The following is a 71,298-nucleotide window of genomic DNA, read 5'->3' as shown; positions in this document are numbered from 1 at the left end:
CAGCTTTTTGCACCTCCCTCTGGTGGGAAGGCCCTCCGAGGACAACCACACCTTGTCCCCCACCCTGATGACCTCCCCTAGTCGCCTGTGGCGATCTGCCCCCTTTTTGTACGCTTCCTTGGCCCTCTCCAAGTGTTCTCTGAGCTGCTGGTGCACCGTCTCCAGTTCCTCTGCCCAATCCTCAGCCTGTGGGCCCTCCTCCTCCTCCTCCCCCTCCCTCTCTGGGAAAGATCTGAGGTCGCGCCCGTAATTGGCCTTAAAGGGCGACACCCCTGTGGAGACGTGCACTGCATTGTTGTAGGCAAATTCTGCTAGTGGCAGGCGATCCACCCAGTCCGTTTGCCTCTGGCTGACGTAGCATCTCAGGTACTGCTGCAGAATGGCGGTGACCCTCTCCGCTTGTCCGTTGGTCTGCGGGTGTCTAGCCGTCGACAAGCTGACCTCCACCTGCAGGAGGTTCATGAGCCGCCGCCAGAACCTGGAAACAAATTGGCGGCCACGATCCGAAATAACCCTTAAAGGTAATCCATGCAGTCTGAAAACGTGATCAACAAACAGTTTGGCTGTCTCTTCTGCAGAGACTGCCCTGGCACACGGTATAAAGTGGCACATTTTGGACATGAGGTCCACCACCACCAACACTGCGGTCTTACCCCGGGAAGAAGGCAGATCTGTGATGAAGTCCATGGACAGCACTTCCCATGGCTTGTGTGGCGTGGCTAAGGGCTCCAGCAACCCTGGTGGCGCTGCCCTGACCACCTTTGCCCGCTGGCAGGTGTCACAGCCCCGTACATAGTCTCGAACATCTTCCCTCACCCCTGGCCACCAGAAGTGTCTCATGACTAGGTGAGTGGTCTTGTCCCTTCCAAAATGCCCCGCCGTTGGGTTGTCGTGCATCTGTTTGAGGACCGTACGTCTGAGCTGGGTGGTGGGCAGGTACAGTGCCCCCTTGTAGAAAAGCAGCCCTCTGCGTTCTGCAAAGTCTTTTGCCTGCTCCCTCCCCCCTCTCAGTTCTCTGAAGATGCGGTTGGCAAAGTCATCCGCTGCCGTCAGTGCTGTGAGTTCTGCCTCGCTCACCACTGCTGCTCCGCAGGACCATGCCGACGGGGGGAAAATGTGCCTTGGGGCTGGTGGCTCCTCCTCCTCCATGTACTCTGGCTTGCGGGAGAGGGCATCCGCCCTGACGTTCTGCTCTCCCGGGATGTAGTGTATGGAGAAGTTGAAGTTCGAGAAGAACTCTGCCCACCGTATCTGCCGCTGGTTGAGCACCCTGGCAGTTCTCCAGAACTCCAGGTTCTTGTGGTCTGTGCACACCTGGATGGGGTGCTTGGCGCCCACCAGGAAGTGTCTCCAATGTTTGAACGCAGCGTGGATCGCAAGAAGTTCTTTGTCAAACACGGTGTAGTTGCGCTCGGGCTGTGTCAACTTCCTGGAGAAGAAGGCACAGGGTCTCCACTCCCTGTTGGCGTCCAGTTGCAACAAAATGGCGCCCACAGCTTTCTCAGAAGCATCTGTCTCAATGCGTAGGGGCGCGTCCTGGACCACGTGGAACAGGTTCTGGTCCGAGGCGAACACCCTCTTGAGGCTTTCGAACGCTGCTTGCGCCTCTGGTGTCCACCTGAACTTCTGCTTGCCTCTCAGGCAGTCAGTGATGGGAGCCGTAACGCGAGAGAAGTTCTTGATGAACTTCCTGTAGAAGTTGGCGAAGCCTAGCAGGCGTTGGGCATCTTTGCGCGTCCTGGGGCTGTGCCAGTCCAGGATGGCCTGCACCTTGTCCTTGTCCATCGCCAGCCCCTTGTCTGACAGCTTGTAGCCCAGGAAGTCCACCTCCTTGGTGTGAAACTTGCACTTCTCCAGCTTCACATACAGGTGGTTCTCCTTCAGGCGCTGCAACACTTCCCTGACATCTTTCACATGCTGCACTGGGTCATTGGAATAGATAAGGATGTCATCCAGAAAGACCAGGCAGTTCTTGAAGAGGAGGGACCCCAGGACGTGGTGCATGAAGGCCTGGAAGCAGGCTGAGCCCCCTTGCAACCCGAAGGGCATCACCAGATATTCAAAAGAGCCCAGAGGCGTGAACATCGTGGTCTTCCATTCATCGCCTTCCCGGATCCTGATCAAGTTGTACGCCCCCCTCAGGTCTAGCTTGGTGAAAATCTTGCCCCTGCGTGCTGCTGTCAGGAGATCATCCACTCTGGGCATGGGGAAAGCCACTGGCTCTGTCACCGAATTCAGCCGTCTAAAATCCACCACCAGGCGGCGCTGTTGCGTGTCTTTCTTGTCCACCCAGAAGACCGGGCTGCCCCCTGCTGCCTTGCTTTCTCTGATGAACCCCCGCTTGAGGTTCTTGTCGATGAAAGCGCGCAGATCCTCCAGTTCCTGGTCTGACATGGCGTACAGCTTGGCTGGGGGTATAGTTGCCCCTGGCACCAGGTTGATCTGGCAGTCAAAAGGCCTGTGTGGGGGTAGGTGGTCGGACTCCGCTTCGCTGAAGACCTCCTGCAGGTCCCAGTACGGCTTGGGTATCGCCTCACCCCCTTTGACGTGCATGGTGGCCACCGTGGCTATCGGAGGCCCCTCCCCTGGTTGGTGCTGCATGCAATGTTCCAGGCAAAAGTCCGATCCAAAAGTGATGCATCTCTGGTGCCAACTGATGGAGGGGTCGTGGCGCGCCAGCCAGCTCATGCCCAAGACGATGGGGGGGTCTGAGATGGTGGTGACGTTGAATGCCAGTGTCTCTGAGTGCCTTCCCACCGTCATTCTCATGGGGGGGGTTTGATGAGTGATGGCCCCCCCCAGCAGCTCTCTGCCGTCAATGGTTGCCACGTGAAGGGGAAAATCCAGCTGCAGAAGCTGGATCTGGTGCTCTTCTGCAAAGTTTCTCGAGAAGAAGTTCGCTGAGGCACCACTGTCAATTAAGGCAAGGACTGTCAGGGGATAGCCATTTGGGAGCGTTAGCGTGACTTCTAGAACCACTCCTGCTCTGGGAGGGGTGGGCTGGCTCTGCTCCTCTCTGTGCGGGTGGGTGGGCTGGGGCTGTTGTCTGCTGACTGTGCCTGGCTGCTGCCCCTTGTCTCCTGCAGCCAGGCTTTCCCGTTTCCCTGCTGTGGTGCTGCGTCAGTGGGGGAGGGCACCACCGTTCCCGCCCTTCCTTGCCACTCCCTGCGATGTGGGCAGTCTCTGACGAGATGCTGGGGGGAGTTGCAGAGAAAGCAATTCCCGCCCTTTCCCTCCTTGCGTCTTGGCGCCGCTGGGGTTTGAAAAGCCCGCGCGCGCGCGCTATCAATCTGCATGGGTTCCTGGTCCTGGCTGGCCCCAGGCGTGGCTTGAAAGGGTTGTTGGGGGAGTGGTTTCTCCTGCGACCGTGGGAACCAAGCCCGCTTTGCGCGCGTTGCTTGTTTGTCGCTCCACCGGGATTCCTGTCTCACCCCCACCGCCAGAGCCGCTTTGCTCAGCTGATCCATATCACTGGGCTTTGGACCTCTCGAGAGCTCATCCTTCACCTCCTCATGCAACCCCAAGTAGAACGCCGCTTGCATTGGGGGGGACCCCAGTTCCCACCCCAATCTGTGCACCAGCATGGTGAATTTCGCCCAATACGCGCGAACTGTCATATTTCCTTGGCGTAAATTATGAAGTTCCTCCTTAGTCTGGTCCATATGACTATCGGACGAATACATCGTTTTCAAACCTTCTAGAAATAGTTTGACATTCTTCATGCAAGGATTCCTTGTTGCAATTAACGGTCTTAGCCACTCCCTGGCTGCCCCGGTAAGGTGCTCCACAATAAACGCTACTCTGTGCTCATCATCAGGGAACTCATCGTGGTGCAGCTCAAGAGCATACACAATCTCAGTCTCAAAGCCTTGAAATTCCTTCGGGTCTCCATTGAACTTGCTAACTAGGGTCCCAGCTCTCCTTCCTGGCAGCACTTGGACTTGGGGTGCCCCTCCCGCCTTGTTTTTCTCTGCATCCAGCTTGTTTTGGAGGTCTACCGCCACCGCCCTTAATTGCTGCTCTTTTTCCTGAAGCTCTCTCACCTGTTCCGCAAGTTGTAGCCGGTCGTCCTGGACCTTCTTAGTCTCCTCTTTAGCTGCCTTCAATTCTCCCTGCGCCTGCAGCGATAGCTGCTGCAGTTCTAGCTGGGCTTGCTCCGCGATCTGCCGCCACTTCTCCGCCTCTGACACACTCATCCCGGCAACTCCAAAGTAGCCCAAAAATGATTAGGAGGTTGCTGTCACGGTGGCCGGAGTGGACTACTTCAGAGTAACGACGCCACGCAGCTCTGCATTTTATTCTTTTATTGGTGCTGCGTATTTACAGTGCTCAAGTCATTGCTATTTACACGGAGTGATGTGGTCAGTCGGTTTCAGAACCTCCTAATGGCTTTTGGCGCGTCTTTCTCCAACACAAAAGCTTTGGCAGACCCATCCTCTTGCCCCTCCTCTTCCTGCGTAATTCTGGAGTTGGGGGGATGGGTCTTCCCCCCTTGCTTGCCCCTTCCTGTCCCACCTGGGACCCTGGCTCCTCTACCTTGCCTGAGCCTCGGACACGACTTCCTGCTTCCCCACTGGAATCGGAACTCTCCCTGCTTTCCCCTTTGCTCGGGGACGGGCTTGAACTCAGGAGGGGAGGGACTTCGCGATATCCCCTGTCCCTCACAACTGTATTCCAAATTAACAATTTACTCATTTATTCATCTACAATAAACATGTACTCTTATAAAACTGCAGGCTATTGACAAATCCTGCCAATGTTCTTATCTGTTTACAGTTTATTTGTAAATATTCAATAAACCATTTCCATTCTTTTATAAAAAGTTTGTTATCTTCATTTCCTACTTTTCAGGCAAGTTTTGCCATTTCTGCATATTCCATAAGTTTTGTATCCATTCTTCTTTCACTGTGACTTCTTCTTCTTTCCATTTTGGGGCAAATAGCATTCTTGCCATTGTAGTCGTGTACATGAATAAATTTATATAGAGTTTGGGTAGTTCTGTCCCTATAATTCCCTAAAGGAAAGCTTCTGGTTTTTTTTATATACAAACATTATTTGAAACATCTTTTTCAATTCATTCTGTATCATTTCCCAGTAAGCTTTAACCTTACAGTCATATCTCGGGTTACGTATGCTTCAGGTTGCGTACTCCACAAACCTGGAAGTCTTTTTCTCTGCTTTTCGCCGCGTGTGTGGTCTGCGCATGCGCAGAAGCACAATATCGCACTTTCGCGCATGCGCAAAATGGACGCTTGGGTTGCGAACAAATTGAGTACGTAACCTGAGGTACCACTGTACTACAAGACCACCACATGATGGTATGATAAAAAAGAAACTTCTTTCTCTGAGGGTATGGAGTTATCCGGCCCCCAAGCTGTCTCAGGGCAATCTTGTATAGGGAAAGTTTTTTAAAAAATGTTTAATGTTTTTATATGTTTTTATATGTTTTGGAAGCTGCCCATAGTGGCTGGGGCAACCCAGTAAGATGTGTGGGGTATAAATAGTAAAATTATCATTATGGGATGTGACATCGCTATCTTCATCTGAGAAAAGATGGAGGGCATGGGAATTTTCAAGAATGAAGGCTTCCTTACAGTGAAACCCAAACTCAAAATCAGGGGTGATGAGAGAGCTTGGATTTTCCTGGCTGAGCTAGGGCTAAACTGACACAAGTCCGTCAGCCCGGGGTTCATAAGGAGGAATTAAGTCAGCGTAAAATCCCCAAAAAGAGTCGTTCTAAAGGGAGAGGTGAGAGTGTGTGATGGGGGAAGGAGAAACATCTGTTCCATACCTTCATTCAGCTTGGCCTTGTGGCCCAATCCTGAAAACTCAGGCCCACACTGAGCTGTAGCCCCCCTCCAAGAGGCTCCTGGGCAGAATTTGCAACAGGGGTAAGTTTCACTGGCTCCCGATATAACTATGCTCTGTTTGCAATTCACAGCTCTGCATGTGTGAGTCAGGATACTACTGGTTGAGAGCCAACAGTGAGTGGTGGGATCTCCTCCACTTTATGCAGCCTTATGCAGGTCCCACTTAATACCAGTTCCACATTGGTAGGAACTTGATCATTTAGTGTGGCACTTTGGAACTCCCTGCCTATTGATATCACACGGGGCCTTCTTAGGGTTGCCATATTTTGAATAGCAAAAAAGAGGACAGATTTGCCAACTTCTGCTTTTAACTACGAATTGCTATGATGACTCTCATTTTAAATACAGTGGTACCTCGGTTTACGAACACCTCGGTTTACGAACTTTCGGTTTATGAACTATCCTAACCCAGAAGTTAGTAAACCGAGGTGCCCAAGGCCTACTGAGCATCCGATGCCTTCGGGGAGGCCGGGCCTTCACTCCGATGCCTCCTGGAGGCCCGGAGCGAAGGCCCGGCCTCTCCAAAGACATCGGAGCAAAGGCCAAACCTCCCCGAAGTCATCGGAGCGTCCGATACCTTCGGGGAGGCTGGGCCTTCGTTCCGATGCCTCCCAGAGGCCGGGGAGCATTTCCGCGACTGGGCTGCAGCCGCGAAAGTGCTCCCTTGCCTCCGCGAAGGCATCGGAACGAAGTTTCGGCCTCCGGAAGGCATCGGAGCCGGGACTTGGTTCCGATGCCTCCCAGAGGCCGCGGAGCACTTTCGCGGCTGCAGCCCAGTCGTGGAAACACTCCCCGGCCTCCGCAAAGGCATCGGAGCGAAGGCCCTGCTGCTTTAGGGGGTGTTTTTCCTTGTCTAGAATGGATTAATCAACTTCAATGGGAAAGTTCGCTTCGGTTTATGAACACTTCGGTTTATGAACAGACTTCTGGAACCAATTGTGTTCGTAAACCGAGGTTCCACTGTACCCCAACTCTGTGTAGGCTATAGAAGCTGTGACATATTGTTAGTAGCATAGTAGCAATGTTCTTAACTTACAACAAAATAATAATAAATAACAATATAATAATAATAATAATAATAATAATCATCATCATCATCATCATCATCATCATCATAATTCATATTGCTCCCTCGCTTGCCTCATGAAAGTATTTGGTCTCCTGTTCATATCTTTGTGAACATAATTGTGCACAGAACAATTTATTAAACTGTTTAACATGTACATATGGACTCTCCTTAAGGGAGGGGGATGTTAACTCTTGCCCTCCCAGGCTCCTTCTCCAAGATCTTGTAGCTGAGCCAGCGTCTTTTTAGTTCAGCCACAAGAGAAGGGATTTATGCAGCGTGTAGCTAGTTTAAGATGCTGCTCTGTTGTGATTCTCTGCTGCAGACTAGTTTAGCTGGGTGCCTTAGATCTGAGCCTCGTGTGCTAGGGGGGGTGGAACCACACACACCCCCGGACTTTTGCCAAATTTTAAAAATCCACCTGGACAGAAATGTTAACCCTAAAACAGAGGGCATGTCCTGGAAAAAGAGGACATATGGCAACCCTATCATTGTACTCATTTCAGTGCTTGCTAAAAACATGTTTCATCAGACAAGCCTACCTAAGATGATGCTTAGAAAGTTGAGGCAATTTAAATCTTTTTTAAAAGTATTTTTATCTTCTATGTGATTTACAGTACTGTTGCATTTCCCCCTTGATTTTATTTTTCAAAATCTTTTTTGCAAACTGCTTTGAGGGTTTCTTTTCTTTCTTTTTTTACAATCCAGTGGTATGTAAATTTTATGACATAAATAACTACATGCAGTGGATGTGGAGCTGTGCCCAGGCAGGCATGTTTTTCAGGGCATCTTCTGTGGGATTGTCTGCGTTGAGTTGCTGCCTCATATTATTGTGTCTCACATTATTATTTAATCTGGATTAACAGTTTCCATGGAAAATCTGGGAAGTAAAGACCCCCACGGAAACAGTGAACCCAGAATAAAGGTGGTGGTGACACACAATCACACACACACACCTACCTGCCTAGGTGTTAAGATCCTCAGGTGAGCACCTTTCCTCGCCCCATAAACATCGGAGGTATGGTTGGTGGTGACACAAGAGAGAGCCTTTTCTGTGGTGGCCCCCATATTGTGGAATTTCCTGTTTACTAGGCTGCTGTCAGGGCAAACAGGATTTTGAAGCTGGTTTTAAATGGTATTTTAACTATTGCTTTTATTACTTTGTATTTTATGAGGCTGTTTTTAAATGCTCCAAGCCTGCCTTGAACCCAGCTTGGGGCGGGGGGGGGGGCGTGCTATGAATACATTAAATCAATAGTAAACATTGTGGACATTTTTATTGTTAAATCGCTCTGGGATGTTGTAGGGGAAGTGTGAAATGAGATACGTAACAGGCCCAAGAACTGTGCCAGGTTTGGGGGCCTGTTGGAGGAGGAGGAGGAGGAGATGGCAAAATGGCGGCCGATCTGCCAACACAGTTGCCATTGCAACAGCGTTTTATTCTGTTTGTTTTTTTTTAATTTTTAAAAAAGCCATGGGGGGGGGGAATGAAACAATCTGTTCTGCTGCCATTGCCAACGATAAGCCCCACCCTTGAGACACTGCTGGAGACATAGGAGCCAACTCCTAGGAGCTATGGGATCAAACATAAAATATTTGAGGAGACCGGGCCTCCCCAAATTTAATGGGAATTGCCATTCAAATGGTGTGTGCGCACAGCATCATGTGATCGATTATGCGGGGAGGGACTTACCCGCCTCCCCCCCCATTTTTTCCCAAGTTAGCACCTAGGTGAAATATTCCTCCCAAATTCTCTGCCCCAGCTTGGGTAGAGAATTCCCAGTTGCATCAGCGGAGGCTGGCGTTCCATCCCGCAGCGGGGTTGAGCCACATGACCCCTGAGGTCCCCCTCAGATGGGCCCTCGGCCTCCCTCGAAGCTGCGCGACCGCATCGCGCAAACTGTGGCAGGCCGCCGCAAAGGAACCCTGCGTCTTTAAGGCGTTCCGTACAGTACGAGGGAACGCACTTGCTGAATTACAGCTTTTTAATCAAATACATGTAACCATGTCACTTAAAGGGCTCAAGAGAAGGAATAATATATATAAAAAATACAACTAGAAGAGCATGATATTAAAACCAGCTGCTTTGTTATACCCCCACCACACTTAATCGGTTCTGAATGTTCAGAAGGAGGGGGGGCGGGCGGGGAGAGAACATAGCCCAAACACCATATTTCTGTCCATCTTTTGGATCCTGCTAGGTCTGCTTTACATTTTTTTTTTGATGGGGGTGGGGGTGGAGGAACAGCCAAGCTAGGAGAAAGATGGACGGGGGCCTCCGAGGCCCCCTTTGCAATCTGGAATGGTTACACTCTGTCTCTCTCTTCCCTGTGCCAGGATACCAGAGATCTTGGGTTCCCATTGCAGCTAAAGAAATAGCAAGGATTTTGGGATGGGGGGGTGGGGGAGCGGATTGCAGAAATGCTGCAGATTAATAATGGGAAAGCAGGCAAACTCCCCCTCTAAATCATATACCCAGTCTTCGAGGTTTCACTTAGGAGGGCCATGTGGTAGTGGGTTTTATAGCCGGAGCCTTCCATCGACTCCTTCTCTGCTTTGCTTTATTAAAGGGTAAATGGCAATGAGGGTGAAAGAGGAGAGCGCAAAATATAGTCTGAAGCTCAACATCAAAAAAACCAAGATCATGGCCACTGGTCCCATCACCTCCTGGCAAATAGAAGGGGAAGAAATGGAGGCAGGGAGAGATTTTACTTTCTTGGGCTCCTTGATCACTGCAGATGGTGATAGCAGTCACAAAATTAAAAGACGCCTGCTTCTTGGGAGAAAAGCAATGACAAACCTAGACAGCATCTTAAAAAGCAGAAGACATCACCTTCCCGACAAAGGTCCGTATAGTTAAAGCTATGGTTTTCCCAGTAGTGATGTATGGAAGTGAGAGCTGGACCATAAAGAAGGCTGATCGCCAAAGAATTGATGCTTTTGAATTATGGTGCTGGAGGAGACTCTTGAGAGTCCCACGGACTGCAAGAAGTTCAAACCTATCCATTCTTAAGGAAATCAGCCCTGAGTGCTCACTGGAAGGACAGATCCTGAAGCTGAGGCTCCAATACTTTGGCCACCTCATGAAAAGAGAAGACTCCCTGGAAAAGACCCTGATGTTGGGAAAGATTGAGGGCACAAGGAGAAGGGGACGACAGAGGACGAGATGGTTGGACAGTGTTCTCGAAGCTACCAACATGAGTTTGACCAAACTGCAGGAGGCAGTGCAAGACAGGAGTGCCTGGCGTGCTATGGTCCATGGGGTCACGAAGAGTCGGACACGACTAAACAACAACAACAAATGGCAAGCACCGCACTTGTAAATTTCTGGGATTTCTAAGGGGGCAGGATTGGTAGCACGCCCGCTCCCAGAGGCTGCCCATTTCGTCTTCCGAAAGATAGAGCCATTTCATCTTAAATGCATGACTGCAATTAACAGATCGGTGTAGTTTGGTAGGGCTACTTTATTTTGCTCTTTTGACAGCAGCCACGGGTGGGGAATGGGGGCAGTCAGGATCGGGACCACAAGGGATAGGGGAGAATGTGGGATTGAACTTCTCCTTGCACCGTGGGGTGAAAAAAATCACACACCCACTGCCAGAAGTTGCTCTTTGCTCTGGGAGAGAAACCGTCATTGCAAAGTTATGTTAAACTATTGTTTCCTAACCAGGGCAGGTAGCCACTTAAGAACATTAAGAAGCTGGATCAGGTAGTTCAGGTCATAGAATCATAGAATCGTAGAGTTGGAAGGGACCCTAAGGGTCCTCTAGCCCAACCTCCTGCAATGCTGGAATCTCAGCTAAGGAATATTTGACAGGTGGCCACCCAACCTCTGCTTAAAAGTCTACAATGAAGAGGCGTCTGCTACCTTCTGAAGGAGTTCATTCAATCTATAAATATACACACATACCCATCAGCCTGACGAAAAGCAACATCTTGGATCAGGACATCGCCAGCACTCCAAGCATCAGCAATGGTGATCACCTGCTTGAGGTGTCGTCAATTACTTTGTCTTACCCGGGTTACCATAAACATGTATCCATCAATGTTGAGCTGGAGAAACATACCGGCAAGCCGGATATGGCAGTGGTTCGCCTCTCCGAAAGGGTAGGGCAGATTGTGATGCTAATGACCAATGTCAAGACGAAGGTCTACCAGTCTTTGGTGTTGAGCTTTATGGAAGTGAGTCATGGGCATCTTACAACTGCCAGGAGCGATGCCTCATTTCCTTCCACACGTGCTGCGCCATGACAATTTTGGGCAGCCAGGGCCATCTTACCTATAGGCGCTAGGGGTGCAGAGCGCCCGGGCACCGGGCTCTCAGGGGCACCAGGCCGAGAGTCTGGGGCCCAAGAGTTGAGTGCGGGGAAGAGCCTGTCCATCGGTCGGAGCACCATGGCAGGCTCTTCTGCTGCGGGTGGCTCTGCACCGCGAGTTGGGCGACCGAGCCAGTGAAGCACTGAGGTGGCCGGCCGGCTCCGCCCTCCTGCGCACCTGGGACTGGGCAACCTGGGGGGGAGGGAGATATTTGCACCCCGGCGCCGCATATGCTTAAAACAGCCCTGTGGGCACCCCATAATTCCAAACAAAGATGTGCTCTCCCAAGCCCACATTCCCAGCATGTTCGCACTCCTGTCTCAGCGATGTCTGTGCTGGTTGGTCATGTCCACAGGATGGAAGATGGCAGGATCCCCTAGGATGTGCTCTGTGGGGAGCTAGCTTCAAGCACCAGGCCCGTTGGCAGACCAGCTCTGCATTACGAAGATATCTGCAGATGTGACACGAAGGCTGGCAACATCAACCCTGCCATGTGGGGATCCCTGGCAGGTGACTGCAGTGCTGGGAGATGGACAGTCAGGTGGTGCATCCATAGCAGTGACCAGAGGAGGAGGAGCACAGAGAGAAGAAACGCCATGGTGCATCTGCAGCAACACAACTGGACGCCTTCCTCTGCCCCAGCTGCAACAAAACATGTCTTTCCTGTATTGGACTCTACAGCCACAGCAGGTAACCTTCCAACAGCTGGACCTCAACCCACATGGCACACTCACCCATTGTCTCCTGAGACCAGTGGTGGATTTACGTATAAGCTAAACAAGCCATAGCTTAGGGCCCCACTCTCTTGGCGCCCCCCCCCAAAAAAAATTAAAGGAAAAAAACACACCTGGGTGTACATTTCCAAAATACAGTGGTGCCTCGACTTACGAAGGCGATCTGTTCCGCGGCGCTCTTCATAAGTCGAAGTCTTCGGTTGTCAAAGCGCCTGTTTTGCGCATGCGCGAAGCACGATTTATGCTCGGACCGTGCGGTCCGCGCGCGCTACTTCTGCGCAGGTGCAGAATGCGTGCGCGGCGAAAAGACTTCTGGGGTTGTTGACTTCGGAAGTCGAAACCTTCGGAAGTCGAGTCATTCAGATGTCGAGGTACCACTGTGTAAGATAAAAAACAAATGTTAAAATATGAGTGGCACTGCATACACCTTTGTAATTCAAGAAAACTTTAATTAAAAATATTTTTAAAAAACAAAAATAAAATAAAACCTATATACACGAACAGTGTTTTGTGTTGTGTATGGACCTATTAGGTCCATAAATTACCATATAGCATATATTCAACACAAAAAACAGTGGCAATTTGTTGTTGACAAAGGACAGCTGGACATATAAAGGGCCCCATTACCTTCAGTAGCTTAGGGCCCCATCCAACTTAAATCGGACCCTGCCTGAGACAGATGAATGCCAAATGTAGACTTGGATAGAGATAGAGATATAAAAGTGGCAGCCCACTTTATGAGCCTCGGTGGTTCCTTTCACGGCCCCCAGCAAAGATTGTCTTCCTTCCGCACCTTTTTCTCCAAGGACCTCAAGGTGGCCTACACGGTTTGCTTCCCTTCCTCATTTAATCTCCCAAGCAACCCTGTGAGGTAGGTTAAGCGGAGAGGCAGTGACTGGCCCAAGGTTGCCCAGTTTGAGCTTCGTGGCTGAGTGGGGATTTGAACCCAAGTCCTAGTCACAAGCAAAAGGTTCTTTAAGTTGCTTCACCCCATTGTGGAAAGCAAGGGGAGGAAGGCTTCCCCCCCCCCACGGTCCACCCCCCCCCACACACTTTGTAGTTCCAGTGGGTACCAGTCGTTTGGGAGAGACCTTCCCATCTCTGGAGCAAAGGCAGGATACGGCCTCCCCCACCACACACCCCTTTTAAGTCCCCCAACAATGGCTTTCAAATTCAGCTCAGTGAAGTGGTTGCAGAGGATGTGGGCAGCCCCGTGAGACTTTCAGATGTGGAACAAGGCGCCACTCCTCCCCATAGCAAACTCAGCTGGTGAGTGACGCCGGGGCTTGTAGCCAAAACATGGGCACCGGGAATCAAGAGGGAAGTTTCGGCAGCCTGGCCAAGAGGCGGACTCCGGAGTTTGTGTTAAGTACAAAACAGAATAAAAACCAAGGGGACAACCCCACCTCCAAAAAAGACAACTCGGTGTGCATCCTTGGTAGCCGTGCAAAACAGAGTGACAGTAGGAACAGAAAAATGGAGGAACGAGGATCACAGTGGAATACCCTGCTTGGAAAAAAATGGCTGGTTGGAATCCAGAAAAGGAGGGATAATACGCTGCAACATTTTGTTGCAGACCCCCCCTCACACTGATCTGTTTCTAAACCACCCTGTCCTGTGGAGTGGAGCCGAGCGACGTCACTCCCGTAGAACTCTGAAACACATGCTGGATGCTTTCATAGGAGCAGGGCTTGGAATACGATGGGTTCCACATAAATGTTTCATCATTGTAATAATGGTAATGAATGAGTGTGGCGAGGTTGCATTCCCTTCGTGTCTTTATTAAGAATGCCTGCAGCTCATCAGAGCCGTGGAGAGACTGAGCGAGCTGCATCCAGGGGGGTCCAAAAGATGCCTCCCCCCGTCTCCGGCTTTGAAGCTGGCAAGCTTTGACGTATGGCCCTCCCCGTGGCAAACTTGATCTTCTCGCATTTGCCACCCCACATGTCTCAGTGGCCTGAGAAGGGATGCTGGAGCATGGAGGACAAAGTCCTTGGGGTATTATTATTCCAGAAGGGTACACTTCTGGAAGATGCTCCCCCTCGTGCAACCAGCAGGACTAGGGACTTGAAGCGAGGGTTTAAAACAGGGGTGGCCAAACTCGGCCCTCCAGCTGTTTTGGGACTACAACTCCCATCATCCCTAGCTAACAGGACCAGTGGTCAGGGATGATGCAAAATGTAGTCCCAAAACAGCTGGAGGGCCGAGTTTGGCCACCACTGGTTTAAAAGGACAAGGGCGAATGGCCTGGTCCCCTGCACATAAATACCTATTCTGTTATTGCACAGTGATCGGTGTCCAGGGGGTTTCTCCAGACTGTCTGGATTTTGAGGTGGGGGGAGGATCCCTCTTGGGAGGCTGTGGACTCTCCTTCCTTGGAGGTTTTTAAGCAGAGGTTGGGTGGCCATCTGTCATGGATGCTTTAGCTGAGATTCCTGCATTCGCAGGGGGTTGGGCTAGATGACCCTCAGGGTCCCTTCCTACTCTAAGATTCGATGAGTCCAGTGCATACCTGAAATCTAGGTGTGCACAGTGGGTCAAAGTGCCCTAGGCTGAGCAACAAATTCATTTGTTCAGGGGACTTTTTGTAGTTAGCATAATTATGGGGAGAGCATGGGATCAAAAAATGATTGACAGGAAGGTGCATAGCATACTGACAGATAGCCTAATAGTGAAATAGTCGTCATAATAGCAGTTCCCTCCACCACATTTTCACAGATTAGGGTTGCCATATTTCAAAAAGTGAAAATCTGGACACAAACGCTGTTGATGTATTCGATTGGGGGGGTCTTGCACAGCAAACCTGCCCCCCCCGCAAAATCAGGCTGCTTGCGGTAAGGAAAGTGACAGGAAAATGTGCTGGAAAGTGCAAGCTGACATTGGCTTTGAGGGAACAGCATGTAACTCCCTCCGGAGGTGGTGGGCTCTCCTTCCTTGGAGGTTTTTAAGCAGAGGTTGGAGGGCCATCTGTCATGGACGCTTTAGTTGAGATTCCTGCATTGAAGGGGATTGGAACAAAATGGCCCTTGGGGACCCTTGAAACTCTCCAAATCTATGATCTCCGCACAAACAAATCAGAATGGTGTCACGGTCCGGTCGGCGGGCGGTTGAAGCCCTGGCTGAGGACGTCAGGACCAGAGGCAAGATGGTGATGTAGAAGCAGGAACAGGTGCAGGGCTGAGGGTCCAGCAGCAGGCAGTCGCAGGGTCAAGGAGCAAGGCAGAAGCAAAGGTCTGGGAGTCAAGGAGCAAGGTGTCGGCAAGGCAAAGGTCCAAGGGTCGAGGATCAAGGCGTCAGCAAGGCAAGGGTCCAAGGAGCAAGGCGTCGGCAAGGCAAGGGTCCAAGGGTCGAGGATCAAGGCGTTGGCAAGGCAAGGGTCCAAGGAACAAGAGGCCAGAGGCAACCAGGCAGGGATAGCGTTGCTGTGGCAAAGAGCTGAAGGGAAATGCTGAGCTTTTATCCCTCCCAGCTCCTGCCACCAGGTGCAGTGAGGTATCAAGTGGCCTCACCTGAGTGGCCACTCCTTGCTTCTCCAGCACAAGCTGAGGCAGGCTCCAGTCCTACAGGCCCCAGAGCCTGACTCCTGCCCATACTCCTAACAAATGGATGCTTATTAAATAGTCATCTGGTGTCTAATCTCCTTGCAAAATAATCAGGCAACCTATCCTTGCAGGACAACCCGTTTAGAGCAGCAGTGAGGAGCCTTCTTTCCGCGAAGGATCATTTCCCCGTAGGGAAAGCCATTGGGCAGAGCCTGATCTGGTGGGGGGCAGAGTTTGCAGCCTTGCAAGATGGCATACGTTGTGCCCAGTCTCTCTCAGTGCCCCCACCCCCTTGCCATCTTCCCATCCATTCCCCCTCCCATTAACAAAGGTTGGAAGGGACCCCTTTCAAAGCGCTTCTTCTTCCCACTCCTTTCATCCCTCTGTCCATTTTAGCTTCCCCGCCTTTGCACCCCATTCTTCCCCCCCCCCACTCCTGTCACCCACAGCTCACCCCTAGACTCACCGTACGGCAGATGCGTCCCCTTCTCTCCCCTCACCCCCTTACTTTCACACAAACACACATCCACACAAAATGGTAGAGGAAACAGTTTGCAATGGGGCAGTCCAGAGAACAAAAGTGGGGCGGAAACGTCCGGACGGCTGCATGGAATTAGTATGGGTTGTCCAGCCAGCCCCAATCTCAGCAGCAACAGCAGCAAAAAAGAAGAAGCTGATGCTATTCTAGGCTGCATCAACAGAAGTCTGGAGTCCAGATCAAGGGAAAGAATAGTCCCACTCTAACCTGCGTTGGCCAGACCACACCAGGAATACTGTGTCCAATTCTGGGCACCACATTTTAAGAAGGATGTTGACAATCTGCAGAGGACGGCAACCAAGATGATCAAAGGTCTGGAAACCAAGCCTTATGAGGAAGGGTTGAAGGAGTTGGGTATGTTTCATCTGGAGAAGAGGAGACTGAGAGAAGATATGATAGTGAAATATACTCGGAGTCGAGAGTGAATTTCATGCTCTTTATTCAGCTCATAGTCATCAAGGAGAAGAGAAGACGAATGGCTCTTTTCCCAAAACCATCTGCTTATATACATTATTTACACAATGGGCCTTGCGTGATTGGCTACTTCAGGGCTACACCTGTGGGCCAATTATATTGTGGATTGACTTCTGCCTGCAGCCTGATTGGCTGCTCCTACAGGCCAATCAGGGAGCAGATTCACTTCTGCCAGCCGCCTGATTGGCTGCTCCAGCAGGCCAATCAGGTTGCGGATTCACTTCCACCTGGAGTTGGATTGGGTAGCTCCCGCTGATTCTGAATCCTATTGTTCTAGGATTCAGCTCAGTACATAACAGATAGCTATCTTCAAATATCTAAAAGGCTGTCACATGGAAGATGGAGCAAGCTTGTTTCCCCCTGCTCGAACCAATGGCTTCAAATTACAAGAAAGGAGATTCCGACTAAACACCAGGAAGAACTTTTTGACAGTAAGAGCTGTTCAGCAGTGGAAAGGACTCCCTGGGGAGGTTGCAGAATCTCCTTCCTTGAAGGCTTTAAGCAGAGGTTGGATGGCATCTGTCATGGATGCTTTAGCTGAGATTCCAGCGTTGCAGGGGCTGGACTAGATGACCCTTGGGGGTCCCTTCCAACTCTACAATTCTATGATTCTCAGAGTGGACCCCATGTCTGGCAACTGAACAGATGCCAGGCCACGTCTCCTGTGGGCCTGTACTGCACAGCTGTTTGCTCGGCTAAACGGGGTAATGAATATTTGTTTTTAATTGCTCTGTGCGTCGATGGTGCTATTGAAATGATTAATAATAGCAGAGGCCCAACTGTGAGAGCCTCAACTTCTGGCACATGTGTCATCATTTCCTTGTTCTCCCAGCCTTGGATCACACCCTTTTCTGTCTACACACATGGGTCTTGGCCCAGGACCGCCAAGTTCCTATCACTCTCCCCCCCCCCCCCCCGGCTCACGCTTGCCAAGACTCTCGAGCTGTGCGGTTATTGTGTAACGTGGACAAACATTTGCGACGAGTGAAGCCGGGACCACCAGATATGTCAAAACAGTTCACATTTATTTGCCGCATAACATACATTCGAGCACCTTGAATGCCAAGGACCGAACCCTCCTCTCCGAAGGCTGAGACGCCTCCGCGACGGGTATCTCCTACGTCCTCATAGAACAAAATTGGTTTTCTTTTTTAATTTAATGAAAGGGGGATATTTTGAAAGCGCAAAAGCGCACACACAAACAACGGGTGGAAAATGTACATGTGTTCCATATGGGAGGATTGGCCAGTGGACAGCAGCCAAAGTGAGAAAGAGAGGGGGGGTATTATTTTTTTTAAGCCACGTTCCTCAAAACTGTTGCCTGGATCTCTTCCCAGAATGGTCCCATTGTAGCCTCGACCAGCTTTCCTTGATGGGTTTCAGGCAGTCGGCAAGGTTTCGGCTCCAGCAGGAACACAAACCTTTGCCAGGGTTTACCCCCACAGCGCTCAAGGAAGAGAAGGTCGTGTTGCCCCAGCCAAATCCCACATCCTGTCACGATCACCACCAGGAGCGATTTGCCTAGGGCAAGGGGAGAGACACAGACCCTCCAATAACCCCTCTTTTCCAGGGACAGTCCCGGATTTATGGAAGCCATTCTGATTTCTGATTTGATCCCAGAATGTCCTGCTTTTCCTTAGGACGTCCCTATTTTCATCGGAGAAATGTTGGAGGGTATGGAATTATGTGACCTCTGAGTCAAGGAGATAAGAAACTGTGCAACCTCTGAAAGCAGCGCTGTATAGGGAAGTTTTTTTTAAAAAAAGTTTTTATTATGTTTTTATATATGTTGGAAGCTGCCCAGAGTGGCTGCGGCAACCCAGTCAGATGGGTGGGGTTTAAATAAGAATATTATTATGATTATTATTATGGATAGGACATCCCTATTTTCATCGGAGAAATGTTGGAGGGAATGGAGACATTGACCCTCAAAAGCACAATGCAAAATACCAGGGGGACTTGATTTGATTTAATATTTGCATGCTACTATTCCTTCTTTAAAATAAAATTAGAATCATAGAGTTGGAAGTAACCACAAGGGCCATCCAGTCCAACCCCCTGCGAAGCAGGAAACACCATCAAAGTATTCTTGACAGATGGCTGTCAAGCCTCTGCTTAAAGACCTCCAAAGAAGGAGACTCCACCACACTCCTTAGTAGCAAATTCCACTGCCGAACAGCTCTTACTGTCAGGAAGTTCTTCCTAATGTTTAGGTGGAATCTTCTTTCTTGTAGTTTGAATCCGTTGCTCCGTGTCCGCTTCTCTGGAGCAGCAGAAAACAATCTTTCTCCCTCCTCTATATGACATCCTTTAATATATTTTGAACATGGCTATCATATAACCCCTTAATCTTCTCTTCTCCAGGTTAAACATACCCAGCTCCCTAAGCCGTTCCTCATAAGGCATTGTTTCCAGGCCTTTGACCATTTTGGTTGCCCTCTTCTGGACACGTTCCAGCTTGTCAGTATCCTTCTTGAACTGTGGTGCCCAGAACTGGACACAGTACTCCAGGTGAGGTCTGACCAGAGCAGAATACAGTGGTACTACTACTTCCCTTGATCTAGATGCTATACTCCTATTGATGCAGCCCAGAATTGCATTGGCTATTTTAGCTGCTGCATCACACTGCTGACTCATGTCAAGTTTGTGGTCTACCAAGACTCCTAGATCTTTTTCACATGTACTGCTCTCAATCCAGGTGTCTCCCATCCTGTATTTGTGCCTTTCGTGGTTTTTTTTACCCAAGTGTAGTACTGTACTTTACATTTCTCCTTGTTAAAATTCATCTTGTTTGCTTTGGCCCAGTTGTCTAATCTGTTAAGGTCATTTTGAAGTGTGATCCTGTCCTCTGGGGTATTAGCCACCCCTCCCAATTTGGTGTCATCTGCAAACTTGCTCAGGATGCCCTCAAGCCCATCATCCAAGTCATTGATAAAGATGTTGAATAAGACTGGGCCCAAGACAGAACCCTGTGGCACCCCACTAGTCACTACTCTCCAGGATGAGGAGGAGCCATTGATGAGCACCTTTTGGGTTCGGTCAGTAAGCCAGTTACAAATCCACTGAATGGTAGTATTGTCTAGCCCGCATTTTACCAGCTTCTTTACAAGAATTTCATGGGGCACCTTGTCAAAGGCCTTGCTGAAATCAAGATAGGCTACACCCACAGCGTTCCCTTCATCTACCAGGCTTGTAATTCTGTCAAAATAAATATTATTTATTTTTGATGGTTTTGAGTGACACTCATCTATATAATTTGGAAAGTGGTTTGCCTGTCCGTCTGTTCTCTATGGGTTCAGTTGCCTCTCAAGATATTGTTGCCAAGAAATTGGCATGAGGGTTCCTGAGGTGAGGATAGGGGTTTTACAGAAGAAGAGGCCTGCTGGATCAGGCCTATGTCTCATCTAGTCCAGCATTCTGTTCTCACAGTGGCTGTTAAGTATAACAGATCTAATTGACACAGAAATGGAAAATGCATGTGTATTAATGACGGTTTAAAATGCAAAATGGCAAAATGTGTACTTCTAACAATGGGGGGTTTTCACAGGCGTTTTCTAAGGGACTCTAAGCTCCTAAATGGGTTGATGATTACCTGATTATTGTTTTCTGTTACTCTCAACTGTTGTAACCTTAGATCAGGTGGGAAATTGTATAAGACTGCAGATGGTGACAGCAGTCACAAAATTAAAAAACGCCTGCTTCTTGGGAGAAAAGCAATGACAAACCTAGACAGCATCTTAAAAAGCAGAGACATCACCTTGCCTACAAAGGTCCGTATAGTTAAAGCTATGGCTTTCCCAGTAGTGATGTATGGAAGTGAGAGCTGGACCATAAAGAAGGCTGATCGCCAAAGAATTGATGCTTTTGAATTATGGTGCTGGAGGAGACTCTTGAGAGTCCCATGGACTGCAAGAAGATCAAACCTATCCATTCTTAAGGAAATCAGCCCTGAGTGCTCACTGGAAGGACAGATCATGAAGCTGAGGCTCCAATACTTTGGCCACCTCATGAGTAGAGAAGAATCCTTGGAAAAGACCCCGATTTTGGGAAAGATTGAGGGCACTAGGAGAAGGGGGAGACAGAGGACGAGATGGTTGGACAGTGTTCTCGAAGCTACGAACATGAGTTTGACCAAACTGCAGGAGGCAGTGGAAGACAGGAGTGCCTGGCGTGCTATGGTCCATGGGGTCACGAAGAGTCGGACACAACTAAACGACTAAACAACAACAACAACAAGATGCTGAGCTTCTACTGGACAGCCCAGGACATTGCATGACAACTTTGGATGTATCTTTGATGCTTATGTTCAGTTTTTTTAAAGAGTTCTGCAAGTAAAACTTTGAATGATACTTTTTTGATGCCACGGTGCAGTTTGTGAACCCTAAGCTGGCAAGATAGGTTGAACCAGGTGCCATTGGCAAGGCGAAGCTTTTTGCAGCCTCGGCTCATACCACTCTGCTTTCACCCACAGGCATTGCGCAGGGGCAATGAAACTTCCCTGGCCGTCTGGAGAGGTAGGCAGGCAGGCACCCTCAGTCTCAGCAGACCCCATTAAAATCACCACAGCTCCTCAAGGAATTCGGCCCATGTGCACGCATGGATGTGCGTGCATGCATTTTATTTTCAGACCCAGCGAAGTAGCTGGGAGGTCCCCATCAATAACGGAGTGTGCATTTCATGGAAAACCTTCCCTGCCAGATGCCAGAGTAATGGGCCTATAATTGACGGAGGACAGGGAGGAGAAGGGGGTCTTCTGCTTGCAGTGGACTAATGAAAGCTCTCTCCTTTCCAAGAATCCACCAGATAAAAGGTGGAGAGACCAGCACTTATTTGTGCCTACAGAAAGAGCAAACGACATGGCATTTCCACAACTAAGGTGCCTGAACTAGGCGTGGATTGATCGGTAAATTTCAGTTTCTCTCATTGTCTCATTTCCCCAACCCTTCTCCAGTTCTCCACATTTTTATATGAGTTTGCTTTAAATATTCACTAGCTTTTTTTAAAATGGATTTCTCATAATATATGCATTTTTCACATTTTTGAATGCAGTTTTTCCAAATTTGCAAATATATGCAAACCTCTTTTACCTGATATAATGCATTTTTGTATCCCCTCCCCCCAATACATGCATTTTTTATCCAGACTTTTTACCCTAGTATAAGCATTTTTGGACACTCCTCTTCCTGGCTGGGGAACAGGAATGCAAAATTTGGATAAGTGTGAATTTTGAAGGGTGGCCACGTTTCGATTCATGTATTGTTTTTGAAACTGCGAATGAGGTAAGTTCCCCCCCTTTTCCAGTTTTTAATTCATTTTTTTCATAAATAAATCTTTACATCCTTCATACTTACATCATAATTAGATATAACTTCTATTACATGACTATGAAAATTTCAGAATGATAATAATACCAAAAATAAAATTTATATAAATATTATATACCGGTGTGTGTGTGTGTGTGTGTGTGTGTGTGTGTGTGATTTTTTTAAGCTTGCTCCAGTGTTCCTCGATGCTATCAGGGAATTCTGAAAGCAGAGTTGTTGTTTGGAAGCAATCCTGCTTACCATAATGGGATCTTGAAGGGCTTGAGTGTTCATTTTGCGCCTTGGTTTCCTTCCTTGAAGCCTGCGTTGAGGTATAATCTTGATAACCATCGTGGAGCGTATTAGTCGGGGATCTGTCCAGCAGTCATCGGCGCTCGTCATAGCTCTGGTAAGGAGCACATCATGGCGATCTTTAGCACGGACAATAACATAGTCTAAGAGGTGCCAGTGGTTTGACCGAGGATGCCTCCATGAAGTTTTTTATTGATTTTTCTGTCGAAAGAGTGTGTTGGTAATAACGAGATTGTGCACTGCACATATCGTCAAAAGTAAGATTCCGTTCTGGTTGCTGTTGCCAATTCCTTCTTTTCCCAATAGTCCCAGGCCACAGATCGAAATCTCGCCCAACTCTTGCATTAAAATCACCCAGGAGGATAATTTTATCTTCCTTAGGCATCTCTGATAGGACGGTATCCAGCTGAGAGTAAAAATTTTCTTTAATGTCTTCATCGGCATCCAGTGTTGGTGCACAAGCGCTTATAATAGTAGCCTAGCCTGTTGGTTTTTGGTGAGCTTTATTCGAAGGGTTGAGAGTCGCGACTCTGCTACCAAAAGCTAAGGGCATTCAGAAAGAGGGCTGGCAGGTTCCAATTGTATAATAACACATTTCAGATGTTGCTGAATGTACCGTGTTTCTCATATTATAAGACATGTCTTATATTTATTTTTTCCTCAAAAAAACACACTATGGCTTATTTTCAAGGGATGTCTTATTTTTTTCCTCCTCCTCCTGCCGCGTCCGGCATTGCTGCTGCGCCTATCACTATGTCTTATTTTCGGGGTATGGCTTATATTCCTTGAATGCTTAAAAATCCTGCTATGGCTTATTTTATGGGTATGTCTTAAAATATGAGAAACAGGGTAGGAAGAGGTCTATGGAGGTTTTTCAACCGGGTCCCTTTGCATTGAAAGCTGCACGGCTGTCATTTGGGCATGAGCACAAGTGACACATGGGTGGGTGGCTAGAGACAACTGTTATAAAATTGCCCTCATTTGGGATCCAGAAGAAACACCACTTCCCTCTCTCTCCCCATCTTTTAAAAATAGTTTTAAAAATATTTATACATTTCTTTAGTTTTACATTTCCAAAATTTGATTTCCTTCCCCCTCTTTCTGCGGTTCCTTAAATTTTAAAAATATTTCCTGCATATCCAAGTTCATGTAACTTGCTCATTTATTTATCTACTGTAAATATATACTCCCCACCAACTGAAATTAGATAGGAACCAGGGTGGGAGAGGGCTTCTGGAGTTAATTGAGAGAAGGGGTTTCTTTTCTTCGATCTTCTTATTTGGCTCCCCCCCCCATGATAACAGACCGAAAGCAGCATGAGAGAAGGGTGGAAGGACCATAGCTCAGTGCCTGAGGACATGGCTTGTGGGCAGAAGATGTTGGGTCCAATCACTGTTCAGTCCAAGTCCAGGAAGGACTGGGAAAAACTCCTGTCCAAAATCCTGGAGAGCTGGATAGACCGGAATGGGCATGTCAGGGGTGTGAGCCAAATGTGGCCCCTCTGTGCCTCTCAACCCGGCCCTTGGGATTCTCCCTTGGCCACACCCCCTTCCCATGCCATTAGCCATACCCTTTCACCCCCTCCCTGGCCCTGCTCCAGACCTTTCTCAAGTGCTTCTGCTTGGCTATGATGCCTCCTTGAACGAGGATTGTGTCTCTTAGTTGCCTGAATAGAAGAGGGACAGAAAGGTTGTGTGTGTGTGTGTGTGTGTGTGTGTGTGTGTGTGTGTGTAAGCTCTAGCTTTTGCATGAGCAGAATGTGGCATGTTCTACAAAGTTCAGAGTCTCATCCATAGCCCTGCCCACCTTTGCCTTTGGCCCCACCCATTTCCCTCCTCTGCCCCGCCCTGGCTAGTATGCAGCCCCAAGAAAGTTCCCCATGAGGAATGCAGTCCTTGGGCTGAAAAGGGTTCCCCATTGTTGGTATAGACCAACATCAGGGAATCTCTGGCCCAAGGGCCAAATGAGGCTCAGCAGGGGGCCTGATTTGATCCACAGGTGTCATGGACTGGCTGGACGCAGAGGAATGGTGGGAAGAACCAGCTGGGGAACCACCAAGAGAAGAAGACTCAGAGCCTGGGGTTTGGTGCTGGGACGATGATGAATGGTCAGAGGGAGAAGACTGGGAAGAGGAGGTGTCAGAAGATGAAGAGGCAACAGGGCTTAGTGAGCTGGGAGAGCCTGTGACAGAGAGAAGTGCAGAATCAGAAGTGAAAGCAGAAGAGGAGGGAGGCCAAGAGGCAGGTGAGTCAGGCTGGCGAAGAGGAATGGGTCTCTCAGAACCAGGAGAGGTATGAAGAGGGCGTAGGAGACATTAGTGTCACACAGGCACAGTCTCAGATTTGTTGGGGGAAATCCTGGGCAAGGAAGGGACTTGGGCAGCTGAGGGAAGGCAGAGATCTTCTGTCTCAGCAACTGCTTCATGCAGGCAAGACCTGCTGAAGAAGTGTAGCTGTTCTCATTAGGCGTGACACTCCTGTGCTGATCTTGTCTTTGCCAATAAAGAGTTAACTCCGACTTGCTCAGAGTGATCTACTGCTGACTCGCTCCTGTCAACAGGGCCATTTCACCCAGATGACACTGACCTGCTCCACACCTGAAGCCAAGAAACGGTAGCAAAGGGACAACCGGGAATCCTGAAACACACTCCTGGTTGCTCCTTGGCAAGCAAGGTTGACAGCAAGCCCTGCTGGAATCGGCTGCCCTAACTCCATCGTGAAGCTGACCTCTGCCGAAAGCAGGGCTTGCCGGGGTTTTGCTAAGCCAATGTGGCAGCCCATTGGGTGAAAAGCGCAGTGTCTGAGGGGCTATGAAAGCGGGCATCAAGAGATGAAGCCAGGCAGATGTGGTCATCGTTTACGGATAAAAGATAGCTCACCTTTTCGGATGCTCTTGCCAAGCCTTTCTGGGTTGTCAACAAGGAAGTTCTGAAAAGAACCAGATGCCCTTTCAGCCAAATAGATTTCCATCCCTCCACTCTTTTTAAGCCTGCACCTTAGCCGTTCCCTAAAACAGCTGACAGGATGGATCTGTGCTTTTTTTTTTTTAGGTACCTGTCAAATACCTTCTCCATCTTTCCGCAGTAACGACCTGTTAAGAGCTGGATTCAGTCATACTGCCTGCATTAGCCCATCAGGTGCTCCGCTTCAGAGTACTCAAGTCATAAAACCGGGAGAGATTCTGCCCCATAACAGCTGCAGGTAGGACCATAATAGCAGTTAAATCGCCCGCAAACTATTCTGCCCCATCCCTTTCCACCCGCCCCCTCTTTGCACCTGATCACCACTCAAGAGTTATTACAGAAAACAATAACAATACTAATACCCAAAAAGGCAGGACTGTTCCCAGAATCTCAGGCACTGTCATAAAATGGGTTTCCCCGCTTAACAGTCCCTCCTCTGCACCTGCCTGCCTGCTTTCTCCCTCCCTCATCTGTTTCCAGAAGGGACGCCCCTCTCTTTCCAGCTGCCATCTCATCAGTGGGAGAAGTCTTGCTTTGATAGGCAGGAACCCAGGACGTTTCTGAGCTCAGTTCAAAGTGTTGGTGCTGACCTTTAAAGCCCTAAACAGCATTGGTCCACTGTACCTGAAGGAACGTCTCCACCCCCATTGTCCATCCCGGACACTGAGATCCAGCGCTGAGGGCCTTCTGGCGGTTCCCTCCCTGCGAGAAGCAAGTTTTCAGGGAACCAGGCAGAGGGCCTTCTCGGTGGTGGCGCCCACCCTGTGGAACAGCCTCCCATCAGATGTCAAGGAAATAAACCACTTTTAGAAGACATCTGAAGGCAACCCTGTTTGGGGAAGTTTTTAATGTTTGCTGTTTTACCATGTTTTTAATATTCTGTTGGGAGCCGCCCAGAGTGGCTGGGGAAACCCAGCCAGGTGGGTGGGGTATAAATAATAAACCATTAAACTAAACTATTAACCTGCCGATTCAGACCAGAAGTGGATTTAGGGGGGTGACCAGTTCGATCACACTGGGTGCAGAGCCTTTGAGCCTTAGAGGTGCCACAACTATGATGCAGAATGGGAAGTGAGAGGTGTGGGGAGGCATTAAATTTTGGTGTCAAGCGGCGGTGCTGCTGAAATTTGAGACACTGATTCTGCCACTGATTCTGACAGATCAAGCCATCTAGAGAAGGTTCTCTCTCTAAGGACTTAGGGATGGGGGAGCAGTTTAATTCCCTTCACATTTAACAGAGAACCTATCCAATTTGCACCTTCCAAAACAATATGAGAACCAAAACAGAGGTCGGTTTCAGAATTTACATTTCTTCAAATTTCGCAATGCAGGTCTCCGGCCAAGTAACATGCGCAAAAATGCATCTGTTCAGTGTGCATAAAAATGGAGAGATGAGTGAAAAATGCATTGCATTAGGGGGAAATGCTAGCAAAAATGTGTAAGTTAGTTAAAACTGCATGTAAAAATGGGTTTATTCGGAGAAATTTGCACCAAAATCCTGGTGAGTTTTCACAAAGATTTTTTTAAAAAAACAAACAGCAAATCGCTGCAAAACATGGAAAACCGAATTTAACCCTGGGAAAATGAGAGATCAATTCCTAGTCCATAGACAGATCAATGATCTGGGAATAAGAAGAGTGCTTGGTGTTTCCGAAACATGAATTTATTGAGCTTTTGATATTTCTTCCGTGGAAAGTAGTCACAAGAGAGAAATTTGGATCCCTTTCATGTACACTTCCTGAAATGACACATGAGCTAAAACACAGCTAGCCTTCAAAAGTAGTGCTGCTCCACAGGGCTACTGTGTTTTTTGATATTATGTGTTTTTTTCTGTTATAAAATGCTTAATAAAAAATATTTTTTTAAAAAAAAAGTAGTGCTGCTCCAAATTTTGCGACATAGCTCTCTGACCCAAAATGTGTAAGTTCAGGGAAGGTCTGCGTATGATGCAAGTGTTGGTGAAAACACAATACAAAAATGTGTTGCATTGGGGGGGGAAATGGTTGGCAAACATGTATGTTAGGCAGAATTGCATGGTGTGTGTGTGTGTCTATTAGGGGAAAGCGGCAATTGGAAAACAAAATTGCAAACGGATGCTGGAATGTGGATAACTGGGAAGATGAGAAACAGAGAGAAACCAAAATGGAAAGATCCAGCCATACCTAAGAAAAGGGAGAGATATTACCCAAAGAGGGGGTGGGGAAGGGGGAGGTCCCCCTCATCCCTAGTACAAAGCATGAGATCATTACATGAGACACATGGGGGGGGAGGGAAATGAAATTATTTTAGCAACTGGGAACAGCAGCCTCCACACAAAAGCCATCGCTGCAGCAGAACATCCTGTCCTCGAGGAAAACAGGAAGTGTTAAACCTCCATCCTGACATGGCATCCTTTATAGGTTAAGCAAACCCAAAAGGGAACTAACTCCGTCTCTAGGGGCAAATCAAACCGATTAGGGCTGTGATTGTGGAGGGCACGATAAAAGGTCTCTGGAATGTTTCGTTCCTCCCATACCTCTGATCCCATGTTAATGGAACCCGTAGCAACGTGTGGCGTGCGAGATCCATCTTGCACAGTGTTAAGACTCCATCTATGGGGTGGGGGGGACTATAGATCAGTGGCAGAGGGCGAGGCTTTGTGTGTGTCGAAGGTCCCAGGTTCAGTTCCCGACATCTCTCGTTAAAAGGGTCAGGTAGCAGGTGATGGGAAAAACCTCTTTTCCCCCCTCCCAGGCACTCCAGAGAGCCATTGCCAGCCAGATTAGACAATATGGGGCCGGATGGACAAACAGCAGGCTTTCCTATATTGCTCAGATCCCTGTTTCAAAAGCCTGCCGGAGTTATTTGAACAGAGGTGACCTACAGAGGAATATTTGTGACTCTTCAGCTCTTAAAGGTAAAGGTAAAGGGGCCCCTGACCATCAGGTCCAGTCGTGTCCGACTCTGGGGTTGCGGTGCTCATCTCGCTCTATAGGCCGAGGGATCCGACGTTTGTCCGCAGACAGCTTCCGGGTCATGTGGCCAGCATGACAAAGCTGCTTCTGGCGAACCAGAGCAGCGCACGGAAACACCGTTTACCTTCCCGCTGTAGCGGTTCCTATTTATCTACTTGCACTTTGATGTGCTTTCGAACTGCTAGGTGGGCAGGAGCTGGTACCGAGCAACGGGAGCTCACCCCGTTGCAGGGATTCGAACCGCTGACCTTCTGATCAGCAAGCCCTAGACTCTGTGGTTTAACCCACAGCGCCACCTGGGTCCCTCTTACCGGACTACAAATCCCATAGTCCCTGATTTAGGATGGACGCAATTCTGGTTCCCAGCCTCTCAGCCAATCTGGTTCTCTCTTTCCAATCTTGAATTCAGCGCTTCACATTTCTGCAACAATTTGTGACCTTTTTTTGGAAGTTGCAGGGAGTTGGACTAGATGACCCTTGGGGTCCCTTCCAACTCTACAATTCTATGATTCCTACTCATGAAAATTCACCCGGGTTTTAGCGCTCATTTCGCTTAATAAACACATTTTGGTATTCACTTCTGACTAATAATACACACAATTTTGCAAGCAATTTCCCCAAATATGTCTTTTGTATGCTTTTCGTCACTAAGATATTCATTTTTATGCACACTTTTCCCCAATATAAAATATATTTTGGTTGGAGAACTGCATCGCTAAATTCGAATGAGTGCAAATTTCAAAGGATAGCTGTGTTTCAGTTGGCATATTGTTTCAGAAAGCGTGGATTTGATAGATTTGCCTTTGAATGTACCGGTAAGTTAAATTGAATGCCCCCCCCCAATTCGCAGCCATGGCCATTGGCCATTCTGACTGAGCCTGATGGCAGCTGCAGTTCAACAACATCTGGAGGGTGATTGATTGATTGATTGAATATACCACCCTATACCTGGGGGTCTCAGGGCGGTTCACAGAATAAAATCAAGATATAAAACCACAAGATGCTGAATAAAAATAAAAAAACAGCCCAATAGCCCCCTCCCCCCGAAAAAACACATTTTAAAAGGGCATAGGATGTAATCGGATCAGCCCAAGGCCTGGTTGAAAAGGAACATTTTTGCCTGGCGCCTAAAGGCTTATAATGAAGGCGCCGGGCGAACTTTCCTGGGGAGAGCATTCCACAGATGGGGAGCCACTGCAGAGAAGGCCCATTCTCGTGTTGCCACCCTCCGGACCTTTCAAGGAGAAGACAAACAAAGGAGGGGCCTCAGAGGATGATCTCAGGGTCCAGGTAAGTTCATTTAGAAAGAGGCAGTCCTTGAGGTATTGTGGTCCTAAACTGTTTAAGGCTTTAAAGGTCAAAACCAGCACTTTGAATTGGGCCCCACCCCCCGACAAAAGGAATAGTTGCAGGAAACGCTTCTGCGTTCAGCTCTGTTCAAAACAGGCGTTTTCTGTTTGCTTAAGTTCATGGCCCAAGGTGAGAAGTAAAGGAGAGGTGCCTTCCACTATGTGATGGGTCAAAATGCAGTGCCTATTTCTGCAATATGGTCATTTATTTCATTTATGAATTGCTTCCCATTAAGCAACACAAGAATGGCTGCCACTGGATTTGGGTGTTTGGCCAGTGTAGGACTGGTTGATGCTTTTGAATTATGGTGCTGGAGGAGACTCTTGAGAGTCCCATGGACTGCAAGAAGATCAAACCTATCCATTCTTAAGGAAATCAGCCCTGAGTGCTCACTGGAAGGACAGATCCTGAAGCTGAGGCTCCAATACTAAAGATGAGGCTGCATGAAGAGAAGACTCCCTGGAAAAGACCCTGATGTTGGGAAAGATGGAGGGTACAAGGAGAAGGGGACGACAGAGGATGAGATGGTTGGACAGTGTTCTCGAAGCTACGAACATGAGTTTGACCAAACTACGGGAGGCAGTGGAAGACAGGAGCGCCAGGCGTGCTCTGGTCCATGGGGTCACGAAGAGTCGGACACGACTTAACAAGAACAAGCATCTCAAAGTGATTTTACAATGCATTAAAAACTTATATAAAAACCGTTAAAACAAATGCATATATTGAAGCGATTGAAAACCATTGCACATGAAAAACAGGTGTGTATATACCAGTGCAGATACAGATTGGAGTGAAAAAGTCCACCCAGAACGAAATACAATTTAAAATTATGATTAATGGATCAATAAAGGAATATTAATCCTATATGATTAACTGGGGAAATTGGTAAATAAATGTCTAAACAGGCACCGAACATGTGCAGTTGATGGAAATAGGAATGGATGGAAAACAATTACAAACCAAGAAAAAGTATTTTATTGTGAGCAGCAAAGGAGGGAAGGAAAAGAAGCAACTTTGGGGGGGGGGTTGAAAGTCAAGTTTTACATTGGTGTTGAATTTGAATGAATTTGTTGTTAATTTGTTTAAAATTTGGAAAACTAATAAAAAAAATTGCAAAAAAAGAGAAAAATTCCACCCAGAAGGTTTGTCGAAAGAGGGGAGTTTTCCCCACAGAGAGCCAGCGTGGCACAGTGGTTAGAGTGTCAGACTAGGGCCTGGGAGGTCAGGGTTCGAATCTCCACTCGGCCACAAAATTCACTGTGTGACCTTGGGCCAGTCACTGCCTCTCGGTTTAACCTCCACCTCGCAGGGTTATTGTGGGGATTAAATGAGGAGGGGGGGGGAATCTTGTGTACCACCTTGCAATTCTTGTCCCAAGGCTCTGCTTTCAGTCAATCCCACAGAGCTTTGATGGGCAACTGCAGGGGTTGGCAAGGCTTACCGGGCATGGGCCGGATCACTCCCGCGGAGATCCTCCATGAGCCAGGGCAGCTCAGTGCAATGCCGGAAATCGCATCTGCACATGTTCACAGTGCCGGAAATCGCTTCTGCACATGCCCAGATGCCGAAAACCACACCTGCGCAGAAGCAATTTCCGATGTCTGGGCATGCACAGAAGCGATTTCTGGCACTGAGGAAATGCGCAGACGCAATTTCCGGCATCTGGGCATGAGCAGAAGTGAATTCCGGGGCCGTAGGCGGGTCGGTTCAGGGGTGGCTCGTGGGCTGGTTAAACGGCCTCCAAGGGCCGCTTCCAGGCCACGGGCCTTAGGTTGCCGACCGCTAGGCAACTGTGACATCCTTTTCCCACTATGGATGGTCTCTGCCACTTAGCCTGGATCCTCTGCTTTTCATGTGCATCGTGAGGGCTGGTGGTATGCAAAGACCAGTTAATCGCTTCGCTTGCGAGAGCTGAAGGTCCCCGAGTTTGATATCTCTGCTAAGTATTTTAGCAGGGGCTGTTGGCGTCCTAAACCTCAAGTGCCCATTAAAAGCGCAGAAGCACATGTTACGAGCAGTAATGCAAGGCTGCAGAAATGGTTCACAAAGAGAGAGTCCCCCCCCCCAACAAGAGATTAACTACAAAAGTGAGTCATTGCCAAGAAACTATAAAAGGACCCAGGGTCATAAGAACGGGGAAGGAGGGGGGTCTCAAAGGCTTACTTCAGTCTTGTCTAAAACATGCCTCTGTGTGAGCTGTTTTGGCCGTTCTTCTTTACCCCCCCCCCCAAATTTCACAGTCATAGAGTTGGAAGGGACCCCACAAGTCATCTAGTCCAACCCCCTGTAATGCAGCCGTCCCTTATGGAGATCAAACCTGCAACCTTGGTTTTATCAGCACCACACTCTAAGCAACTGTAATGCTTTTTACAGTCATTATTTCATTTCCAGTACTGGAAACCACAGAAGGAATTCAATTCTCCAAGCCATCTCTTCCATCCAAAGCAAGGGATTTCCACGGAAACCCATTTGTGGACTGCTATATTTTCTGTGGCTGGAGCAGTGTGACCATTTTCTTGTTGCCCTTTTCCTGCCTCAGTTGTTTTCATACAGATGTATTTCACGCAGAGTACATAATGTGCTTTTATGGACTCACAAAACCGTGGTTTCTGCAGCTTTGCATTTTGCTCACAGCCACACACTGCATCATGGGTTTTGTATTCTTAAGGGATGGATTCACAGACTTTCCCATGCCTTTGTAATTTGCTGATAGTCACACGCTGCATCATGGACTTTGTAGTCCATATAGCATCAAGACTACAAAATCCAGCTTCTTGTTCTTGTTCTTGATGTTCCAATAAATCCTTTAAATAAATAAAAAAGACTACAAAATCCAATGTAACAATTCGTAAACAGCAGATCTTGTACGTTCTATTGCAAGATGATAGGAGAAATTCCTGAGAGCATGAGTGACGGATGCCACAGAGGCAATGCCTATTTCTGCAAAACTTTCAGTTTTTTGAAAACACTATTCCACAACAGCAGAACTCTGTATCTTGTCTAGGGAGACATTGTCTAGGGTAACAATTGCCTTCATGCGCCTTGACCTTAGAAGAGCAGCATCTGATTTGGGCTCAAGATAAGAGACTCTCAGAATTTGATCCACAGGTCAAATGTATGCAACCCAAGATCTGGTGGCGGGATTGCTAACTTGAGACAAGAGACGTAAAGGCAAAAACAGAGAGTGGGGCCTTTTCTCATCAGTATATCAGTGGCGAGAGACTGTATGGAGAACATGAGTCCCCTGTGTCCATGATCGGTCAGAGAAGAATGGATGGAAGCAGGATCCTGTGAAAAGCAAGGCAGGTCTTTATTTTTTTGTTGCAAGGAGGTAAGAGAGACCCAGAACAAAGATGTGCAAGGCCCCTTTAAAGGCTTTTGACATTGCCGCGGGTGGCACTGCGGGTTAAACCACAGAGCCTAGGGCTTGCCGATCAGAAGGTCGGCGGTTCAAATCCCCGCGACAGGGTGAGCTCCCGTTGCTCGGTCCCAGCTCCTGACAACCCAGCAGTTCGAAAGCACGCCAAAGTGCAAGTAGATAAATAGGTACCACTCCGGCAGTAAGGTAAATGCCGTTTCCATGTGCTGCTCTGGTTCGCCAGAAGCAGCTTAGTCATGCTGGCCACATGACCCAGAAGCTGTAAGCGAGATGAGCGCCGCAACCCCAGAGTTGGTCACGACTGGACCTAATGGTCAGGGGTCTCTTTACCTTTACCTTTAACCTCTTACCCAAAGATCACCCTAAAAACATTATCTATACATCACAAGAGGTGGTCTACATCAGAACTTTGAGTGTGACTTCTCTCCTGTCTGCCAAGATGCCTGATAGTGTTTTACTGATTGCATTAACTGGGCAGTCTGGCCATTCATTTGAGATGGTAAATACTTTAGTTCTTGGATATAGGTCCCAGACCCACCCTATTCATACACAAATATACCCTTAAGACAGGATTTGAAGGATTTGTAAGTGAAAAGAGTTACGGGAAAGGTTTCTCCAAGATACTGTATCTCCTTCTGCAGAGGAAATATTTAGAAAATCCAAGGTGGCTTTCGGGATTGTTCTGTGTGCTAAAATAATGTGCAATTTTCTCAGGGAATATTTCCCAAATCTTGAAGGGCGAAGGGTTGATTTTCTGTGGAGTATATGTCTGCTAAGTGTGCAGCGCACCCTAAGAATTTATGACAGAAGGGACCCCAAGGGTCATTTAGTCCAGCCTCCTGCAAAGCATTTATCAACTAGATGGCTTCAGGAAGCTAGCAGGTTTTTAAAATTTTAATTTCTATCAGTTTTAAAATAACTATGGAACCACTGAGATAAGTAAACAATAATTCAATAACATGTCCAATTGAAGGCAGGGCATGCAAAACCCAGTTGGTAAAGCATGAGATTCTTAATCTTAGGGTCATGGGTTAGAGCCCCACGTTGGGCAAAAGATTCCTGCATTGCAGGGGGTTGGACTAGATGACCCTTGGGGGTACATTCCAAATCTACAATCCTACGATTCTATTAAATTTCTGTAGGTGACGTGGGGAGAGATACTTGTAATTTCGAAGCTATGCTGTATGAAATAAAATCCCACTATACTGAATAGAAATGATCGGAATTGCATTGCCCCTTAGAGACCCATAACTTGTGTGTTCTTTTTTTCCTGCAAGAACCAAAATCCAGATATGAGGATAGATTCAGGAAGCTGGTAGTTTAGTGGCATATGCTTCAGAGCCTGGAGGGACAATATAGCCAGCATGTTCAGCAGCCAATGATAGCTTCATCCTCCGTGGATTTATCTAATCTTCTTACAGCTGTCCAAGTGAGTGGATTTAGATGAGATTGGCTCTGTGAATCAGGACTGCCCTTCTCCAAAAGCCACTGGTGTCATTTACAGTACTCACTTTATCAGAGCCAACCCCAAAGTTTCGAAATCACGATGCAAAAGCTTTTCGAGTTTTATGTATGTGTTTGAAATCATTTACAACCTGCTCTTCATTGGTCACGGTTTCCAGAGCAAGGATCGGCATTAAAATACAATAAAAGGATCTTTAAAGGGCAATTTATAATAAAATGCAAACTGATGTTAAGATCCAAACTTAACACTGGAAACAGTGAGGACCAAAATGGTATGAGTTGCCCATCCCTAGTCATGAGAAGTCACGCTCCAAGTCCGGGCAGGTCTATAAGGGAGCAGAAGGTCTTTTAGGTTTCTGAGTCTTCAGCCATCTAGAGCAGGGGCCGGCAAAGTTTCTGTGGCTTGGGCCGGTTCGTAGTCCCACAGACGCTGTGGTGGGCCAGAGTTTGTGTGTGGGTGCACGCATGCGCAAACGCTATTTCCGGCGCGGAGAAGACGTGCGCAGCTTCCCACTGGCTGCAGGAGGCGGTCCCTGCTCTGCTCGGCGCACAGGAGCCGACCGAGCAGGCGGCGGGGGTCCAAGGGCCTTAGGTTGCCGACCCCTGATCTAGAGCTTCTAGACTGAATTCTGAGCCATCTAGAGAGCTCCAAAACTCTTCACCAGAAGACATCTCAACTCACGAAGCGTTCTGGAGATCTGAAAAACTTGTATGCTATTTTGCAACATTTTGGTTGCTTCCAGTAGAGGTGTTGGATCTTGGAGTTCGGAAACACGGACCAACACATCTGCCTTATATTGATGACACTTTGTTCTCCATATCACTACATGATCTCACTTAGTGGTGCTCTCTCTCTCTCTCTCTCTCTACATATACAGCAAAAAACACATATATACTGCATGGTGCCAGCCAGATGGGTAGGAACAGAGCCAGGATAAAGCCAGGTTGCTCAGTTCTGCAGCTGGTCCAAGAGAAAAAAATATATGCAGGACTTGACAAACCGCCAAGAAGTCCATTAGGCTGTACAGGAGTTTGGCGTCCCACTCTTGATTTTTAGATGTAATTACATGCCAATGGAGGCATGCCAGTAATCAACTTCCTTTCCCTCTGGGAAGCTGGCAACTTGACATAGATGAGAGCAAGGCTCAAGGAGGCCTCGGCAGTGGCAAGGAGCCACAGGCAACTGTAATACGTATTGGAGAGGGCGGGGCATCTGGTTCCAGGGTGAGACTTCCCCGCAAAGCAGAGAGCCCAGGAGCTTCTCTTTCTCTGAGGTACCCACCTAACGGGGCTGGGAATTCTAGTTGCCCAAAGTGACTAGCGGCATGATTACCTCAGCGATCGCTTCGGGACGATCACCTTTCCTGTTGGTGGCCGAGACGGGGAAAGAATTGACATGTGTGGTGTAGGGGTTAAGAGGGGTAGACTCCTAATCTGGGGGACCGGGTTTGTGTCTCCGCTCCTCCACATGCAGCTGCTGGGCGACCTTGGGCTTGTCACACGTCTCTGAAGTCTCTCAGCCCCACTCATCTCACAGAGTGTTTGTTGTGGGGGAGGAAGGGAAAGGAGAATGTTAGCCGCTTTGAGACTCCTTCGGGTAGTGATAAAGCGGGATATCAAATCCAAACTCTTATTCTCTCCTCCTCCTCTTCTTCTTCTTCTTCTTCTTCTTCTTCTTCTTCTTCTTCTTCTTCTTCTTCTTCTTCTTCTTCTTCTTCTTCTTCTTCTTCTTCTTCTTCTTCTTCTTCTTCTTCTTCTTCTTCCTTCTCCTTTGTATCTCAGGAAGTGATCGCATAGCAATAACCTGCAAGAGAAGTCAAGAGCTGGTTTTCCCCCCCCTCCCGGTCCCAAAATCCACCTCCTTCCTTCCAGATTTGTTTCTGGGGACTATAATGTCATTCGGCCTTTATAAGGCCATTTCCTGACATAGTCATTTGCAGGGATATATACAGGATGTTTCCTCTTTCTTTACAAAGTTGGGGGTGGTGGGGTGAGCAAACGCCAACCATCCTGGCTCCAATTGGATGCCCCAACCATGGCAGAGGGCCAGACCTCCTGTTTTGTTGGTGATGTCACTTTTCCCTGCCGTTTCTTTACCTCCCTCGGCCTTGTTAACGGGCTGCAAATGGAAACGAAATTTGTCACCCTTCATTTTAACTGGAACCGTGCCTCCAAATCAGTATTTTAAAACTAAAGTGTGCTTTGCAAGTGTTGAAAACCCCCAATCCTTTACACCAATGGAGTTTTCCTTTCAAAACTTCTCTAAAGTGAGTATGGTTGGTTTAAAGACCCACCCCCCCCCCCCCGGGCCACTCAACATCTTTTTGCCAACAGCAACAATAAGAGAGAAAGAGAAAGAAAAGGGACTCATAAAAAATAAAATAAAAACCTTCCTTGGCGAAGAAAAAATCTGTTTTAAATCATCGTCATCATTCAATGAACAGATGTCATTAGCATTTTTCTGCAATGGACTGACATTTTCCTTTCTAGATATAGTCTAAGCACATTCACGGGCGCTTTTTAAAAATTTATATATAAAAAAGCCAATGTGTAGCTTGATTAATTGGATGGGGTTAAAATATGACAAAGAAGGAGTGGAAATATTTTGGGCAAAAGAAGAAAGAAAGAAAATCTACTTCAAGGGCTGTTTTGGAACCAAAGTTTTAGCATACATTGTGTACAAAAACACAGCAGAAATACGGAGGGAGAGAACAGAGAGGATTGGTAATAACTAATAAGGCCATTGTGAAAAATTCACAAGGTAAAAATGGCTAACTGCTTTGCCCAATGAAAGTGCCAAAAGAAAGATGCCAGGCAAACTGCCCATTGGGCGACAGAGAGCTGTCTTGGGAAACATCTTGCAACATCAAAGTGAAATTAAGTTTGCATTGCTATGGAATTAAGTTCTATTGATCGGAACTTAATTGCCCATTCCCCAGAGTGTTTTCATGAGCAACAGCAAGCACTGTTCCTTGAATTTCCTGTCTTTGGGCAGTGGATGAAAGCACCGCATGAACCAAGAATGTACAACTGATGTATCAAAAAGAGCTTTCTTCTCCATATACAGCATTAGCAGTGATGATGAGCAGGAAACTGAAAGACATTCCTGGTGCAAATAATAATAATAATAATGCTCAAAGACATCTCTGTGCCAGAGAAACAATGTGCTTGAAACGGGGGACTTGCGTCCTTCAGTGAATTAGCAACATAACAAAAGATGATGTGATGAGATCTTAAGCTCGCGCTGCAAACAATCACAATAATGTTTAGGACAGGGAAGAGGGTGGGTGGGAAACCAATTGGCTCCGACCCAAGCCATTTGACGTCACCGTCTTATGTGTCAGGCTGTAAACAAAGCATCAGAACACATGCGAGGAGCCACATTAGCACAGCGAGATCAACAGATCTAAGCGGGCTTTAATATCATTTCCAATTTCTGCAGGCTCCGGCGTGCAAATGCAGAGCCCCTTAGCGCAGATTGTGCGCAGTTGTGTTAACGAAATCCCCAAAAAACCACACACAGACATGTCAAGAAAAGGATATCACGTCGTTTTATTAGAGGACTGAGGGTTATCCCCCCTCCCCCCAAATATGAGAACAGATGGTACGTCCGACCAAACACATCGGCAGCTTACACAACATTGGAAAAATAGGCACGTACACTGGATTGCATTGGCAACTGAGCCTGGATCAAACCCACTCTCTCCTATCTTTCCTATAAAGAAGGCCTTTCCTCTCACAGACAACCAACCCTTGCCCAGTGCTTAGTGGGAGGTGGTCCCTTGAAACCAATGTGCAGTCTAAACAGGAATCGACTGCCAGAGAAATCTGGAAATGGTTGGGGACAACATTTATTAGGGGGAGAAACATGTGTTCACATAGCAAGCACATGAGAGCCAAGGCATTAGGAAAATATGTCTTAACAATTAACCAGCCAGCAACATTATTTGGGACGGTCTTCTGCACAAACTCTAGCAGGGTTCTTGTGTAGCTGCCAATTCATTTCAACGGGGTTTTATACAGACCCCCCCCCCCCAACCGTGGGATCGAGTCTCCTTGGTCTCTACACCGATCGAAAATGCTCCCCCCAAAATTCCAGAAAATTGTTGCACACGATTTTATGACTTAAAACTGCTCCTCTCTCCTCTGTTCTTTATATTTGTTTTAATTCAGTTGCTACATAAATGCTTTCCGTGACACAGATACCCTTCGATTTATTACCAAAAGAGACAGAAAAGAGATTCGGTAGTATAAAATGCCTGAACAAATTAAATATTATTTATAGATAGAGAGATAGATATATAAAAGACTTAGTAAAAATATAGTCCTATGGTTCAAATGAAAGATAATAATCTTGATACAGTGAAAAATGTGCCTGTTTGGCACCCCTAAACTAGTCTCTCTCCCATAACAATCATTGCAAAAGAATCACTCCCTGTTTTGAACACCTTATTAGGGCTCATCCTTACTCACCCCCCCCAATACTTTCTACGCATAGGGTTGCACTTTCCCAGTCAATTTCAGAGGGCTTTTCTTTCTTTCTTTCTTTCTTTCTTTCTTTCTTTCTTTCTTTCTTTCTTTCTTTCTTTCTTTCTTTCTTTCTTTCTTTCTTTCTTCCATCTGCTTTCCCCAAGAAAATTGGATCCGTACTGCTGATTAGGAGCAAATGGCAATTCGGGTTTTCTGCAAATTGCCATTTGCTCTGATTCAGTGATAAAGAGCGGGTTTTTGCAGGGAAAGCAAAAATAATATCAATAAAAAGCTGCTGGACGCAGACCTGGAAAGTGTGGACCTCTGCCTGGGAATGCGGAGCATAGGTCAGTGTAGATAGAGCCCTGACTCGCTTCTCCTCTGGCCTTAATAACCTAACTCTGAAAATGCTGGTTCTCAAGGCATGGTGCAGTAGAGCTTGGGGAAAGTGGAAGGCTGGAAGTTACACCTCCATCCTGAAAACAGGGGCTGCTGTGGCTCAGCAGCAAAGCAACTGCTTGTATGCAAAAAGGTCCCAGGTGTAATTGTCTGCATTCCCAGGCAGAGCAGGGAGAGGCTTCCCCTCTGAAACCCAGTCAACATGGACAATACTGAGTGAGATGGGCCAGTAGTCTGACTTTGGTCTGAAGCAGCTGCCTACATTTTGGGAAGAGCCTTAGGCCAGTGGCAGAACATCTGCTTTGCACGACGGTGGTCCCAGTTTCAGTCCTGGGTGCCACCAGCTCACAGGATCCCGGAGGAGTGGGAAAAGATTCTTGCCCTGAGCCTTTGAATTACGACCACCGGTCAGAGGAGAAAACAGTGGGCCAGTGGCTCGGATCTCACATGGCAGCTTCAAATGCACCTCCCCCCCCCAATGCTTCCATCAGTGTGATCACAAATTGCATGGCTTTACATGGGCAAAGCTTAGCAGAGCTGCTTCAATGGGATTTACATAGAGGTTCACAGGGAAGTCGAGTCAAAGCAGGTTCGGTGAGCTTTCTGATAGGGATGCTTAGAATGAAAAGGCATCCGGGGGAAATTAACTCGAGAATGGATTTCTAAATCACTTGGAAGCTGCTGAAATCAGTGGGCTGGCTTTGAAGTGAACGGGCACAATCTGGGTAAAGTTATGCCAGCCTCAAAGGACCACCTGCCAATTTTATTCTATTTTTACGGCTTTTTCAACCCTTTCCCTTCATCACACTTCATACCACTTTAACCAGTCTTAAAACCCTCCCTCGTCACAATTTTTGCTACTTCCCTGCCTTGATGCCCAACCCCTTTTATGGAATGTCTCAAACCGCACTGCAGTCAGTGCTTCCCCTCCTGCACAAGCCAATTCAGTCCAACCTGTTTTAGGCATGAATATAGCTTTAGCCCACGATGGTGCCCTCGGGGTGCAACGCAGAGGTATGACAATGCGCTCTGTTGGGTTGCAGATGGCACACTCGCCACCAGACCCCAGCATGTTCTAGGACTCGGGTGATGCTTCAAATCGGACAGCTTGCAATTGAGCTCTGGGTCAGGCAGCTAGCTTCACTGCTAAAAAAACCCCCCAGATGTCGAGAGCCACTGCCTCCCCACCCTGCTTCCCCAGTTACGCAGACTTACAGTACAGACATCTTAAACACTGGAAGAGATCAAATGCACCGGAGAACCAGACTCCTGAACTTTTTCCAACAATCCAGAGGGAAAGGATTTCAGCATCTTGTGGCTTGTCATGTTACAATGCTGCAGGCGCGAAGAAAAGCTGCAGCCACTATAATTACCTCTGGGGCATAAAAGGTCCAGAAAAACTGTCCGCCCTCACACATTTCGGCACCCTATGAATTCAGTTTCCTTCTGCTTTGCAACAGTCTATCTCGTTGTGCTACATAGCGATACAGTATATCAGTGGTTCAGCATTATTTTAAACAAAAAAACAAAGCAATGCATTTAATGAGATAATCTAAATATTGCAATGTTCACAGGCAAGGGGAGAGGGTTTGGAAGGCTGATGCATAGGAAGGCACTTGTGGGGATATAAGTGGGCACCGTTATCTCAGCTAGATGAATGTTGCGTCTTGCAGAGGGATTCTGAGATGATTTGCACATTACGCTGAACAAGGAAGGGGGCAGGGTCCCATGTTTTTGCCCCCCAACCCAGTGCTTCAGCTAAAAATGTGCAAGGCAGGGGATCTAAGGGCTCTTTCACACATTAGACAAGAGCAAAGTCGAGCCAGCCACATCCAGTCCCTTTCTCCCGGATGAGTGCGATGCACACATGTCTGCTCTGCAAACACATTTGTGACATGGGCATGGGACTAGTAGTCACACATGCTCTGCAGCACGGGAGAGAATGAAAATCCTGACAGTGACACACATGGGTTTATGTTGAATGACTTTCAGTGGACACTAAAAATAAAAATCTGTTTTAAGTGTGAAGAGGCCCTTAAATGCAGAAAACTCCACAAGCTTCAGGGGTGAGGTTCCCAAGCCCTGCTTGGGATGCAAGAGTAGAAGGGCAAATAGTTTCTCTGCAGTAATTCTCCGCAGCAACAGTTTCAAAGTTCCTGCAGATGTTTTTTGCTCACTCCTCGGCAGATTGGCACTTGTCTCTCCAAGGACAGGCACAATAGCTGAGCTGGGCTGTCTCTCAGCAGGTAAGAATAAATTTGTTAGAAGGACAATGTGCCCCGCAGGGATGGGGAACCAAGCTGCTCTCATTTGGAGCAAACAAAAAAAAAGAGGTTAGCACCTGCGCATCATGCCTTTCCTAAGGGTTACATGTAGGTTTTGAGCTTCCGTCAAATTCATACCGGTTTAACTGGCACAGCTTCGCTCAAAGGATCCTGGGAATTGTGGTTAGGAGACGGAATTCAGGTACAAGATCCCATGGTTCCCCCTTCCATGTTCCCAGGGTTCCCTGGGGGAAGGGAAATGATGGTTAAACCGGGCTCAGCCTTGAACCTCTCTCCCCTTGCTGAACACATAGGCACACTCCTACCCAGTGATACAGGTGCTGTAATAGACAGCGCTACTGGCATCGGACAAGGCCGATATCAAGCTGCTCTCCTCGCAGGAGAGGTTTCGAGGAGTCACTTTGGACACAGAGACATGGTAGGCAAACCCCGAAGGATCGGGACGAGTCCTGCTCATATTCAAATACTGGTCAAACTCGTTGCGGTCCACTTCTGTCCAGAGCTCGTTGGGGTTCAAGTGCTCCACGCCGTCTAGGTGGTGAGATTCGGGCGGCGGGGAGAGCTGGCCCAGGTGGGCTGAAAGCCCGTTGGCGGCTCCGGCGCATATTTGGTTGTAGTACATACCAGGTGGGTGGGGAGTCCTCATGGCATCAGCCAGGTGAGGTGGGTTCTGTGGGTAGCCCATGGGCATGTTCCTCCCCAGGTTTTTCTCCGGGGTAAACTCCATCTGGGGAGGTGGAGGAGGAGGAGGGTGGTGGTGGTAGCCTCGGAAGGACATCACGCTGCAGTCGTCCTGCATGTGCGGAGGGAAAAAGGCAGGCTCTGTCTGCTCCAAGACGTCCAGAGGGGACATCTCAGGGGTCGGCAAGCCGTAGTTCTCCATATCAGAGCTCACCGAGCGGAGTTCTCTGAAGTGGTTGAGCGGAGGAGGCTGGGCATGGCCCGGGTGCCCGATGGCGCCGCCAGCCCGGTGGTTCATGGCAAAGCCGTCGCCACAAGGCTGGGAGAGATTGTGCAGGAGGATGTTGGGCTCCATCCTCTTGATTTTCTTGGCTTGCTTCTTCCTCCTGGGGCGGTACTTGTAGTTAGGGTGGTCCTGCAGGTGCTGAATCCTCAGTCTCTCTGCCTCTTCCACAAAGGGGCGCTTGTCGCTGGCGCTGAGCGCTTTCCACGACTGGCCTGGAGGGGGTCCGAAAAGGAAAAACACAGGCGTGAAGGTACAGCAGAAACGGGGCAGAATTAAGGGCTCCAGCAGATCAAGTCCTTCACCTGCTTCAGAAGCCCAAACTATTGCTCACGTAATAATTGCAGCATACAAAGGCCGTTAAGCAATAGGCAGTACTTTCATTAACGTATCTCATGTTGGGAAGTAGGATGCTGTTGTTGTTTTTAAAACATACAGGTCCAATCAGCTTCCTTGCAAGTGGTTTTTGTATTTCTCTTGTCTACTCTGAAATGCAAATGTGATATCCACATTGCTGAACAATAGGCTTTCAGTTTAAAAATGGCTCTCTCCCACATTCCGTCCCATAGTAATTAACATCCATACATGGCATGTATGGATAGAGGACCCTGGACACTTTGCAAGGGGGTGGGTAGCTAAGGTATATATATGAAATTCTTATTTAGGAGCCTGTGTCTCTCGTTTCTAGATAGGTGCTCAGGAAAGGGTAGGGGAATAAGAGAACTAATGAGTTCTTTTTTCCTTGACAGCTTCCAAGGACAAGGGGAAATGGCATTTTGTCTGGGCGGTATCCAATGTGCTTACTCTGTTAGTGCGAGGATTTCTGCTTGTGCAACAGAACTCCCCTATCTTGTCCCCTCAGCACACATCCTGTGTCCTCTCCAAATCTGCCCCAGTGGATTGGGAGAACCCCCAAAACAAATTTGAGGGAGGAAGTTCCATTGTAAAAGCATACATCCTTGCACAAATGGAACAAGTTACTTAACCCCTTTCTATTCTATTTGTTGCAAATTTGATACTACTGAATTTGGACTTAATCAAGATTCACACTACAAAAAAGTAAGGGTGCATAAAGACTTATAAGGTGGGTCTCTATGCCCTGGAGGCTAGGAAGATTAGGAAGGAAGAAATGGATGGGCTAGCGGTCAATTGCAAAGGGAAGTCTAAGATCTAATCCCCACATTTTATTTGACCATGGTTTTACTGCAGATGTAGTGACTGCTGTTTAGCTTTGTACTGCACTCAATACAGATGCAGAACTCCCTGCCTGGGGCTGAGCTCAGAAGAAACCAGTTCTGGGTTTCTGCAATAGAAGCTGCAGCGCATAGTGCTGATTGCCCAGTGCTTGTGATGTCACAAACTCTTCCCTCAACGAACCCTACAGCACTTTTGCGTCCCTCTAGATATTTTATTTCAACCAAGTCAAACAAATGCATGCTGACACATTAATGCTGCACTCTCTATTCCTCCTAATAGCCTATCCTTCAATAAAATTAGCACAAGAAGCTTGTGGTTTGTTGTTGTGAATGAATCAGTTTACTCTTACCTTGCAATAAGGGGGGGCATAGCTCAATGATAGAGCATCTGCCTTGCATGCAGAATGCCCCAGGTTCAATCCCTGGCATTTCCAGATAGGGCTGGGAGAGACCCCTCCCCCCCCCCAAAAAAAAGTCCTGGAGAGAAAGCTGCTGCCAGTCAGTGTAGACAGTACTGAGCTAGATGGACCAATGATTCAGGATATGGCAGCTTCCTATGTTGTATAAATTTGGGTTTGTGACAGAAATGTGATAGACCAACAGTTACCTTCTGTATCTCGGGGTCTTGGGGTCCCTTCTATGTGCAATCTTCCTCCCACCCCCTGTTTATGTGTGTGTCCCTGCATCCCTCCCCATACACACCTCCCAATTGAAGATGAAATGCCCTGCATCATCACATGAAGCGGCAGAAGCCGAAAAGCTTATAAATGTGTTCATCTTTCAGGGTCTCTTATTACTCACTGACTGCGGATCTTTTTATCCCGAAGAAGTGAAATTAGTAAAAGGTGGGTGCAAGGGGGAAAATGTTCTTCTAGTCTTTGAACTGTATCCTTTCAGGAGAAGAGGGGACGAAGAGCAACATTTCGTAGAATAACACCCAATGCGTTTCCCTGCAGTTCAGTTTTAAATCCGCACGCTTGGCCGGAATGCACATTTGAATTAAAAAAATCATTTGATTTAAAAATGACTTTCTTTGTCTGCTTTCTCAGCTTTGTGAGAAACATTTGCAAGTGTGTGCAGTAATAGTGCAAGAGAGAAGTGATCTGCCCTAGAGCTCCCCTGCTGTAGGTGCAACGGACGGGTAAATTATCTGGATTAAAGTCACAATCCTATACCCCTTTATCTGGGAACGAGCCACACTGCAATTTACTTCTGGGTATACATGTGCAGGATTGTACTGCGAATGACCTGCAGAGAGGGGCTGATGAGAAAGGTTGCTCTATAAGAGAGAGGAGCTGCCTCAAAATAAATTTAAAGAGAGAGAGAGCTTCCTTCCTCATGGCTGCTTCTCTCCCCTCTCCCAAACTCCTTCCCGACCCTTGTAAGAACTGCACTGTTCAGACAGATGCCCCCACAGAGCCCGCCAGCAGAACAAAAAGGCAGCGGCCACCTCCGTTCCTGTTTGCCCCCCAGCCTCCAATCTTACTCCGAGGTAAACTGCCTTGGAACATGCAAGCTCCATTTCTCAGGTATAGCTAATACATGGGATAAGTATTAGATCCCACTCGTTGTTAACCCCTCCCCCACCACAAAACCCTCAGCATCCCATTGCTACTGAACATACTTGGTCTCCACAGGGTCTTTTCTGGAGGGCCCCCATTTCTGCAAACCCCAGGTGTGCTCTCAGAGGGAGGGAGAAGTATTTCAAGCATGGGCGTGACTAAGGGGGGAAGGCTGCCCCCCTAAATCAATAAAAATCAACAAAAATACTTAACTAACTGAGGTTCTGTCCCGTCCCCCCCTAACATAAAGCCTGCCCCGCTAAAACAAATCCCGGCTAGCCCATGCTTGAAAAGGTTTTCGCTTCCCTATGAACCTGTTCAAAGCCACCTTAGCTCCTGGTGGTCATCATCATCCCCACATCTGGTGGCAATGAGTCCCACAGCACTCACACACACACACACCGCTTACCCAGCATCTTGCTCAGCACCGCGTTGTGCAGGTCCGGATTCTGCTGGGCCAGCCGCTTCCTCTCGTCCTTGGCCCACACCATGAAGGCGTTCATGGGGCGCCGGATGCGGGAATCCTCGGCGCTCTTGCCGTCGGACGGACGGCCCGAGACGGCGCCGTAGCCATAGCCGGCGTCGGGGCTGGGAGAACGGCTCGACGCAGCCGAGGTGCCCAAGAGCGCGCCGCCGGGGTCGCCTCCCCCGATGGGCGCCGCTGCGCCTGGGCGAAATCCGAAGGCCGGCTCCGGGCTGGGGGTCCGGCTGGAGACGGCGGGCTCCGCGGCCCGGCTGTGCTGCGCGAAGGCGCGCCCGGGATCAGAGGCAGCAGCAGCGGGAGGAGGTGGAGGCGGCGGAGGCGGAGGCGGCGGTGGCGCAGCTGCTGCTCCCGCGACGGCTCCCCATGAAAAGTCGCCTCTGGCTTGGGGTATCTCCTCTCTACAGAAACTAGGCTCAGATATATTCATTCCAGCTAGACGGACCTTTTGGGATCACAAGGCGAGCAGAAAAAGAGAAAAAAAACAAGACAACAAGAAGAGAATCGGGTTCCCTTCTCCAAGGAAAGAAGAAAACGCGAGCAAAGGAATCACCGGGTCGAAATGCGCAAAGGAACCAGAGAAGAAGGCAGGATTCGGCCCGAGCTAAGGGCTGGCTTGGTTCGCCCCCTCCAAAAAAAGGAGGACAAGAAGCACGCGCTGGAAAGGATGCTCCCGTCGGAGGGGCCACATTATAAAGGCTGCGCTCCCCATCCGAGGGAGGGCACGGGAAAGGAGGAGGGGTTAGACGGGCCCTCTAGGAGGAACACCCCCGACGGAGGAGGGCGATGGACGCGCAGTTTCATTCTGCGCTCACCCCTCCCGGCAAAGGAAATCGGGGATATTGCTCCCCCCCTTTTCCTCTCTCTCCTGTCGGATTAAGTCGCGGGGAGGCAATTCCGTTTGCGCAAACCTCAAGCGCGCAGCAGCGCCGCCTCCGAGCTAGCCAGACGCAAATGTCCCCCCGCGAAGTGGGCGACAGGGATTTTTTTGGGTGCCGCTGGCCGGGGGGTGGAGAGAGGGGGTGGTGGTTTGTTTAGCCTTGTTTTGATTTCCTAACATCTCCCTCCCCCCTCTTTTTTCGTGTATAATCCCTTTCTGGACACACACCCTTTGGAAAAGAAGAAAAGCCACAGACAAATAAAATTAGCTCCTAGGTGCTCGTGGTCGAGGGAAACGCTGCAAGAGAGCGTCGGGAGAGGTCCCTTTGCGGGAAGGAAGACTCGCTTGGGTGGGGGTGATTCTCAGTGCAGGTAGGTGGGGGGGAAGGAGGTGGAGGAGCCGAGACCCCTCTTTGAAAGGGGGGGTCTGGAAATGGTTTGAAAAGTGCTGTCTTTTCAGGGGGATTCAGTGCGCGCATACGGGGTTCCTTGCTGGAAGGAAAGTTAGATTGTAAGCTCTTCGGGGCACGTCCGCTAGGTTGGAAAGCAGGGCTGCAGAATCTTTTCTTTCCGGCCCGAGGGCCGCATTTCCTTCTGGAGGGGGCCACATGCGAGTGGTGGGCGGAGCCAGAGGCAAAAGTGGGTGTGTCCACGAATATAAATGTTACCTGTGTATGGTAGGCTCGTTTGTACACAGACACACCCCTCCATCCAGACAAGGGAGAGGCAGTGTCACAGATCAAGGGCGAATGCTGGCTTAGGAGGGGGTGGGGCTGGTGGGAGGTGTGGCCTCGGGAGGGGGTGTGGCCTGATGTTCCAAACCTCGGCTGTAAAGCGAATCGCGTTAAGTGCTGATGGATAGTCATTGTATTGTACATGCAAGGACGCTTAAGCTACAATTCAGTGCACCTTTACAAGGGGATAAATGGGTCTTAATGCGCCTACTAAGTCAGAGTGGGACTTGGTTTATGATTGTGTTCATAGGTGTCAAAATAAAACGGGAAGAGAAGACAGCAAGCTAGTTTAGGCCCACGCCCCAAAGTGAGAAGAATAGTACCCAAACAATCTATCTGGTGTCTCGGGTACTACAAATGCTAAAAACACTTTTTAAAAAAATGAAAACTGGGAATCTCACAATCTTTTTGGGAGGGGGCTGCTCCCCCTTCCCTTTCCTGGAGATGCTCAGGACTGTGCTGTCAATTTCCGGAGCTGTTGGGTGACGCTCTACCTGGAATTGATTGGTTTATTGATTGATTGATTGAATTTATATACCACCCTATACCCAAAGATCTCAGGGTGGTTCACCTAGCAAAATCAAAATATAAAACCACAAAATCTATTATCAAAATAAAAACAACCCAATACCCCCAACCCCCCACATTATTTATTTATTTATTTATTGAATTTGTTGATTTATATCCCGCCTTTCAGTCAAATGATTCCGACCTCAGTTTACACCAGATTGCAGGAATGCTCAGAGATGTGCAAGCCCTTCCCTGTACAAAATTGCCTTCGGGCGGCTCAGGGGTCGGATAACTCCATAGCCTCCAACATTTCTCCAATGAAAATAGGGACATCCTAAGGCAAAGTGGGACTTTCTGGGATCAAATCAGAAACCGGGATGACAGGGTGTGTGTGTGTCTGGACATGGGACCTCCTGCCAGCCCAGCCGGTGTTCTGCCACAGAGCTATGGCCCTTTTCCAGACTTCTGGGGACCTCTGGGCACCTTGTTCTGGAAATTGATTGCTGTTTCAGGACAGAGAAAAAGAAGCCAGGATATCCTTATCAGTTGAAGTGTGCTGCAGGAAGCTGCCTGCCTCCACTTGAGGTCAGGGCCAAAAGCCCCGTTGATCTTGGGGGGTGCTGGTGGCACTTGCGCTCATCTGTATGGGAACCCTTGGAATGCACGCTTGCCTGGGAGCAAGTCCCACTGGATTACACAGGACCCACTTTGGAATAAACGTGCATCAGGTTGTGGCTGCAAGAAGGGAGTGCAGGATGGCTGCTGACACCCAGAGATCGAAAAGGAAGAAGCTAAAGTGTCAGGCTTAGGCAGTATGTGGACCAAGAACTCCCAGAAGTGCAAGCTGGATTTCGAAGGGGCAGAGGAACCAGAGACCAAATTGCAAACATGCGCTGGATCATGGAGAAAGCTAGAGAGTTCCAGAAAAACGTCTACTTCTGCTTCATTGACTATGCAAAAGCCTTTGACTGTGTCGACCACAGCAAACTATGGCAAGTTCTTAAAGAAATGGGAGTGCCTGATCACCTCATCTGTCTCTTGAGAAATCTGTATGTGGGACAAGAAGCTACAGTTAGAACTGGATATGGAACAACTGATTGGTTCAAAATTGGGAAAGGAGTACGACAAGGTTGTATATTGTCTCCCTGCTTATTTAACTTATATGCAGAATTCATCATGCGAAAGGCTGGACTAGATGAATCCCAAACTGGAATTAAGATTGCCAGAAGAAATATCAACAACCTCAGATATGCAGATGACACAACCTTGATGGCAGAAAGCGAGGAGGAATTAAAGAACCTTTTAATGAGGGTGAAAGAGGAGAGCGCAAAATATGGCCTGAAGCTCAACATCAAAAAAACCAAGATCATGGCCACTTGTCCCATCACCTCCTGGCAAATAGAAAGGGAAGAAATGGAGGCAGTGAGAGATTTTACTTTCTTGGGCTCCTTGATCACTGCAGATGGTGATAGCAGTCACGAAATTAAAAGACGCCTGCTTCTTGGGAGAAAAGCAATGAAAAACCTAGACAGCATATTGAAAAGCAGAGACATCACCTTGCCTACAAAGGTCCGTATAGTTAAAGCTATGGTTTTCCCAGTAGTGATGTATGGAAGTGAGAGCTGGACCATAAAGAAGGCTGATCGCCGAAGAATTGATGCTTTTGAATTATGGTGCTGGAGGAGACTCTTGAGAGTCCCATGGACTGCAAGAAGTTCAAACCTATCCATTCTTAAGGAAATCAGCCCTGAGTGCTCACTGGAAGGACAGATCCTGAAGCTGAGGCGCCAATACTTTGGCCACCTCATGAGAAGAGAAGACTCCCTGGAAAAGACCCTGATGTTGGGAAAGATGGAAGGCACAAGGAGAAGGGGACAACAGAGGACGAGATGGTTGGACAGTGTTCTCAAAGCTACCAACATGAGTTTGACCAAACTACGGGAGGCAGTGCAAGACAGGAGTGCCTGGTGTGCTCTGGGCCATGGGGTCATGAAGAGTCGGACACGACTATAAACAGCAAAGTGTCATGATCCCATCATGCAGCCATGTTTGATCAGGGCTCTGGGCCCAGATAAAGAAATTAAAGCCAGTTGCTTAATCGACTGGATACATTTGCCTAAAATTGCATTGACAGAAAAAGGTGTCGCTGTTCTTGGTTTTAAATGGCCCAGGTTTATGTTGCAGCTGGAGCTGCCTTCGGTAGAGGCATCACCCCCTGTGTCAGAGTGAGGGGGGGGGGGGAAATGATGCCTTTTCTGCAAAAGTGCTTGCCACCTGCAATTTTTGAAAGTTTACATTAAAAAGAATCTTTTTTAAATGAAACGAAACAAAACCATGCTTCCTGCTTTGGGGGGAATGGATTTTCAGTTGAAAATGGTTAAGCAGTTTTCAGTTTCATTGGCTCCCAGTACGTTTCCGAGCACAATTCAAAGTGTTGGTGCTGACCTTTAAAGCCCTAAATGGCCTCGGTCCAGTATACCTGAAGGAGCGTCTCCATCATTCTGCCCGGACACTGAGGTCCAGCACGGAGGGCCTTCTGGTGGTTTCCTCATTGCAAGAAGCCAAGTTTCAGGGAACTAGGCAGAGGGCCTTCTCGGTGGTGGCGCCTGCCCTGTGGAACGCCCTCCCAACAGATGTCAAAGAGGAAAACAACTATCATACTTTTAGAAGACATCTGAAGGCAGCCCTGTTCAGGGAGGCTTTTAATGTTTAATAGATTATTGTGTTTTATTTTTCTGTTGGAAGCCGCCCAGAGTGGCTGGGGAAACCCAGCCAGATGGGCGGGGTATAAATAATAAATTATTATTATTATTATTATTATTATTTCAGAAATAAATCTGAAAACTGCTTAACCAAGCAATCAATTAAAGGTTGCAGCCTTGATCATAACAATGCGCATGTGGGCATGTGCGGAATGCCTTTCCCTCACTGCCAAATGACAGGAGAGATGCCATTTGTGTAGTCCAATAGCTCTTGCTGCCTCCTCAATCCACCACGTTTTCTCTGACCAAAGGTGCCAACTCTCTGGGGACTGGGTGCCTGAGCACCCACAAAATTCCCCATGAAGGAGCCAGGCACCCACAGATTATGGTGCTAGGGCCATGCACATTGCATGGCACCCACAGCCATGGGTACCCACAGCCATGGGGCCAAGCTGTGTTGTGTTTCCATTGGAAGGCAGGAAGTGCACAGAATTCAAACTACAAAGCTTTATTTTATTTTTTTAAAAGCTTCTGGTAGCTTAGTCGGTAGAGCTAGAGACTCTTAATCTCACAGTTGTGGATTCAAGCCCTACACTGGGCAAAAAAATCCCTGCATTGCCGGGGGCTGGACTAGATGACCCTTGTGATCCTTTCCAACTCTATAGTTTTATGGTTCTGTGATTCTAGTCCTTATGGATCAAAGATTCAGTGTGTCCCTCCTCACAATCCCCCCTTCCTACCTGCCTAGGATTAAAAGCGAAACAAAATCCCCTGATGTAGTTGAAAAATCAAGTAATGTGCTGCTGCTTAAACTTTCCAAACACAATTGCTCTTGCAAAAGGCAGAAAAAAAATAATCAGCTTTGGGCGGGGTAGGGGTGCTCCCTGTGATAAGAGTGTGTAGCATAGATTGTGATATGGTTTTACAGAATTTAGATGGCTTTTAAAGGGAGCCAAAGTCATGGAGCTAAATAAATTCTAGCTAAATAGAGCCCCAATTTCAGAAGCAGCAAAACTCTGAACTGCGGCTCCAGGGGAGCAAAGAACGGGAGTTTTTGTTGCCGCTTTCATGCTCTAGTTGCAGGTTCCCAACTCTTCAAAACAGGATGCCGAAGGCTGGGCTGATCTGATCTAGCCTGTCACTGCTTGGGTTCTTAAAGACTTGCAAATTTCAGATCTCTTTTGCCCTGTGGAAATGGCCTGATCAGATAAACAGGTCTACCCAAAAGAGCATGAAACTAATCAGGTGTGGCAAGTAGTTGCCATTATAACAATGTATGGCAGTTCAGCAAGGGATGTTTTTGAGTGTGTACTCGGAGGCCACCCTAGCTGATAGCAAGGGAGTGGTGTCGAAGCAAACGCATCTGGGATCTTTGAAGAGCGGGGTGTTATTGCAGCCATTGCTGCGGTTCACCTCCAGACTGCAAGGGAACGGGTTAAATCTGCATTGCCTCGGAGTTTCCCTTCGGAGAGGCAGCCAAAGGATGCCTTTCGCAAGCAAAGGTTCTCTTCTCCAGTTCCTTCCAAAAAATAGCTCCCCCCCCCACACCAATGTCTGCAAACACACCCCAGATCCCAGCTTGAAATCTGAAACTTTGCATTGGCTGGAATGGGGGCAACTGGGTTGTGCAAGAGACTGGCGGTGAGAGATTGCACGCTATGGTTTGGGGAGCGCGAGTGTGTGTTATGTCTGGAACTGATTTTGGAAAATCCGATCTGCATTTAACCCTAAACAAAACAATAGTCCTTCTCTCTGGTTTACTCTTCCTCCAGACGAAAACAGCGGGCGCTTTGAGCTGCATTTCTCTGCTGTCTTGGGAGTTCTAAATGTTGGTTAGTGCGCACACGATGCGCTCTCTCTCTCTCTCCTGCTTCAGATCCTATCTGGACGGTAGGGAGATGTATGCACGTTTGCATAAACGAGGTTGGTGGTTTTGTCCTTAGTACTGCTGCTTAAAAGGACCTTCTAAAGCAGAGGTTGGATGTCCATCTGTCATGGATTCTTTAGCTGTAATTCCTGCATTGTGGGGGAGGGGTTGGATTAGATGACCCTCGGGAACCTTCCAAACCTTACAATTCTATCATTCAGTAGTAGTAGTAGTAGTAAAGGTAAAGGGACCCCTGACCATTAGGTCCAGTCATGACCGACTCTGGGGTTGCGCGCTCACCTCGCATTATTGGCCGAGGGAGCCGGCGTATAGCTTCCAGGTCATGAGGCCAGCATGACAAAGCTGCTTCTGGAGAACCAGAGCAGCACATGGAAACGGCGTTTACCTTCCTGCTGTAGCGGTTCCTATTTATCTACTTGCACTTTGACGTGCTTTCAAACTGCTAGGTTGGCAGGAGCTGGGACCAAGCAACGGGAGCTCACCCCGTCGCAGGGATTCGAACCGCCGACCTTCTGATCAGCAAGCCCTAGGCTCAGTGGTTTAACCACAGTGCCACCTAGGTCCCTAGTAGTAGTAGTAGTAGTAGTAATATATTTATACCCCACCCATCTGGCTAGGTTTCCCCAGCAACTCTGGGTGACTCCCAACAGATTAAAAACAGAATAAAACATCAAACATTAAAAACTTCCCCAAACAGGGTTGCCTTCAAATGTCTTCTAAAAATCAGATAGTTGTTTATTTCCCTGAAATCTGATGGGTGCCACCACTGAGAAGGCCCTGTGCCTGTTTCTATGACTTCAAGTGTCACTGTTGGAAAAGGGGCCTCTTGTGGTTGAGTGGCAGAGCATCTGCTTTGCATGCAGAAGGTCGCAGGTTCAATCTCCAGCATTTCCAGGTAGGGCTGGAAATGTCCTGTCTGAAACCCCAGACAGCAGCTGCCAGTCATTGTAGGCAGTTCTGAGCTGGGTGGGTCAAAGCTGTCCTGCTTTAAAGAGAACAAGCCTCTGTGCAGCTCAATTTTGGCTCAAGAAGGGAGAGCAGGAGAGCAAAAGATGCCATTTCAGATGGGCATCTTTTGCAGCAAAAATAGGCACAGGGCTACAATAATTAAAATGATTGCATTTAGATGTGTGCTTGGGTTTGTGTGTGTGTTTACTTGTTTTCCTCTCCCCTCCTCATCTCTGTTTCCTTTTGCACAGTGTATTTCTGATTGTAAGCCACAGCACTGTATAGAATGCAGCTTAATAAATTGTAGGCACAATAAATATTAATTCGCTTCCTTCCAGTAGCACCTTAGAGACCAACTAAGTTTGTTATTGGTATGAGTTTTCGTGTGCATGCACACTTCTTCAGATACACTGAAACAGAAGTCACCAGACACTTATATAAAGTGAGAGGGAGGGGGAGGGGTATTACTCAGAAGGGGGGTGGGAATGGGTGATTGGCTGATAGGTGTGGTAAACCTGTTGACGACTGTTAATGACTGTTAACGACTGCAATTGGTCTTACAGGAAAAAGCAAGGGGTGAGATGGCTTTATCATGTATAATGAGATAAGAATTCAATGTCTTTATTCAGACCAGGTCTCTCCATGGTTTTAAGTTTAGTAATAATTTGCAATTAAGCAACTTCTCTTTCCAGTCCAATTCTGAAATTCTTTTGTAATATGACAGCTACTTTGAGATCTTGTATAGAATGTCCTGGAAGATTGAAGTGTTCTCCTACTGGTTTCTCTGTCTTGTGATTCCTGATGTCAGATTTATGTCCATTTATCCTTTGGCGTAGGGTTTGGCCTGTTTGTCCAATATAGAGAGCTGAAGGGCACTGTTGGCATTTGATGGCATAAACAATGTTAGAAGATGGTATGTTTGATGTTGTTGGGGCCAGTAATGGTGTTGTCCAGGTGTATGTGGCAGCAAAGTTGGCATCTGGGTTTATTGCAGGCTCTGGTACCAGTGTCCATTTTAAGTCTGGTTGTTGTATTATTGTGGGTGAGGAGTTGTTTAAGATTGGGTGGCTGTCTGTAGGCAATGAAAGGTCTTCCTCCTTTTTAAAATTTTGTTTCGACTACAGCAGACCAACAATGGCTACCTACCTGTAACTATTAATTTGCTGATTCATTCATTCTCTGTATGCCGACAAAGGTCCGTATAGTTAAAGCTATGGTTTTCCCAGTAGTGATGTATGGAAGTGAGAGCTGGACCATAAAGAAGGCTGATCTCCAATGAATGGATGCTTTTGAATTATGGTGCTGGAGGAGACTCTTGAGAGTCCCATAGACTGCAAGAAGATCAAACCTATCCATTCTGAAGGAAATCAGCCCTGAGTGCTCACTGGAAGGACAGATCCTGAAGCTGAGGCTCCAATACTTTGGCCACCTCGTGAGAAGACTCCCTGGAAAAGACCCTGATGTTGGGAAAGATGGAGGGCACTAGGAGAAGGGGACGACAAAGGACGAGATGGTTGGACAGTGTTCTCGAAGCTACCAACATGAGTCTGACCAAACTGCGGGAGGCAGTGGAAGACAGGAGTGCCTGGCGTGCTCTGGTCCATAGGGTCACGAAGAGTTGGACACAACTGAATGACTAAACAACAATGTAGGGAAAAACACTAGAAGTCATCCGTCAGCGTTGAGTCAGGTCTCCAAGAACTGGTAGTCAATTTTCGTGCCTCTAGGTGGCGATTCATCCCTGAAGAGCAGAGAGCTCTAATCTCCTATCGGCTCCTTATTTCCTTTCCACGCCATGGAAGTGTTTTTTGCTGACCAAAGGACAAGGTGGTATAAATATAGAAAGATGTAGATTTGAGAGGGAAACCTTGCAGATGAGGCATGGCGGCATGCAAAGGCCATTTCATGGGAATGTTTATATCTGTCTCATTCCACTCGTTTAATCGCAGCTGAAGGTCTATGCCGATAAAAGCAGGATGTCTTTTTGCAAATTTAGAAAATGGGACAGGAAAAGACCCCCCCCGGGTTCACTCTGGGGGTGGGAGTGCCACACATTGATCATCATGAACTTATGCAGTTGTGCTGCTCCAGTAAAAGTTGTAGCTGCGCTTTTCTTTGTGAGATGTGGAAAGCAATAAAAAAAACGGTTGCCGATGTGGATAGGCAGAAAAATTCTGCCCCAAAAGGACGATGGAAGACAACTATGCCCACTTGGGTAGGTCTAGCCCAGGGGTTGTCAAACCTGGTCCCTACCACCCACTAGTGGGCGTTTCAGGATTCTAGGTGGGCGGTAGGGGGTTCTACGGCACAAGCCGAATCCTCCTTCCATCGAGCACTGGTGGGCGGTAAGGAAATTTTACCATCAAGAACGATGCATTATTGGGCGGTAGGTATAAAAAGGTTGACTACCCCTGGTCTAGCCAAAGAAAATCCCAAAGAAGAAGAAGAAGAAGAGGAAGAGTTTGGATTTGATATCCCGCTTTATCAGTACCCGAAGGAGTCTCAAAGCGGCTAACAATCTCCTTTCCCTTCCTCTCCCACAACAAACACTCTGTGAGGTGAGTGGGGCTGCGAGACTTCAAAGAAGTGTGACTAGCCCAAGGTCACCCAGCAGCTGCATGTGGAGGAGTGGGGAAGCGAACCCAGTTCACCAGATTACGAGTCTACCGCTCTTAACCACTACACCACACTGGCTCTCTCCAATGTAGGTTTCTCATTTTTCGTTCTCCACAATTCCACAGTCATGGGCATATGATTCTTTAAATAAATAAATAAACAAACTCATGAAAATTCATCAGCATCGTAGTGTGAATTTCTCCTACCATCTTGTGTGCAGTTTTGACAGAAAACTCACATTTCTGCAAGCAATTTCCCCCTAACGCAGGCGCAGGCAAACTCGGCCCTCCCATCATCCCTAGCTAATAGGACCAGTGGTCAGGGATGATGGGAGTTGTAGTCCCAAAACATCTTAACCACTACACCACACTGGCTCTCAGTGAAAGACTGAAAGACCTGAAAGACTGACTCCTTCCCTACAGATCTTTCTGGGGACCCTCTTCGTGGTTTCACCAAGTTCAGGTAGTGGTTGCCCCAGAGAGGATATTTTCTCTGGAAGTACCTAAGTTCTTAGAATCATAAAACTGTAGAGTTGGAAGGGACCACGAGCGTCTTTTAGCCCAGCCCCCTGCAATGCAGGAATATTTTGCCCAAGGCGGGGCTTGAACCTGTAGCCCTGAGATTAAGAGTCTCACGCTCTACCAGACTGAGCTATCCAGCAGCTAGCTTTGTGGAACTTCCTCCCCACAGAGGAGCATCTGGCTTCATTATGGTACAGTTTTCAGCAAATGCTGACGATGCACTTATTTTTTCTGGCCTTTGGTCCCTGAGATGTGTATTTTCAGAGCCCATCCTATTCCTGCGACTGCAAACTGTTCCAATGGTTTTTAATTCTGAATTTTAAGTTGTTGGGACCTGCTGGTGAAGGGAAAGGGGATAAGTAAATCAGGTTACTTTCCAAGATGGGGAGAAGGAATGAAGGAAACTCAGGATCACACCATATTTAAATAGCGAAAAGCTCAATGTGTAGCGACTTTACCTTATCATTCTACCATGCTGAATTTTTCTCATGGAGATGCTACCATATGGTCAGCTTCTATGTTTCACTTTGCTCTTTGCCAGACCCCTCAAAAGACAGTGCCTTGATGGGAGCATGGAAGGTAACCGATTAGGTGACTGCAGAGAGACACTATGAGGCCGATGTCAAGGTCTGGGACAGGAATAGCAGACCACAGACTCTGGGACTGCCACAGAGAACCACGGTAAGAGACTGCTATTTATTTATTTATTTAATTAATTTAAAGAATTTATATACCCCTTAATCATTAGCATTTCTAAGCCGTTTACATAAAAATAAACCTTACACAGAACATGGCTATAGAGTTATATCATAATACTGAACATAAGGCAAAATTGTTGTCGTTGTTCTTATTATTATTCATACTATACTGCTTATTTGCAGTATATTAAGAATAATTAATTAAGAAAATAAAAGCAGTTACCAGAAATGCATATAATTAAAATACCCAATAAAACCATTTAATCGAAATGTTAAAATAAACAATAGAACAAGCCCATTAATGCAGTGCAACAATTAAAACAGCAATTAAAACAGGAGGTTCAAGTCCAAAGAACAGGGGAATGCTTGTCTAAATAGCATTTTTGAGAGCCGGCCGAATGCCAGTACTGATGGGGCCTCTCCTATTTCAGCAAGGAGATGCCTTAGACAGCTCCAGAACACGAGTGAGTGTAAAAAAGCAGACTGAATCATGCTCTGTCCACTGAATGTCACAGATATCTGGCAGATCCCTCCCCCCAAAAATAATAATCTGAGTCACAGAGAGGAATGTTGCAAACCACATGAAGATGGGACAGTTGCCAGTCACTGGGAATGTGATGCATAAATTCAGATCCAAAGATATCTCTGCTCTACTTTAGTTTTTGTTAATTGCATATACATCTTGCATTTTCAGAGCAGCAAATAATGTTCTCCCTGCATCCCCAATTTTATCCTAGCACAACAACCCTGTGGGGTAGTTTGGACTAAGATAGGAGTAGTCCATGTGGTGTTCTCCAGATGCTGTCAGACTACAACTCCCATCATCCCCAGCCAACATGGCACCATATTGGCTAAGACATAATGACTGACCTAAAGCCACTATGTCAGCTTTGTGGCTGAGTTGGGATTTTATGTTTGGGCCTTGCCTATGCTGGCTGGGGATGATGGAAGCTGGAGTCTGACAAAGTTTTGAGGGTTGCAAGTTTCCCATCTTTTTGCCAACCAGTACATTAATTCTGTGTACAGGGCAGCCGTCTATCAGCTCCATCTGGTACGCAGGCTGAGACCCTACCTGCCTGCGGACTGCCTCGCCAGAGTGGTGCATGCTCTGGTTATCTCACGCTTGGATTACTGCAATGAGCTCTACGTGGGGCTATCTTTGAAGGTGACCAGGAAACTACAACTAATCCAGAATGCGGCGGCTAGACTGGTGACTGGGAGCGGCCGCCGAGACCACATAACACCGGTCTTGAAAGACCTACATTGGCTCCCAGTACGTTTCCGAGCACAATTCAAAGTGTTGGTGTTGACCCTTAAAGCCCTAAACGGCCTCAGTCCAGTATACCTGAAGAAGTGTCTCCACCCCCATTGTTCTGCCGGGACACTGAGGTCCAGCGCCGAGGGCCTTTTGGCGGTTCCCTCACTGCGAGAAGCAAAGCTACAGGGAACCAGGCAGAGGGCCTTCTCGGTAGTGGCACCCGCCCTGTGGAACACCCTTCCATGAGAGGTCAGAGAGATAAACAACTACCTGACATTTAGAAAATACCTAAAGGCAGCCCTGTTTAGGGAAGTTTTTAATCTGTGATATTCGATGTATTTTAATGTTTGTTGGAAGCTGCCCAGAGTGGCAGGGGGGCCCCGGCCAGATGGGCGGGGTATAAATAATAAATAATAATTATTATTAATATTATATAATGTACCACATTGGTCCCCAGTTTTCTTCCCTTTATTTCCATTGAGTGTGTCAGGAGTATGGGCAGGAGTCAGGCTCTGGGGCCTGTAGTGCCTTGCAGGACTGGGGCCTGCCTCAGCTTGTGCTGGGGAAGCAAGGCGTGGCCACACAGGTGAAGACATCAGCTTGTGCTGGAGAGGCAAGGAGTAGTCACCCAGGTGAGGCCACTTGAGATCTCACTGCACCTGGTGGCAGGAGCTGGGAGGGATAAAAGCCCAGCATTTCCCTTCAGCTCTTTGCCACAGCAACGCTATCCCTGCCTGGTTGCATCTGGCCTCCTGCTCCTTGGACCCTTGCCTTGCTGCCACCTTGCTTCTTGTTCCTGGATCCTCCGCCTTGCTCCTTGCTCCTTGGACCCTTGCTTCGCCTTGCTCTTGCCCCGTGGACCTTCGCCTTGCTTCTTGTTCCTGGACCCTTCGCCTTGCTCCTTGGACCCTTGCTTCGCCTTCACCTTGCTTCGTGCCCCGTGGACCTTCGCCTCTGCCTTGCTCCTCGACCCTGCTTCTTCACCACCATCTTGCCTCTGGTCCTGACGCCCGCCGACCGGACCATGACAGAGTGCCTAAATCTCCAATATGTAGACTTCTATCATTGCGCAGATCTACAATTGCAGGGCTGCTGCTGGATTCTGGTTCACTGGGGGTTTGGAGTGGTTTCCCAGGTTCTGGTTAAAGTGAATGAATTTCGAGGGTCAGATCTTGAATCTGGCCATTTTGGTGGGGTCTGTTCCAGAAACTGAAGGCTGTTAATGATAGCTTCTCATGCATACAGTGGGACTGCATCTTACGGGCATTCAATGGGCACACTGTCAACCATGCCTGCTTGAAGGCTGCTGCTTGGAACGTGCAAGTTGAATGCAGGCAAGGTGGAGACCTTAACACTTTTTTTTTTTTTGCGCCAGGTTTATATGTAATATAAACAGGCTCAACTGTCGAAGGTCAGAAAATGCTTGTGTTTGGGAATTCAAGCTTATATGGTGTGAAAAGACATCAGTTCCATTTGACCCAAGTGTTGGAGGGTACACAACAGGAAGTGGGGCAGGGGAAAATATGATAGCCATCTTCAAATATCTGAAGGGCTGTCACATGGAAGAGGGAACAAGCTTGTTTTCTCCTGCTCTGGAGGGTAGGACTCAAACCAATGTTTTGGTTTACAAGAAAGGAGATTCCAAATAAACTTCAGGAAGAACTTTCTGACAGTAAGACCAGTAGGATGGTCTCCCTCGGGAGGTTGTGGACTATCCTTCCTTGGAGGTTTTAAAGCAGAGGTTGGATGGACATCTGCCATGGATGCTTTTGCTAAAATTCCTGGTTTGCAGGGGGTTGGGCTAGAGGACCCTTGAGATCCCTTCCAACTTTACAGTTCTACGAATCTTTGTCTTCCATCGGGTCCTGGTGCAACATCATTTCCGAAGTCGTTTCCCCTTTCCTGGTGCATACCCTCGGTTTATAATAATAATAATTTTATTATTTGTATTCCGCCAATCTGGCTGGGTTGCCCATGCAGCAGAAGTGGTTTAGTCATGCTGCCCAGTGGCCACATGACCTGGAAAAGCTGTCTGAGACCAAAAGCAGGCTCCCTCGGCGTGAAAGCGCTGAGCGCTGGATCTCAATGAAATTGTGATGTGTTTGCGCCACATAAACTCGCATTTGTGCAAACTTGAGCATTTTCAGGCCTTTGACCACCCTAAGCGACTATCTCAGGCCCACCCAAATGAGCCGAAATAGCCGCAGGTCAAAAGGTCACTGATTGTTTAGCCCAATGGGGCTGGCTACGTGAATGGCACCCGAACCGGCCTCCGCCCTCGTCCGATGCAGCCTTCCGCCCCGAGAGAGAGCGAAAGCGCTCCAAGTTTCTCGGACAGTGAGCTCGGGGCGTGATATAAACACACAGCCCGTGTCTTAACAATTAGCTCAGCGGGCCAACCTCTTTAACTTTCACTGGGGACTGAAAACAGCTCCGCTACGCTCCACTCCAACCCCCAATGTCTAGACACACAAGCCGAGCTCGATCCTGTCCACACACACTGGGAGTCCGCTTTGGACAAAGGGAAGCCAGTGAACAAAGACAGGCCTGACGGGCAGGTGGGCGAGAGCGAGCAAAGGCAGACGGGCGGCGAAAGCTGGCGGCGGTGGAGGAGGACGGGACACATGGAAGCGTTGGGGGGGGGCAGGGAAGCGGGCCGGCTGCCTCCGACCTCGAGCTTCTCACCCTTTGTATTTGCAGCGTTGCACAGAGGGAGGAAATGTTGGATATCCCTGGGCAGAGATAAGATCGCTGTAAAAGCCATCTGGGTGACCTCTCCCATCACCCTCCTCAGCAGAGCTGGCGTCTGGCAAGCTGGACGGCCGCCCAGAGGCCTGCTTGCTCTCCCTGTCTCAATCTGCATAATACACACAGGTTTTTATTGGAGTTGCCGATCCCACTTCGCCTTTCTTTCTTGCACCCCCCCTCCAACAAACACTCCATGAGCGCACACCGTGTTTCTCTTTATAGACTCTTGTGTCTCTGAGAGCCAGGGCCACGCCTTGGCGAGAGGAAGTGCGGCTGCCCAGGAGGTAGACTCCATGGCTTAGCGCTCTTTGAAACACAAAATGCTTTATGGTGCGGTATGCTCTCTCTCTCTCTCTCTCTCTCTCTCTCTCTCTCTCTCTCTCTCTCACACACACACACACACACACACACACACACACATATACACACACACACACACGAAAGCTCATACCTATGACAAACTTAGTTGGTCTCTAAGGTGCTACTGGAAGGAATTTTTTTTATTTTTTGTTTCAACTACATCAGACCCACGCGGCTACCTACCTGTAACACAAAAACACACACACACACTTGCCCCCTTCTCCTCCATCTCTCCTGAGCTCCAGATTGTTTCCCAAGGCGGCTGAGAAACGGCAAAATAATAACATCTAATAAATTATTATTTTTGATCCCGGTTAGTCATTCCGCTCAGTTGTGGCCTCTTTGGATTAGAAAGAAGTTGGAAAGAGAAACATAGCAGAACTGCCTGCAATGAACTATATAGAATGGCCCTTTAAAAAAAAGAGTCTAAATAATATTGTTTTTATTAACCACACTGATTAATAGATACAAGAAAAGAGATTCCGACTAAAACATACAGAAAAACTTTCTGACAGTAAGAGCTGTTTGACAGTGGAACGGTCTCCATTTGGAGGTGACGGACTCTCCTTCCAGCAGAGGTTGGCTGGCCATTTGTTATGGATGCTTTAGCTGAGATTCCTGCATTGCAGGGGGTTGGACTAGATGACCCGAGGGAGTCCATTCCAACTCTACAACTCAATGATTCTAGGATGTCTCACCTTTCCTTCAAGGAGCTCCAGGTGACATGCATAGCCCCCTTCCTCTCTGTTTTATCCACGCCCTATTAGTGACCTTCATGACCAAATGGGGGATTTGAACCCTGGTCTCCTAAGGTAGGGTTGCCATATTCCAAACACTGGAAAACGGCAAAAATGGCACTGCCGACATGGGCTGCCATACACCCGGATTTTCCTGGACATTTCCCCTTATTTCTGCCCGGACACTGCTTCCGACTGCAGTATTCCAGGTACGTCCAGGATAATCCGAACATGTGGGCAATCCTACCAAAGGTTCTAGTCCGGCACTTTAAGCACACCACCACACAGACTCTCTATGTAGCGGATCCAGGCTCTAAGGCTTGAAGTAAGCCTGGGATGAGGAACGGCTTGCAGAGAAGTGTCATGGAGGGGGATTTCTGGGTGGGTAAAAACATAAACATATCTCTTCCTTCTCTCACTAACTGATCGACTATCCCTGAAAATGCCCCAGACACTGCATTAATGTTTACATTTTCTGGGGTTGTGTGTTGTGCGGCCTTCTGTGTAGCTTATGAAAATGGCGCACAAGCCATGGGCTGTGGCTCTCGGACAGAATGAAAGGAAGGAAAAGAAGCAAGCAAGAAAGGAAATAAAGAACAACACAGCCTCTGCCAGGCAGCCTTCATTCCAGCCAGATGGCTGCTCTGGCCTCAAGGTTCAAGATATTTTAAGCACAAGGGCAACAGAGCCCCCAATAAGCAACTTTGCTTCCATTTTTTTCTGGGTGGTTGTTTTATAAATGAGTTTCAAAAATAATGATTGTGAGCTATTTGAGGTCATGTTTTAGAGGAAAGCTTTATGTGTCATTGAAAATAAAATGATAAATAGGACCAGATGGTTTCGTATGAAGGATTGCTTGTAGTTTAAGTAGGACTTTGTGGCATCTGTGCATTTCCTTTGATAGCGCATGCTCAGGAGAACTTCTCACTGGGCTGAGCTCTGGGATGTTCAAATGAGTTTATCAGAAAGTAAACTCTATTTCCCAACTCCCCTACGGCAGGCTCAAGGAGCCCTGGGAAATACAATTTCCCCAGTGCTACCAACAAATGTCAGTAGAACTAGGAAGATTTCATTTCCTGGGTCTCCTTGTACCTGGGATGCAGCTATTGCATGGAATGTGATTGGGAGATGGAGACAGAAAGTCTTTCATCCCTTTTTCAACAACCAGAACATAAACTAAGGGAAGATGGGACATGGGAAGAAGCTTGGAGGTAAACAAGTGAAAGTTAGGGAGGAAGGAAACTGTTCAGGAGTTATCGATGATTATGATGTATATAGATCCTGTGAAATAAAGTAAAGAAAGCGAACTGCAGTGGAAGGAAACAGTACTGCATATGGCAGGGCAGAATGGAAAACGATGGCATCTTGCATCCCGATTCCCAGACAACATGCTTATTGAGTGTTCATCCTGATTTGTCTGCAAAAAGTTTGTGGGGATATTAGACAGCACCGGTTCTCTATTGAATGCTCATCCTGATTTGTTTGTGGGAAGATTAGGTGATGTTGCACCAAGCACATGTTATCTCATGTGCCTTTCCCCATCACTTTCCTTATTGCAAAAAGTCTAGGAGGGGTGGGAGTTGATTTTTTTGCACAAGACCTCAAAATAAACTTTAGTTGCACATCCTGGATTTGCCAGTTTTGCAGTTGAATCCAACTCAAAAATAGTGACAGCCTGGAAATGCCTGGCATCTCAAGCAAAGGCTAGGCTCAAGCCCTTCTCCCAAGCTAGCTTTCCATGTGAAGGGATCTTTTTGCATGGAGGACCTGTTGGCCATGTTGTTCCTCTCCCTCACCCCCCCCTGCACATTCTGGAATGGTACAGTCCAGACACAGATTTACCACCTCTTTGAAAAATAGACCCAGGGTGTTTGGTGTGTGTGTGGTTTGGACGGAGTCACTTCTACGTGACTGTGGGAGGTATTAGGCAGCCCTGGATGTGTGCATCAGCCTGCTTTTCAACCAGCCTGTTTTCTTGCTGTTTATTGCAAGGCTCGAGAGGATTTACAGCAGTGACAACACATCATTTCCAGAGGAGAGTGTTACACTCCCAGCAACCATTTCCAGATGCCCAGAAGCATGTTTTCCTTTTGGGTTGTTGTTGTTGGTTTCAGCATTAAGGAATTACCTCAACGCAATGCAGCCTGCGTGCCAAAGGCATGAACAGGACTCCTCAACTGGCCATGCTGAGGAAAGCAGCTGGCTTCAGTACGCAATTTATTGTCTTGATTATAGCTCTAAGTTCAAGAGCATTTCCTTGCTAAGTGAATGTTTGCTGGAGCTCAGGAGGAGAGGGAAGGGTGGCTGGCTGGAAGCACAGCAGAGAGGAGATGCTAGGGCTTGCCGATCAGAAGGTCGGCAGTTCGAATCCCCGCGATGGGGTGAGCTCCCATTGCTCAGTCCCAGCTCCTGCCAACCTAGCAGTTCGAAAGAACATCAAAGTGCAAGTACAGTGGTACCTCTGGTTAAGAATATAATTCATTCCGGAGGTCCGTTCTTAACCTGAAACTGTTCTTAACCTGAAGCACCACTTTAGCTAATGGGGCCTCCTGCTGCCGCCGCCGCGCCACCGGAGCACGATTTCTGTTCTCATCATGAAGCAAAGTTCTTAACCTGAGGTACTATTTCTGGGTTAGCAGAGTTTGTAACCTGAAGCATTTGTAACCTGAAGCGTTTGTAGCCTGAGGTACCACTGTAGGTAAATAGATACCGCTTTGGCGGGAAGGTAAACAGCGTTTCTGTGCGCTGCTCTGGTTTGCCAGAAGTGGCTTAGTCATGCTGGCCACATGACCCGGAAGCTGCCTGCGGACAAACGCCGGCTCCCTCGGCCAGTAAAGCGAGATGAGTGCCGCAACCCCAGAGTCGTCCGCGACTGGACCTGATAGTCATGGGTACCTTTACCTTTACCAAACCTTTTATCCCTGGCTTATTTGCAGAAATAACTTCTCATGCCACTGGATGCAGGGACTTCCCGGTAGTGGCACCTTAGATCAGGATGTTCTGTGCAGGCATGCCCCACTGCTGCTGACATGGTTATCCTTTCAGTGCCATGTTTTAATTTCCCCTGGTTTCCAATGGATGCTTTCCTTACTTCTGCTAAAGGGCCAGATGCACTAGACCTCTTTGCCAGATGCAAAGCCTCTCTGTAGACAATTTTTGGTGGCATCAGCGTAACCTTTGTCCTCCGCCGAGTCTGTCCCATGAAGTGCTCTGCTCTCTTCCTGGCAGCAGCAGCAGAGGGGTCTCTCATGGCCGGCATTGTCAGAGGGTCATTCAGGAAACGTACACAATGTCAGGACATTTTAACACTGACCTCACCGCTTTATGACTCTTCAAGCTTCCTCCAGCGGAAACCAAGTCCTTTGAGATGGAAACCTGAGGCAGAGATGTTGCCAGGGGGTCTGGGAGAGCTTTGCCCTGCAGGAATTGATCCACAAAGGCTCTGGCTGCTTCTGTGTGTTCAAAACGTGGGCAGCCTCCAATGTACCTCTTTGCATCCCTTGTTGAAAGCATGCAGGCAATCTTCAACTCCTTGTCCTTGGCCTTCTAGAATATTGGAACTCCAAAAGTTAGAACCACCGATTCTTCCTTGAGAATAGGGAGGAGGAGGAGGAGACACGATAGAAGCTTATAAAAGTGGGTAGAGCAATGCTTTTCTCACTCTATCGTAGCAATAGAACTTGTGAACACTCATTCAGGGCATCGTTAAACTGTGGAACTCACTCCCACATGAGGCAGTGATGGCCAGCAACTTCGGTGGCTTTCAAAGAGGATTGGACAAATTCTTGGAGGAAAAGTCCATAATGACTTGTAGCCATTGATAGCCATGCTCTGCCTCCATGGTTGGAGACAGTAATGCTTCTAAGTACCAGTTGCTGGAAACTGCAGAAATTCAAAATTGGGCAGCCCAAGTCAGGGCCATGGAGGGGCTAGCATAACAGTGGCACTTGATTCCATTCTGTTTATGAATCACTTCCCATAAAATATCTTGAAGCGATTCCGCAGTGAAAACATCCACAATAAAAGCAACTCCATGCACAAAAACAGTTGAAAGCAATTCCGCATGTAAGAAAGCAACTTCAAATCCAATACAGATGCAGAATGCAAAAAGGATTTCCACTGGAAAGGCTTGTTGAAAAAGCAAGTTCTGTGACAGGTACCAAAAAGGCAGTAGAGATGGCACCAGTCTCCTGGGTATTGGGAGGAATTTAAACAGTAGGTGCCCCCACCCTGAAGGACCTACTCCTATGCCATGTGGAACAGGTTTCCTAATAAGACGGGACCCTCTTTTGCAGAGCACAGTGATCCGCTGAGTATATAAGGGGTGATATGATCTTTCAGGTAGCCTGGTCCCAGGCTGAATAGGGTTTTGTACCTTGATGCAAGCTCCTTGAACTTAGCTTGGTAGCTAATTGTCAGCCAATGCAATTCTTTCAACAGTTGTAGCACGGGATGTTAGTCTGCTCCAGGAAGCAATCAAGCGACTGCCTTTTCATACCCTTCAACTGCCCCAGGAAAAACTGGCACATCTTGTTTTTTCACACAATAATATGGTGGCCATTTGGGACACCTTGCTTTTGCGCAATTTCCTGCCGAGATCTCAGTCTGTGATCTCGCATGGTGTCCCACAATGTGTGTTTTTGGGCACCATACCTTTTCCGGGTGCACAATCTCATGTGGGTCACACAACTCAGGCAGGTTTTCAGACCCAGAAGATGGAGTCTTGGATTTGGGCCATGTTGTGTTGGAAGGTATGCATTTGGCCACAGACAGCTTTCTGGGTCATGTGGCCAGCAGGACTAAACCACTTCTGGCGCACCGGAATACCATGACGAATGCCAGAGCACATGGAAAAGCCGTTTACCTTCCCGCCGCCACAGCACCTATTTATCTACTTGCGCTGGTGTGATTTCGAACTACAGAAGCTGAGATAATGCAACAGGAGCTCGCCCCGTCGTGCAGATTCGAACTGCCAACCTTTCGATCAGCAAGCCCAAGAGGCTCAGTGGTTTAGACCACAGCGCCACCCGCGTTCCTCTTTCAACTCTACAGTTCTATGATTCTACCCTTGTAATCCTGCAACAGGGCTCTCCCACACCCTCTCTTCCCCTCCCCACACCCATTCTTTGTCCTATTCTTATTGGTGGGACCAAGGGGTGTGGAAGCAATTTGCTTCGGTTCACATTGAAAGGTGAATCTATGCAATCTGCACTTTCTGAAACAATCTGTGGCCTGAAACACAGCCTTCCTTTGACATGCGCACTTCTCTTCAGTTTGCAGCACAGTTCTCCAGCCAAGGAATGTGTGCAACGATGATTAAATCACATATAGGAATGCGTGTACCAGTGAAAATAATGTATTTTTGGGGGGGGGCACTGCTTCAAGAGCACACTCAGAGCCTCATGGACTGGAGCCCAGCAGAGGAGAGGGGTGAGAGTTTAGCTGTGGCTGACTGGGAGCGCTGGTCCATCGCATTAGGAAGCTGCTTCCGCAGCTCCCTTGGGGGCACCAGAGCCAGGCCCCAAAGACATGGCTACCCTCCGCATGGCTCCGAACTCAAAGAGGGAGTCTGTTGTTGGGGTGCCTGATAGAGCCCCCTCAAAAAAATGTGCCTGGGGCCACAGCCCCCATGCTACACCACTGTTCCTGCCAACGGCCACTGTAAACCTTCATTATTTCATTTCATTTCACTTTTAATTTGTGTACCGCCTTTCTGTCTTACTATGCACAAGGCCGTATACAAGCTGAAGAGACAACAAAATAGACAGCGAAGATCATACACATAATAGCAATCTGATCCAATACAAGAAAGTCACAATAATTTTTAAGTAAATAACTCTCATCAAATAAAGCAATATTCAATAATCCATTACAATATAATAGTAACCAGTAAGATTAAATATCAGCAAATAATAATTAAACAGTTAACACATCAATTACAATAAAATATTAATAAACTATCATCAATAAAAATAACAGCAAGACACAATGCATAAAATGCCACAAAGCACACAAAACCATGTAAAGGGATCAAATTGAGAAACAAGGAGACAGAACTTATAAAATATTTTTTTAAAAAACATATCCCCCAAACTCCTCTTCTCCCTTCCCAGCTGCTTCTGCTGTTCTCAAAGTCACCATCGCTCTTCCTGCTGCAACCTCTCTTTGCAAAACCCACCAAGGTAGAAACCCTTCTAAATTTTGCTAAAAGCAAGCAAACCACTGGGTATGGAACAAAGAGTCAGGCAACTTGGATGAAATACACAAAATGCATGGATGCATTAAAAAAAGAAGAAGTGCCCATGTCATTGGTTTTCTTGGAAATACAACGGCCTGACCAAAAAAATAATAATGCCAAAAGGGAGGACATCCATCTGCCTGGAGCACTGTTTGAATGGAGCCAGGATTGCAGGGGGAAAGAATGGGAGAGCTCTCCCCTCTGTTCAGATGTGTGTGATCTAAATAATCTGGGATGCCTCCATCTGGGAAAGGTTTTCTGTTCCTCCCCAGTGCTTGAGGTCCTTGATGTGTTATAACTTATAACAGACCATTACCTCACTGGTTCACTGCAGATGGCTGCAGTCTGAAAACCTTCATTCCACGATGGCTGGCTCTTACATCCCTTTCATCAAACTCATTTTTTGGGGTGAGGGGGCTTAATTCTTTAATTTTGCCTCCCCGCAACCCTGTCTTCTCCTAAGTTTTGTCTGACTCATAAGGATGTGATGGAACCAAGGATTTTTCTGACGTTTTGTATGTCCGGATCATATTGCTTCTCTTTTTCAGGAACAGCAGAGTCATTAATTAGAAATATTAAACTGGAAGGACGAGTTTATATTTTGTCAGTTTGTTCTTTCGATGTTTGCTTTAGGGAGGAAAATCCATTGAAATGCAATAACCTCCTTCATATGGGAGCGGGGTGGGGGGAATCTTCCCACCAAACAAAAAAGCACAATGTTCTGTAGGTTTAAGTTTAGCTGAACCCCTCTGCAGATGAATAATGCTCTCTCTAACGTCGTAGGGAGTTGATGCTCATGATACAGGATAGATCAGAGGCTATGGAATCATAGAGCTGTAGAGTTGGATGGGGCCCCAAGGGTCACCCAACCCCCTGAATTGCAAGGAATTTGCCACAATGAGGGCTTTTATAGAAGCATATTTTATTCTGATACCCTTCAATCTATATCCCACCAGCTGCGGTGTTTCCATCGAAGGAAATCTGCCTCGCCGTAGTGAATCATCACCCACCTTTTGTCACACTGAGAGTCATAGAAACACAGGATTGTAGAGCTGGAAGGCACCTTGAGGGTCATCTAGTCCAACCCCCTGCAATGCCGGAATCCTCCCCACATCTGTCCTGGGTGGGCTCGAACCACCAACCTTCTGGTTAGCAACCAAATGTACTGACCCATTGCTTCAGACCACTGGGGTCCAAGATAAAAGACACTCGGCTGAACAGGAAGTCCCATTCATTTCAATAGGTCTGCTCTAAGGATGGCTAAGATTGGACCAAAAGTATTACTGTATTATTATTATTATTATTATTAGTCATTATAGTAGTAGTAACAGTATGTAGACTATGTACATTTATTAATATTGCATTTTAAAAAATCAACCACATCCCTTATTAATGGAGTTTAGGGCAGGCATCCCCAAACTTCGGCCCTCCAGATGTTTTGTACTACAATTCCCATCTTCCCTGGCTACTGGTCCTGTTAGCTAGGGATCATGGGAGTTGTAGGCAAAAACATCTGGAGGGCCGCAGTTTGGGGATGCCTGGTTTAGGGTGACACTGTGGTTCTCCCCAGACCCTTGTCCCAAGACATTCATTTGCTAACACAAGGGTAGGAAACCTCCGGGCCCCCCCAGCTGTTGCTGGACTCCAGCTCCCATCATCCCTGATTCCTGGCCCTGATGGCTACTGGGGTGAGGGGCAAATTTAACAAGGGATAAATGTGAGCAAATGTAATGTTGTGTACGGTATTCAGAGTTTATTTTGATGTCACCTGGAGAGCCTGATGCAATGTGGGATGTGGAAGAAGGATGGAAGATTTTTTTTGGGGGGGGGGAGGGAACGGCAGAATGAAATCATAGGTGAATTTTGCGTGTCTCTTTCCCTAGGTCTCAGGACAACTAGAGCACCCCATGCTGGCTTAAAGGGAAAAAAGCAGTGTGCCGCACTTATCTCAAGGTCTGCTTCCTCTCAGATACACCTACTGGTTTGAGTTGATGCTTCAGGGAAGTTGCTACTCCATCTTCCGCAGCCTCACCTGAGATAGAATTGGCGAGAACATGGAAGAGGGTCTTCTCTAGGCTTTGGAACCTCTGCGTCTGTTTCGGGATTTGGTTGGCCGCTCCCTCCATTATGGATGGACGGAACTGCCAATAGAAGAAGAAGAGGAGTTTGGATTTGATATCCCGCTTTATCACTACCTGAAGGAGTCTCAAAGCGGCCAACATTCTCCTTTCCCTTCCTCCCCCACAACAAACACTCTGTGAGGTGAGTGGGGCTGAGAGACTTCAGAGAAGTGTGACTAGCCCAAGGTCACCCAGCAGCTGCATGTGGAGGAGCGGAGACACGAACCCCGGTTCACCAGATTACGAGTCCACCGCTCTTAACCACTACACCACGCTGGCTCTCTCCAATGTAGGTTTCTCATTTTTCGTTCTCCACAATTTCACAGTCATGGGCATATGATTCTTTAAATAAATAAACTCATGAAAATTCATCAGCATCGTAGTGTGAATTTCTCCGACCATCTTGTGTGCCGTTTTGACAGAAAACTCACATTTCTGCAAGCAATTTCCCCCTAACGCAGGCGCAGGCAAACTCGGCCCTCCCATCGTCCCTAGCTAACAGGACCAGTGGTCAGGGATGATGGGAGTTGTAGTCCCAAAACATCTGGAGGGCCGAGTTTGCCTATGCCTGCCCTAACGTAATGCATTGCTGCATGTTATTTTCACAAACAGGTGCATTCTAATGCATGATTTCCTCTAATACAGGCATGCCCTGAAGAACAGCAGTGTGAACGTTGAAGGACAGCTGTGGTTTGGTTCGCACAGTGGTTCAAGACTCA

At 47.8% G+C, this 71,298-nt stretch overlaps 1 protein-coding gene and 1 long non-coding RNA gene across 3 annotated transcripts; one reads left to right on the top strand and one right to left on the bottom strand.

Annotated features, from left to right (window-relative positions):
• Positions 1-37,798: 37,798 nt before the first annotated feature.
• Positions 37,799-46,453, bottom strand: SOX18 (SRY-box transcription factor 18). Its single transcript, XM_035122067.3, has 2 exons — positions 45,551-46,453; positions 37,799-42,598 (listed from the first exon to the last, which is right to left on the bottom strand). The coding sequence occupies exons 1-2, from the start codon at positions 46,050-46,052 to the stop codon at positions 41,721-41,723; spliced, it is 1,380 nt and encodes a 459-aa protein (XP_034977958.1). The 5' UTR covers positions 46,053-46,453; the 3' UTR covers positions 37,799-41,720.
• Positions 46,454-46,568: 115 nt separating this feature from the next.
• On the top strand, positions 46,569-70,950 carry LOC118089000 (uncharacterized). 2 transcript variants are annotated; one of them, XR_009557964.2, is made up of 4 exons: positions 46,589-46,873; positions 56,962-57,101; positions 58,145-58,625; positions 70,343-70,950. It is a non-coding gene; the product is annotated as an uncharacterized LOC118089000 (long non-coding RNA). The 2 variants fall into 2 exon arrangements; XR_015951203.1 differs by lacking the exon at positions 58,145-58,625 and having other exon boundaries at positions 46,569-46,873.
• The last annotated feature ends 348 nt before the right edge of the window (positions 70,951-71,298 follow it).

This window comes from Zootoca vivipara, chromosome 7 (assembly GCF_965207765.1).
Source record: "Zootoca vivipara chromosome 7, rZooViv2.hap1.1, whole genome shotgun sequence".
Lineage (NCBI taxonomy): Eukaryota > Metazoa > Chordata > Lepidosauria > Squamata > Lacertidae > Zootoca > Zootoca vivipara.
The sequence above is the reverse complement of the archived record's forward strand: the minus strand, read 5'-3'. Positions and strand labels throughout refer to the sequence as shown.

Bases quoted from the DNA above. Each gene is read 5' to 3' on its own strand.
- SOX18 (XM_035122067.3), bottom strand. From the start codon at position 46,052: ATGAATATATCTGAGCCTAGTTTCTGTAGAGAGGAGATACCCCAAGCC. The intron at 42,599-45,550 runs GTAAGCGGTGTG...GACCCCCTCCAG, and splicing joins GGTGCTGAGCAAGATGCTGG to GCCAGTCGTGGAAAGCGCTC.